Genomic DNA, 71,026 nt, shown 5'->3' with positions numbered 1-71,026 from the left:
ACCTTTACCCGTGAATTCGGGTCAAATGCGTGAGAAGCCTTCATTTACAAATAAAACAATCTGATAGCTTGAAAGAATGGTTATTTTACATTTTTTGTTTTTTAATATTTATTTTTTGGATTTTAATTTTCTTTATTGTAAGAAAGTTAATAATATACTTAGGGTTTGATAATGAAAGGGTTTTATAAATAAATGATATTTTATAACCCGTTTAAAAGCTATCTGGATTTGGTGACGCATGACCCGCTTATGTTTTTTACTATAAAATTGTTTATTAGTTATAATAATATATTTTTCTTTTTAAATTGGATATTAACTTTTAGTATATCCCTATTTTATAGGATTTTCATATCAAATAATTGGTAAAATTAATTTTTAATTTAATGAGATATTATAACCCGTTTAAGAGCTATCTGGTTTTGATAAGACCCATACCCATGAATTTGTATAAAATCAATAAGAGGCCTCAATTTAAAAATCAAGAAATCTGTGGCTTTCATAAAAAGGGGAGCAACCACACCGCGACACATAGGATTTTTGGGTTTTCTTTTATATATATATTATAGATATAGATAGATAGGCAAACAACCCACACCCCCTTATCATCTTCATTGAAACAGCTGCTCCACCGACCGACCTCCGTTGGCCACCACCGGCCGACTACTGTTGATCACTGCCACCGCCGCTGCAACACCACTGCCGTGCATGATGCAGCCCAACCAGTCCATAGCCCAAAAACACAAGCCCGGCCCAGAAGAGAGATCCATAAGCCTTTGAGATACAAGGATTGAGCTTCAAACTGCATGTTCCCACGTTGCATTAATTTAGCTACTGCATGTTTGTTTAGTTATTGTTTTTTTAAGAAGTCAATTGCCTGATAGGGTAGTTATTGCATGATAGGAAGTAATGGCATCAAAGAAGGAATATGGGTGATGAACCTACATTCCATGCATGTTTAAATTTCAAGTTTGTTTTCATTTTTAAGGATTAATGAAAGAAAATTGCTCCAAGCATTGTCTCTTATCCCTTAAACTCTCTTCCTAAAGTTCTTCTCTAGTGCCATCATTTGGTGCTTTCATTCTCAACTCATCGACCGCCATGCTGCCTCGCCGGGACACCGGGAGTGATGATATCCAACCACCACTTACCGACCTTATCACCCAACTCATCTCAGCCACCAACGCCGCCGCTGACAAAAACACTACCCACTTAACCGCCCTAATTGAAGCCACAAAATCCCTCAACACCAAGATTGATTCACAAACTACAACCACTGCCAATTTGGTCACACACATCACAAACCTTTCGGACCATATCACCACCGACACCTTTAAATCCCCATCAATAAATATTCCAAAACACAATTAAACCCCTCCATCATCTTCATCGAACTACCACCACAACAACCCCAAACCACCCAAAATATTACTCCCACCATTTGATGGTACAAACCCCCTCGGTTGGATATTCCAAGCGGAAAATTTTTTTTCCCATTATAAAATTCCGTTGGCGGAACGCGTATCTTTAACATCATTCCATTTAATTGGAGATGCTCTCGCGTGGTACCAACACTTAGACAACAACAACTTCTTGGGAACCTGGGACGAGTTTAAACGGGAAGTCGAACTTCGTTTCGGTCATTCAACCTACGAAAATCATGAGGCAATCCTCCTAAAGCTACGCCAAACCACAACGGTCAGAGCATACCAAACTGAATTCGAAAGAATTAGTAACCGTGTCACGGGTTTATCTCCACACACCCTAAAAAAATTGTTTTATATCGGGCCTTAAACCGGAAATTCAAGCGGAATTAGCAATCCTAAAACCCACTACACTTCATGATGTGTGTGCCTTGGCCCAACTCGTTGAAGACAAACTAGGCTTTGCTTCTAAACCCAAATTTCCCTTCTATGCTAAACAAAATAACACCGGAGCCACATCCAGTACCACCACCATCACAAACAACCCTCCCTCAACCTCCGTCGACAAACCCTACCAGAACCCTACGCCGACCACCCTTCAAACACCACCTAAACCCTTGCCATTCACAAAGCTATCGCCAGAGGCTATCCAACAACGCCGTAAAGACGGCCTGTGCTTTCGTGTCCAGAGAAGTTCGTACCTGGACATAAATGCTCACCACCACAATTCCTCCTAATTATGGATAACGAAGAACATAGTTCCATGCCGAATCCCAACGTAACCACCTCTTAAGAGGAGCAACCCATACCACAACTTTGGTCCCTCTCTGCCGCTGCTTACTTTGGCATGTCATCAACCCAAACCTTACGAATAACAGGTTTCATCAAATCGTCCCTGGTTACCGTGTTAATCGACTGTGGCAGCACGCATAATATTGTTCAACCGCGGATCGCAAAACAATTAAATCTACCCTCCAGTACACTTGAACCATTCAAGGTTATGGTTGGAAATGGCCAATTCATCAATTGCTCAAGTTATCGCCTAGACGTTACACTACAACTACAAAAAACTCAATTCACAATTCCATTCTTTGTGTTACCAGTGGAGGGTGCCGATGTTGTTTTAGGCATCTCATGGCTAGGTTCACTCGGATCTATCACGGCGGAATTTTCAGTACCAAAAATTTCTTTTGTTCAAGATGGGAACCATTGCACCTTACAAGGCGAACCACGACCTCAACAAGTTTCTTCGAGCTCGTTATCCACCATGATTAAACATGGGTTCGTTGCATTCATTCATACCCTCACCATGGAACCAAACCCACCCAAGCAGCCCCAATCATAACCCTTAGCAGACCCTAACATTACTGCACTCCTAGACCTATTCCAACCAATTTTTGAAGCACCACACACTCTCCCACCAAACAGATACCACGACCACCATATTCCCTTACTCAACAACAACAGACCAATCAACGTTAAGCCATACCGTTATCCTCACTTCCAAAAGCAAATCATGACACAACTCATCACCAAAATGCTACATGGCGGTATTATCCGACCTAGCCAAAGCCCTTTTTCGTCCCCGGTATTGTTAGTAAAAAAAAAGGATGGTTCGTGGCGTTTTTGCGTGGATTATCGCGCTTTAAACACGGTCACCGTAAGAGATAGATTCCCAATTCCAACAATCGATGAACTTCTCGATGAACTACACGGGGCAACAGTATTTTCCAAAATTGATTTGCGTTTCGGGTATCACCAAATCCGAGTAGCTCAAGAGGATATTCACAAGACAGCTTTTCGAACGTCCGATGGTCATTATGAGTTCCTAGTAATGCCATTCGGCCTTACGAATGCTCCTTCCACCTTTCAATCGGCCATGAACGATCTCTTTCGTCCGATACTTCGCCACTTTGTACTTGTTTTTTTCGATGATATACTTATCTACAGTGGTACACGAGAAGAACATTACTCGCATCTCCGCTATGTATTCCAAAAACTGCAGCAAAATCACTTCCACGCCAAAGCTTCTAAATGTGTTTTTGGAGTCACGGATATTTCTTTTCTCGGTCACAGAATTTCAGGCCAAGGAGTAGCACCAGAAGCAGAAAAGCAGCTATACAACAATGGCCACAACCAACCTCGCTCACGACCATCCGTGCATTTTTGGGACTCACTGGCTATTATCGGCGGTTCGTTCAAAATTACGCTCAAATAGCGGCACCCTTAACGGATATCTTGAAGATGAAAGAGTTCAAATGGAAGGAAGAAGCTGATACAGCCTTCAAAAAGTTGAAAGCTCACATGCAACAACTAGTCACACTAGCTCTTCCAAACTTCACAAAACCATTTGATGTTACAATGGATGCTTCTGGTATGGCTATTGGAGCGGTCCTATCACAAGAAAACAAACCAATCGCTTTCTTCAGCAAGAAATTATGCCTAACAATGCAAGGTCAGTCAACTTATACTAAAGAGTTATATGCAATCACCGAAGCGGTTAAGAAGTGGCGTCAATATCTTTTGGGTCGGCGGTTTCGCATCTATACAGACCACCATAGCTTGAAACACATCCTCACGCAAACAATTCAAACGCTGGAGCAACAAAAATGGGTCACAAAACTTATGGAGTACGATTTTGAAGTTTTATATAAGCCCAGGAAGGAAAATACAGTTGCGGATGCGCTTAGCAGGGTAGATATTCCGTCCATGTTAGCCATCTCATACTATCGCACCGACCCAACGGGCAAAGAATTTGCAAACAGTATAACGGCTGACCCAATGGTCTTCCTTAACCGTGTATTTCGAGACAGGTTGGTTCTTATTGATGGGAAGTTGTTTATACCACCAATATCGAGCATCCAAGATCAATTATTAAAAGAATTCCACTCATCATTCATCGGGGGTCACGCAGGAATCCTTGCAACCTTTAAACAAATCTCGAGTACCTTCACATGATTGGGCTTAAAAAAAGATGTCGCACAATTTGTCAAGCGTTGTGAGGTATGCCAAACAATTACCATATGGCCTTCTTCAACCACTACCAACACCTTCACATACATGGAATGATATTTCCATGGATTTTATAACCAATCTACCAACCGCAAAGGGCTAAAACTGCATTTAGGTTATCGTTGATAGGCTTTCAAAGTATGCACACTTTATTCCATTGGCTCCTAATTTCACTGCTGTTACATTGGCTTCAATCTTTATGCATGAGATTTATCGTTTGCATGGCCTTCCAAAAAGTATTGTCTCGGATAGAGACCCGTTATTTCTCAGTCGATTTTGGAAAGAGTTGTTTAAACTCATGGGCACAAAACTGCTACACTCGAGTGCATACCATCCTCAAACGGATGGTCAAACCGAAGTCGTTAACCGCTGTCTTGAAATGTATCTACATGCATTTGTTTATGACGAACCAAGAGCATGGGGGCGTCTATTATACTTAGCTGAATTCTGTTACAACACTAGTCATCATTCATCAATCAACGTGCCCCCTTTCAAAGCCTTGTATGGTCGGGATGTCACTTCTATTCACGACTATATACTTGGGTCAACATCCACAGGTTCAATTGAAGATTCATTAATCGAGCATCAAAGAATTATGACTACCTTAAAATATTCCATCGAGATTGCAAAGCAGAAAATGGTGAAGCAAGCTAACAAAAAACGACTTGACAAACACTTTTCAATTGGTGAATTTGTTTATCTTCGCTTGCACAAGTATAGGCAAACCTCGGTCCATAACCGTAGCAACCAGAAGCTTTCAAGACGATTTTATGGGCCTTACAAAGTTATCGAGCGAATAGGAGAAGTCGCCTACAAATTGGACTTGCCAGCGGGGTCGAAAATCCACCCGGTATTTCACGTTTCACTGCTAAAACCATGTTATGGATCTGCTAATAATCCTATTCCTAAAGGAAATCTGGCTGAATTTGATCAGAAGGAAGACATGGCCTACTTACCGGAAACCATCATAACTCGCGTATCAACTCAAAAGTGAACATTGCCGAAGAATTGACTAGCGAGAACAATTAGTAACAACTTTTTGATGGATTTATATATGAGCGGATGTAATCAAGACAACTTTCATAACATCCACTGAACCAATATGCATTTGATGTTATCTTTCATTGATATATATTTTATTAATGCTTGAGCATTCGTTGCATGTAAAGAGAAGACAGACGACGAATCCTGTTAGATCTGTAGAAAACATTACTATAGAGGGGAGGAGGGGTAGAGGACGACCGAAATTGACTTGGGATGAGAGGATTAGGCATGATTTGATAGACCTAAACCTCTCCGAGGACATGGTTGAGGATAGGAATTCGTGGAGAAGTAGAATTAAAGTTAAGGATTTTTAGAGAGAATTGAATACCTTAGGGCTTAGACTTAACTTATTTAGGTCACATACCATAATGGTATTTCCCTTACATATTTTATTATTATTATTATTAGCTTTTATATTGCGGTTAAACTGTGACCTTTTTATTAATATTATTATAATTAGTAGTAGTTTTTTATATAACTGTTAAACTTTGATTTCCTTTTTTTTGCTTCATACACATGTTCTTAGAGCCGAGGGTCTCTCTGGAAGCCACCTCTTTATTCCTTTGGATAGAGGTACGGTGTGCCTACATCCCACCCTCCCCAGACCCTACCTATAGCTCTGCTGTCGGTGGGATTTTACTGGGTATGATTGATTGATTGATTGATTCGTTGCATTTACATGTATGTAACAAGATACAAGCACACGTTTCAAAATAACTTATCCATCTCTTAGAGGTAATTACTAATTACATAAAGTTTTTATCCATAAGCTAAAAAATCAACATGTATTTTCAAACTAGTGAGTGGTAGACATCTAACCAGGGCCGGCTCAACGTCTTCGAAGGCCTAAAATTAACTAAAATGTTAAGGCCTTTTTCTTTTCTTTTCTTTGCTTTATGCGTATAACTCTAGAGAGTATACAAGAATTATATAATATGAATTATATGCAGTGATAAACTGATAAGGGATATGAATCAATCCTCCTTAGTTTGTAGCCCATCAATGAGTTACTAATTCTAAAAGAATTCTACTTTCAAAATCTCATAATGTATAACTCCTGTTTAAAATGTAGACCCTTAAAACGATGGAGGCCTAAAATCATTGCCTTATTTAGCCTACCCCGACGGCCCTGCATCTAACAAGAGTAAAAGTATGCATTCTATAAAGAGATTAACAAGATAAACACAAACGAAATGTGTTGTATATCGGGTCACTGCCCCGTTAGGCCCGAAATATCACCCATGCATGCGTAATCAACCATGACAAGATATCCAACGTTTTATTTTCTACTTTTATTTCTGCAATTTAATTCCCCATGTTATTTCCTTTTTAGTTTAGTCCATTAGTCCAAGTATGTGTCCGTTAGTTGTGCTTTAAAATTCTTGTTCGGTTGTTTCCTTTAACTGTGTCATTAAAGGCAGTCCATGTTTAGAGTTTAAAGGAGTAGTGAGTGGTTATTGTTTTTTCTTTCAACTAGTTTAAGATCCATCAAAACGAATAAGGGGTGAGTTTTTGAATGAAGAATTTTGTATTAATTTTATTTAAGTGGACTTTGAGTTAAAGTTGATTCATCTATGCTTAGCTCAACGGTGATGTGTTAGATGAATGGATGGTGTTTTTAGACCCGATTATCTAACCGTGGTGATGTATTTTTATCTTCGTTTGGGTGTTGTTGCCCTATTGTTTGTTTGTGTGGTGTTATTGTATCACAAACGAGCATTATTAGTGAAATTGTTATGTTAGACCCATAATTTGATTTCATGATTAAGTTTGTTATTTCAGTACTTCATATATTTCACAAAATACACTTTTGCAATTCTAATTATGAATATTAAAATGGACGTGTACGCATGGGCGGAACTTATTAAGGGCGGGGAGGGGTTGTGGCCCCCTGGGTTTTCGGTTCACAAGTAGAATATATAACTCATGTCTTTGTAATTATGTTATATTTTATATCTTTTGTCCCTCCTATCCAAAAGCTTATGTTCATTTATGTGAAAGAACATGTTTTGACCCCTTCAAAGTAACTGTTCAAGTTCCGCCACTGCGTCTACGTGTCACAAAAGAGAACATTTAACTCACATCTCTGCGTATTAATACTAACATGGACCTACAAAAATGTTTGTGGGCGTGGTTGGTCGTGACTAGATCCATGGCATGATGGTCAAAGACACGTGGGTGAGAGACCCCAAAAGCATGTCAACAATTAGATGAAAGAAATAACCTTTATATAATTATTTTTTAACAGTGTTTAAGATTACTCCAATACTCTGAAATTGCATGTCAGCCATCCATACTAGTTTTGATATTTCAATCTTGACTCACCTAGTAATACCATCAAATTAGAGAAAACACACAACTATAGAAAAACCCACTAAATCATGTTTCGAATTTGAGACCCCAGATTTTATGCCTTAACCATCATCTTTCTGACATTAGACCATAAGGCCTTTAATTGTATAACCCAACATATGACAATAGCAAATATTTTCGTATAAAATATTTACATGTATATAAGTTTTTATCAAAAAAAAAAAGAAAGATTATAAAGTTTCACTAGTCTATATCCACTTTCTTACTTTACCATTTCATATTTTGAAGGCTATTTTGTTTATTCTAATTTACTAGAAGAGTTTAATATGATAGAGGCTTAATTCAGACCCCCTTCGAGGTGGTCTTTATGGCCAATAATTAAATTAGGGGTGAGTGTAGGGTCAATATTCTATATTGTTTTTAGGATTGTATATGTCGTTTTAATTTGCTTTTAGTCGGTGTAGTACGTACTCAGTACGTTTAATTTGTACGTTTATTTTGTAAGTTTTGGAGAAATTGGGACCCTATAAAAGGTCACCTACCCATTTCTCCAATCTCCAACCCTTTCACTCCAAGACATAACATTTGGAAATAAAGTTTCTTTCTCTCATTCTCTCACCCACTTCTCTCATTTTCTCTCTTTTAGAAAATAAACCAAACAAACTAAGATCCGAGTGTCGTTGGTGATTTCCGCTAACCAACAACACGGATTGATCCGAATCAAGTCTTGAGATCCATCTAGAGGACCTACAAGTGGTATCAGAGCTTTCGGCTCGACTTTTTGTGGTTTTCGGATCAAACTTTTGGATTTTGATCTTAGTTTTTGTTGGATTTTAGGTTGATTTCGTGTTACTCATCTCTTTTGGAGTCCCTTACACCTTAGAAACACACGAGAATCACCAAATCTAAGTTTTTGGTATTTTAAGTTTTTGTGTCTGAGCTCAGATTCGGCTTAAAACTCAGATCTAGGCCGATTTATTGATTTTTAGACTAAAGTCTTTTTGACTTTTTGGAAGTTTGGGTGTTATATTCTCAAAAAAAAAAATTCGCATCGGGTACTATAGCAGTCGCTTCCGAGGTACTGTAGCAATCGGCAGGGGGGTACTGTAGCAATCGCATCGCCGAGGTACTGTAGCAATCGCTTTCGCACCGGGTACTGTACCAAATCGTTTCGCTTCGCACAGGGGGGGGGTACTGTAGCAACTCATGCGAAACACTGTAGCGACTCGGCACTGTAGCAACTTGGTACTGTAGCAAAAAAAAACTTAAAAATTTTTTTCTCTTTAAAAAAAAAAAAAATCTAATCGGGTTAAAAAAAATGTCTTACGAACCTAAGCTTGGAGGAAATCTGGATATGAGAGAAAGCCGAAAGAAAATATTAAAAAGAGAATTCGACATGTTTACACATATTAAAGGAGAATCGGTTTCCTCTCTCATCAACAGATTTGAGTCACTCGTCACTCAAATGAGAAGTGTCGGTATTATCAATGGTTTGTCTGAGATCAACATAAAGCTGTTGAATTCACTGTCTTATACATGGAGCATCAATGTGGTTACCATCAAAAGAACCACAAATATGTATACCATGAAACTCTCAGAGTTGGCTTCTACCATCAAGTCTTTTGAAATAATGGAAGATAAGCTCCAAATGAACAATCAGTCCAAAGAAAATAAAGTTGGGACAAGTAAAAAGTTGGGACAAGTGCTGCCGGTAAAAGCAGTCATGCATGTCCTATCATTCCCGACACATCACCAGTCGATGAGGTAAATTACAATCTGTGCACTCAAGCTTGTGTTAATAAGGTTACATATTATAGATACTTACAAGACGAAGTTTGTTGCCTGTTTTGAAAAACAAGTTGTCAAGGTCGAATAAGTTAATAATGATCTAATTGGAGCCCAGAGAAGCGCTAAAGTTAAAGAAAAACAAGTTGAAAGATTTGAGGCATCATCAGAAAAATTAGATGATCTTATTGGAGCCCAGAGAAGCGCTAACGTTAAAGCAGGGTTGGGGTACGATTACACTGCCGTACCACCACCATTCAATGATAACTACACCAGTTTGCCCCACTTTAGCTATAATACTTTTCCATATGAAGAAATGGAATACGGGGTTGGTAGAATACCAACACCTGTGAAATTAGTTCTTGCTGCCTCTCAAACTGCTGCTCCAGTCCCATCATTTGATAAATCTGATATCAATGTGTCTTGTGTAGCAGCTGGTGATGTAAATGGTGGTGAATGTGGGACGGTTAACCTGGGTTGTAAGCTAAAAAGAAAGTTAGAACCACATTTTGAATCATGTGTGGATCTAACCAAAACTATTAACAATCCAGTTTGTAATAAAGTTTGTGAATCCATGTTGGGAAGTTTAAAGTCAGGGTCAAATTATGTGTTTTATGAAAATTCAAGTGATGATAGTTGTACAAACGTTTGCAATGAAAATGAATGTTCTTCTTCTGACTCAGATTATGAAACCGTTTGTGATGAAACTTTTGTTGAAAAAAGTGTCAACGAAAGTAGGCCTATTGAGGTGAACATGTCAAGTTGTTCATCATCAAGTTGTGAGACTGAGGATAATTCATGTAAAAGCAAAGTTTTTGAAAATGAAAAGGCAAGTACTTCTTGTAAATATGTTCCACCAAATAAAATTTATTTTCTCAAACAACCAATCAATCAAGAAACCCTCAGTCATACAACTTCTGTGATAAAAACTACTATGGTCATTATCAACAAAATTTTGTTGATCCATATTATACAAATGTGTTTTATAATCATGTTCCTTTCCATGGATCACCTTTCCCACCACACCAACCACATTACAGTTCAGATGAGTTCTTTGGCACTCCCAGGAGAAAGTGTTGTTTTGTGTGTGGTTACTCTTCTCACCTTGCAAGACATTGCAAGTACTGGTTCAAGCAACATCTTGACATTCAAAGGCGGCTTAGTCAGTCCCCAGAAGGAGCTTTTAGTAGCCCTGATTCAAGGACTGATCAAGCTGATAGTGAGCCCAGTGAAATGGATGTGAGATCCAATGTAAATAAAGTAAAACACAAAAAGAAACCTTTTTGGAAAACCAAGAAGGATAAAATCAAAAAGGATCCTAAGACAGTAAAGTCTAAGGATTCACCAAAAATAGTTTCAAAATCAAGAAAAAAAAGTCCAAAACTGACAAAACCAAGAAACAAGTTTTTGCTTGGATTCCTAATGACTGTTTTTCATCAAGTGAGGCTCCACCAAGAAATAAATGGTTTTCAGGAAATAAAATCAAATTTGGTCGATTTACGGTTGACCTTCCCGGGATAAAAGTATCCCGGTAACCCATGTCTATTTGAATGCTTAGTGCATGCAGGGTCAATCAAGGAGGACTATCAATAGTATTAGGTACTTAGATAGTGATTGCACCCGGCATATGATGGGAGACGAACCCTTGCTATTTGATGCTAAACCATTCGATAGCGGATTCGAGTCTTTCATAAGCGACATGGAAGGACAAAGTTCAAGGAAGGGAAGCGTTGTTTAAATGGTTCAACAACAACTTTTCGAGCGTTTCTCAAACCAATCTCGTCCAACTACTTCTCTCAAGTGATGGATCCAGCATCAGCTGTTGGATCTCGGTTTGAATCTCTTCAACTTTGTCATACAATGTGATAATGCATGCTTAAGATAGTCCATCTGACAACAACTTTGCTGACCTTTTCACTAAAACCATCGATCTTGCTCGATTTGAATTTCGGGTCGAATAGATCGGCATGATCAATTTTGATTAAAACAAACTATCTATCTTTTTGTATATAAAATTGTAAATATTTTTCAAATATGTCACAATTTTAGAGGGAGAAAATGAGTTAAGTTTAACTCACCAAAAAGATTTCCAATTCATCTTAAGAAAAGCAAAAACAAATTATTTGATTTACCAAAAAGATTTTATATTACTTTTAAGAAAATCTAAAAGGAATTGTCCCGTTTAGAGGGAGCTCCTACTTAGAGGGAGTCAGATATATTTAAAATTTTTAAAATTTTGAGAAACTGATCCGACCATTGGAAAATGATAAGAAATTATCTCTAACGATTCTAGCACATGAAAATAGTAGATCAAAAGCCAACAAGATCATTGCTTGATGTGTAGATAGGCTTGACAAATGAGTAAGTGTCATAGTGATATAAACTTAAATATTTGCCTATGCTAGTGGTTACACATTATGAAGCGGTTGCCAACTCCAACTAAAATCATATTAATGAAGGCTGACATGCAATTAAACATGTCATACCCAAGCCTATCTTTACCTTATCATAGTTGTCTTATGAAAAATCAGTGTCATTTTTAATTTTTATTGAGTCAAGAAAAGAGTCAAGTAAAGCGTCAAGAAAAGCAAGAAAAACAAAAACAAAAGAGTCAGAAAAGAAAAAAAAATCAAGAAAAGAGTCAGAAAAAGAGTCAGTTCTAGGAATTTTAACTTCTGCGTTATTTCTTCATTTATTTTGATTCAAGCCTTGGACTTTCTCCTGCGCGATAATATGGTATTATCCGACCTGATTGTTAAAGCCCTGAATCTTCTGCTTTGTTTTATTTTCTTTCTTTTGTTCAAGCCTTGGACTTTCTCTGCGCGATAATATGGTATTATCCGACCTAATTGTTATGGCCAGAAATTCTGCTTTATTTTAATCTTTCTAGATCGAGTTAAGTGTACAAAGTTTCAAGTGCACAAAGTCAAAGTGTCAAGTGTGTTAATAAGATTACTGTGATCAATTAAGAAAAGTTTAAGTCAAGTTGAGGTGACATGTGAAAGCAAATTAAGCCCGATGTATGATGGAGTCTGTAATTTGTCGGATTAAATGGGGACCACGCAAGCATTGTGCCTAATTGTACCTTAACGTATCATGTTGACATCAAAATACTTGTTAAGTTTAAAGTGGACAAATTATATCTACAATCGACTTTGGGTTCTTGGCATAATAATGTCCAAATAGAAGTGTGATCTAGAACGTTAACAGATAATGTGATTTCCTGTTGTGATCTTTCTCAGAAAAATAATTTAGTAAACTTTTAAAGTAAATATTTTTGATATATAATATTAATTTCATCTTTACTCCTATCTTATTTTTGTTTCAACTTCAAAATATTATGTATATATTTTCGTAATATTAAAATATATGAAAATGCCAAAAAAATTTTAAGTTTTTATTATGTTCGTACATATTTTATTAAACCTTGTTTTATTCAAAATCATGTGTTTTGTTGTCAAGGTCGTTAATGCAATGTTTGTTGGAAACCTGGGACTTAAACAAATCATTTACAAGTTGAGAGATTGAAAATAAAATTTCAGGTTATTCTGCAAACACTTCGAACCAAGAGCTTGTTTTGAAAAGGAAAATTCTTCTTTGACCCTTGAGAGGGTCTGTAAACGAATCTTATTCGTTCTAAGTTTTGTGCAGGTGTAGATGGGCAGATAGATCAAGATCAAGTCTGCTTGGAGTTGCAGATGCTGAAGCGCTTAAAAGAAGACGAGAACGTGAAAGTTGGTGGTTGAACCTAAAGATGAACTGATTGTGAATGACGACAAGGAATGAAACCAGTCGGCTCAAGAAAGTCAACAAAAGAAAATTAGATGTCGAGCCTCCCGCATCTGATGTTTCTAAAATTTGTTGTTGCCGATCCTTCCCAGAAAATAAGATAAGAACTGGAAAATAAAGAACTGTTCAAGATCCAATCTGGTTCAAGATCCTGGATCAAGACAAGTACTAAGTTTCAAGAAATAAAGACGAAGCAAAGAACTTGACGAAGGTTCCTCGACATACTCAATCCTAGAGGGAGATTGTAGGGCCAATATTCTATTTTGTTTTTAGGATTATATATGTCGTTTTAGTTTGCGTTTAGTCGGTGTAGTACGTACTCGGTACGTTTAATTTGTACGTTTATTTTGTAAGTTTTGGAGAAATGGGGACCCTATAAAAGGTCACCTACCCATTTCTCCACTCTCCAACCCTTTCACTCCAAGACATAACATTTGGAAATAAAGTTTCTTTCTCTCATTCTATCACCAACTTCTCTCCTTTTCTCTCTTTTAGAAAATAAACTAAACAAACTAAGATCCGAGTGTCGTTGGTGATTTCCGCTAACCAACAACACGGATTGATCCAAGTCAAGTCTTGAGATCCATCTAGAAGACCTACAAGTTTTTTTTTTTTTACCAAAAGGTTTTCTATTGAATAATCAAACCTTTACTTCTCATGGCATGCTTCCAATTTATAGGGAAGCATGCATGAGAAGTAAAACAAATTTAATGCCCAATGGGCTTCTTTACAATGGACCGTGGCCCAACTACATACAAAATGACCTATCAGCCCAAATACATAGCCGAATCAATACAAAAGACTAAATATATAAAACGGGGCCTAACAGTGAGCAAGAAACCGAAAAAACCGAACCGAAACCGAAAAAACCGAAAAACCCAAAGCAAAAAAACCGAACTGAAGCATTAACTGACGGTTTACTTTTTTGTTTTTTTGAAAAAACGAATTTTCGGTTTCGGTTCGGTTTTCCATTTTTAAAAATCCGAAAAAAACCGAACCGAACCAGTATTTGTTTTTACTTAAATATTAATACAATTATATGTGTTTTTTAGATGTTAGGACCGGAAACAAAACACCAAAAGGATCTATCGTTGATGGTGATGAGGATTATGAAGATGGTGAAGATTGGGAGTAAACTTTGAAGATGAAGAATGAATATTGGAACTAAACTTTTAGTGTTTTTTGATTATGCATTTTATTGAATTTTAAACTTTAGTTCTCTTGTAAGTTTGTATTTGTTTGGTTTCACCTAACAAATGGCTATTTTTGTTTTTACGGATCTAATATGCATTTTCATTTTTTTGGAATTTTTTTGCAATGTCTACACACGCACAAAAATAAAACCGATTTTAACCGAACCAAAACCGAAAAAAACCGAAAACCGAAAACCGAACGTTTTGTGAATTTGAAAAACCGAATTTTCGGTTTCGGTTTCGGTTTCGGTTTCATCTAAAAACCGAACCGTGCATAGTCCTAAATTAAATATTTATTGTGTGGTAAGAAGATTTCAAACATCTTATGTGTATGCTGTTTATTAATTAAAAAAAACTTTGACGAAGATGGAAAAAACCAACAAACACCAAAAGCTAACAAACAGGAACCAACGCCCGAGTAAATAGATTTTGAAAATTTTGTTCTATCATAAAATAATAAAGACCGAAAATCTTAATAAATTATGTTGGAATATAAAAGCTTTAAAAAAATGAATTAAAATTTTAGAAAACAAGAGGGTTTTTTATGATGCCATAGAGTGTTCAGTTTAGTTTTTGTGTTTTTGAGATTGTTTATTTGCTTGTATCAACATCTTTAAACAAACATACCGGTCTTGAGCATTCGATTTCCTCTCGCTCTGACTACGTTAGAGTATTGGATGGAATTTACTAGTTACTAGCTTTTGATCTCATGAATACACGTGATTGTGAAATAAAAAAAATTAGTAAAGTTCATTATTTGAAATGCATGCACGAAATTAAAGGTAAAAAATAAATAAAACATAAATTACAAACAATAAGAAATCTAGAATCTCAAATTTGTATTCATATGAAAAACACAGAAACAGATTAAATATTGTTATGAGTTCGAAGAAATAGTAAAATGGATTCACAACAATAACAAAACCAATAATTAAAAGTACATATAATGATTTGATACATGTCATATGAAAGTAACTGTTAGGAAAAGTTGTTTTTGTATATGATCCTATTTCTTTTGTTGAAAATGATTACATGATAAATGCTTATGAAATAAAAAACGGAATTGATGGTTTTCAGGAAAAACAAACAACTGAGATTTAAAATTTTTCAGCAAAAAATATGAATTTTAGGACCCCAAATTTTTTAGGTTTGATTAATCATGGTTTTAATGTTTAAACGTTTTTTAGAATGATTATGTTTAGAAAATTAAATTAAAGAATCTTGATTTTTTTTAACAAAAAGTAAGGTATACATTAAACATAATTGTACTTTAGCCTTTTAGGTATTAAATTGTTGTAATGGTCATTAATATATGCATAATATATTGAAATATATTAAAAATATTGTAATTCATGGGCCAAACCATTTTTTTAACCATTACCCATTGTAACATCCCGAAATTTCCAAGTAATATTAATTATATTACTTAATATTAGGGAGAAAGTTTACCCGGGTTATTAGGAAATAAATAATAGAATATGAGTTGGAATGGGTCGGGCTAGTGTTGGGTAATGGATGTGGGTTGTGGACGTGGATTAATTGAGATGGGTTAAATAAGAATGGGATTTCAGGGATATAAATACCCCCAAAATCCCAAAAATATCTTCATTTACATCTATTTCTTCACACTCAAAACACACACATTCTAACCGATCAAGATTCGAAGCCGAGACCCGAGATTTTGTTGATAGATCTGAGTTGGTAAGGTAAGAACAAATCCAACAAAGCTAATATTACTGAAAATGGTTAGGATTGGATGGGTTAACCGGACCCGAAACCCAAACTGCCCAAATCGGACCCCTGAAACGTCGATTTTAGGCCGGTTTGATGGTTGGGATTTGTAGGCGCCGATCATACGATTCCGTGGGTACCAAAATCGAGTTATTTGGCTAAGAAACGAATGATTTATGGGCAAACAGATCTGCAGCGCGATAACTTCGCCTGCAAGATTAAGTTCGCCTGATGAACTTCGCCTTCAAGCGTAACTTCGCCTTCAAGCGTAACTTCGCCTAAGGATAACTTCGCCTACGGCCAAGTTCGCCTAAGGTTTAACTTCGCCTGAGGCCAAGTTCGCCTAAGGTTTAACTTCGCCTGAGGCCAAGTTCGCCTAAGGTTTAACTTCGCCTGAAGTGAAGTTCGTTTAGAAAATAAATTAAAAGCGATAAGTTAAAGTAAGCTAATACTAGGCCACCGGATTAGGTCAGGCGAGTATTGATACGTGTAACTTGTACAGTTAGCCGAGCTCAGTTAAAGAAGAGATTTACAGCTACCAGAGGAAGAAGCAGAGTCCAGGTGAGTTTCTAGCCCCATTTATGTGTTATGTTTTCGGGGCTGTGTGCATACTCAATATGTTTGTTAATACGCTTATCCTAAGAGATAAGTGTATGCCTTACGTGGATAATGTGAAATGTATGAATGATTGCTTGATGGTACGTGAACGATCTTCGGATATTGCACGTACTGTCAGGTTGTAACGCTATGTATAAGATAAGTATGATATGTATGTTTATGTGTATGAATGTAATAAAGTAAATAAAAGAATGAAATGACGGTTGTATGGTTACGAAAAGGGTACCGAGCCCGAATAATACTCGAGGTATGATGTATGGTTGTATGGTAACGAAGAGGGAATCGAACCCTACTAATATTCGAGAACTAGGGTACCGAACCCTACTAATATTCGAGGAAAGAGGGACCGAGCCCTAATAATACTCGAGGAATGAGGGTACCGAGCCCTAATAATACTCGAGGAAGGAGGGTACCGAGCCCTAATAATACTCGAGGAAGGAGGGTACCGAGTGTAACATCTGCCCGAATCCGACCCGACCCAGATACCCGTTTTCTGATCCGATTCTTTTTATGATTTAAAAATTAATTATAATCTTTATAAATCTAACCTTTAATAAATCTTTATGTATATATATATTTTTAAAATGTTCCTTCCGCCTCTCCTTCCTCTTCTTCTCTTTTCTTTCCGCCGTCCCGCCTCCTTTTCTCTTGCCATTCCCCCCTTTTTGTTTAACCCTTGAGCCTTGAACCCCTTTTTCTCTTAACTCCTTGCTTGTCTTTTGGCTCTTCCCGCCTAAGGATGTCTGCGCAGCTCCACGCGCTAAACTCCTTACAAGGAAGCCTGCGTGAAGATTGACTGTTCCTGCGCTACGCGCTAGGAACTATAGTTCTTCCCGCGGCGCGCTAAGAATGATACTTCTCCGCGCGACGCGCTAAGGATTGTAGATCCTCCCGCGACACGCTGTGAATTTGTAGTTCTCGCAGCGCGCTAAGAATTGTAATTCTTCCCGCGACGCGCTAAGGATTTATGTTCTTCCCGCGACGCGCTAAGGATTTCAGTTCGTTCCGCGACGCGCTAAGGATTTGTGGTTCTTCCCGCAACGCGCTAAGGTTTGTCTGTGACAGCCTTCTGTGTGTGCCTTCGCGCTCACGCACTCAGCTTTCTCGCGCTAAGTCTTGTGTCTTTTATCTTGATTTATCCAGCCGTTTACCTTTGGTGATATCGTATCTTTTGTGCTGTTGACCTAACTTGCTTTGTCTGAAAAGTTGCTTTCGGCGCAGCATGCGCATCAATCCTATTGGTTGACAGAAAAAGGTGACTGACAATATCTTTTGAGATCTTCTTTTCCTTACCTTGAACAGTGTTTGCCTGACATATCCCATGTGCTGTGAACAGTAACCTGACAGCTTTTTCCCCCTTTTTCCTGCTGCCATATCTTTTGCTTAGATTTGGTGTGATATCTTCCCCTTTTTCCAGGATTGTGTTCCCTAGGGTTTGCCTATTTATACCCAGCCTTTTCTTTAACATTTCACACACAGACACTTAATCTCTTCTCCTTCTCCCTGCTGAAGACCTTCGCAGCGTAGCCGTCAACATAACTCCAGCTCTCCTTGCCTCTGTTTTTTTCTCTCTTCTTTTCTGCCCAGATCTCGGTTAGTAAATGTTTATAATTTGTTTAAGTAACTCGATGCATATTACCTATGGTTAGTTATAATCTAGACACTAAAACCAATCGTTAAACCGATAATCTTTACTTATAGGTTAACTTGCTTGTTTGGTTCTTGCTTTATTTATCTTCATCGCACCGTTTATCATGTGAGTTATCTCGTACCTAATCCCTTTTTATTTTTTAATGTTTTGGGATGTTCATGTGTTTATACATACTTAGTCTTAAACTGTTTATGAACTTTAGTCGCGCAGTGTCCCATGTGTTGAGGATGTTTACTTGGCTGTTATTTGTATGTGTGTATCATTAACCGCTTTGTTCGGCCTATTCCGAAGTTTTCATGGATCCATTGGATGAACACGGGAGACCAATCGTTTACGGTTTTCTTTGTTTACACTTGCACAGTATGTTTTCTCGTTTTTGTGCTCAATTGGGAGCACGGATTGAACTATGAGCTATGATCTATCTTAGGCTTGATCACAATCTGATTGCACCCTTGCTAAACTCTAGACATACACGTGTTGCGCGCAGTTTTACTGTATTGCATTAAACTTGATTTCTCACCAACACGCAAGTGTTTGACGTTTATTTTAACACATGTTCAGGTTTGCAGTAGCTGTTTTGGAGCTTGTGGACACGTAGGAAGTTTTCTTTTATTTTGGACCTAGATTAAAATGTATCAAGACAAGTTTATGTTGATCGAATACTTTGCTTTATTATATAATGATTTTTGTTGATTTATGTTATCTTGTGTTGCGTTGCGCGCGCGCGATAAATGTGTATTAATAAATATTGACACCCAATAGTGTCACGGGTAATGAAACAAAATGTGGCGCCCCGATGTATAATCCGCCTTTGGTCGGGGTGTGACAGATTGGTATCAGAGCTCGTTGACTTTAGGATAGGTGGTTAGACGTAACGACCTAGAAAACTTAAGTCCCCTCTCGCGCATGAGAGAAATCTCGTGTTTGCGCGCTTATTGTTAATTACTCGTTATTTACAAATATGCTCGCGCCTGCGCAGTATATGATGTTATGTTTTATTCCGCGATCTTTCGATTTTTATTTATGTTCGTTTGTTGGAATTGAAAATCCGAGAAGTCATGGTGATACATGAATAGTTGACTTTCAATTCCCATTTACTTTATATTTTTTTTTTTTTTTTTTTTGTTGAAGATTGAAAAGTCATGGTGATACATGAATGGTCAATCTCCAGTGCTCATTTACTTGTATATTTTAAGTTGAAGATTGAAAAGTCATGGTAATACATGAATTGTCAATCTCCAATGCTTATTTACTTATATTTTATATTGAGGATTGAAAAGTCATGGTGATACATGAATCGTCAATCTCCAATACCCGTTTGCTCGTATATTTTTTTTTAAATTGGGAATTCGGAAGGTCATGGTGATACATGAATTGCCGATTCTCGATTCGAATTTGTTACCTTTATTAAGTCTGCATATAAAGTCATTTACTTTACCTTAACTTTTGTTAGCAACTAACTTCGCGAAACAAGCTTTAATAAGGTTATACTTTGCGCTAAAACGGTTTCTCAACATGATAAACTAAAACTAGAACTTTTATAGAATGCCTCCACTATCAGCTCGTCATCAGAGGAGAGAAGCCGCGCGCAGACGTAGGCAGCAACGTTCCCAGGAAATGGCCGCCGCGATAGCACAAGCCTTAAACCAAAACAATATCAACCGCTCTGGTTACAATATTAAATCCTTTCATGCGGGTAAACCTCCAAAGTTCACAGGTCTCGAAGGAGCCACCGTGATGCTCCAGTGGCTCGAGAAGATTGAAAACACTTTTCTCCATACCCATTGCCCTCCAAACCAGCGAACCTTATACGCCTCAAGTGTCCTGGAATCTAGAGCGCTTACTTGGTGGAACGGAGTAGCTCATGCGCGTGGCGCAGAGGTTGCTTCTAGCATGCTCTGGGAGGAATTCAAGGAACTTCTGACGCGAGAATTCTGCCCTCCCAACGAAGTCAAGCGCCTCGAAGAGGAATTCTGGAACTTGAAGCAGTACAGTGGCGAAGCGCGCGAGTACGCGACGCGCTTCCACGAACTAAGTTTGCTTGTCCCTCACCTTGTTACCCCTTCCCGCCGAGCCATCGAAAAATTTCTTGGGGGTCTTCCCATGGAAATTCAAGATTCGGTATGGGCGAGAAACCCAGTAACCCTCTCTGACGCCATCGAGTTGGCCGCTGTGCTCAGCGACAACCATGTCAGAGCAGGAACCCTGTTCCTGCGGGGAACTGAAAAGACCAAACCCACCAAGACTGACCCAGAACCAACAGAAACCAAGCCAGAACCCTCAAACCATAAACGAAGGCGCAAAACCAATCATCAAGCTTACGCGCTTGCTAACCCACTCGTCCAGCAACCCCTTTACCAACCTCCAGTTTATGCGCCTAACCCACTGTCTACCTACCCAACTCCCCCTGTAGTCCATAACTATGCCCTAACTAATCCTGCACTTCCTGCCCCGCCAACTAAGAAACCCTACACAGGAAATCAGCCCTTCTGCCCAACCTGTAAATTTCATCACCCAACTCAAGCCCCGTGTAGGCAATGTAACCAATGTGGCCGCGCTGGTCACTCTGCTGAGTACTGTAGAGTCCCTCCCGCCAACCCAATTGTGCAAACACCACCAACCTACCCGCAGAACCCACAACCAACATACCAGAATCCCCAACCAAGATCGTGCTTTAACTGCGGTGATCCCAGTCATTTCCGGAACGCGTGCCCGAGGCTACAAGTCCAGATTACTCAAGCAAATCCGGTGAACCAAATTTTGAACCAAGTGACGCGCTAACAAACTTATAACCGCGCACCGAGCGCAAGCGATTTATTGACGTAGTTAATGGTACATTTTTTTTTATGCATCTATACTTTTTGTTACTGGTGCCGATAGTTTTATTTCTCGCGCGTTTGAGCAGAAGCTCGCGCGACCGCGCATTTTGCTTAAGGAAAACTTCTTGTTGAATTGGCTAATGGCGAAACTATTTTAATAAAATCATGGTTTGCACGCTTAACCTTAATGAAAACGATTTTGATCGACCTTATCCCCGTACCTTTTCTTTGCGCATCCTACTTGGAGATAAATTTCGGGACGAAATTTCTTAAAGTAGGGGAGACTGTAACATCTGCCCGAATCCGACCCGACCCAGATACCCGTTTTCTGATCCGATTCTTTTTATGATTTAAAAATTAATTATAATCTTTATAAATCTAACCTTTAATAAATCTTTATGTATATATATATTTTTAAAATGTTCCTTCCGCCTCTCCTTCCTCTTCTTCTCTTTTCTTTCCGCCGTCCCGCCTCCTTTTCTCTTGCCATTCCCCCCTTTTTGTTTAACCCTTGAGCCTTGAACCCCTTTTTCTCTTAACTCCTTGCTTGTCTTTTGGCTCTTCCCGCCTAAGGATGTCTGCGCAGCTCCACGCGCTAAACTCCTTACAAGGAAGCCTGCGTGAAGATTGACTGTTCCTGCGCTACGCGCTAGGAACTATAGTTCTTCCCGCGGCGCGCTAAGAATGATACTTCTCCGCGCGACGCGCTAAGGATTGTAGATCCTCCCGCGACACGCTGTGAATTTGTAGTTCTCGCAGCGCGCTAAGAATTGTAATTCTTCCCGCGACGCGCTAAGGATTTATGTTCTTCCCGCGACGCGCTAAGGATTTCAGTTCGTTCCGCGACGCGCTAAGGATTTGTGGTTCTTCCCGCAACGCGCTAAGGTTTGTCTGTGACAGCCTTCTGTGTGTGCCTTCGCGCTCACGCACTCAGCTTTCTCGCGCTAAGTCTTGTGTCTTTTATCTTGATTTATCCAGCCGTTTACCTTTGGTGATATCGTATCTTTTGTGCTGTTGACCTAACTTGCTTTGTCTGAAAAGTTGCTTTCGGCGCAGCATGCGCATCAATCCTATTGGTTGACAGAAAAAGGTGACTGACAATATCTTTTGAGATCTTCTTTTCCTTACCTTGAACAGTGTTTGCCTGACATATCCCATGTGCTGTGAACAGTAACCTGACAGCTTTTTCCCCCTTTTTCCTGCTGCCATATCTTTTGCTTAGATTTGGTGTGATATCTTCCCCTTTTTCCAGGATTGTGTTCCCTAGGGTTTGCCTATTTATACCCAGCCTTTTCTTTAACATTTCACACACAGACACTTAATCTCTTCTCCTTCTCCCTGCTGAAGACCTTCGCAGCGTAGCCGTCAACATAACTCCAGCTCTCCTTGCCTCTGTTTTTTTCTCTCTTCTTTTCTGCCCAGATCTCGGTTAGTAAATGTTTATAATTTGTTTAAGTAACTCGATGCATATTACCTATGGTTAGTTATAATCTAGACACTAAAACCAATCGTTAAACCGATAATCTTTACTTATAGGTTAACTTGCTTGTTTGGTTCTTGCTTTATTTATCTTCATCGCACCGTTTATCATGTGAGTTATCTCGTACCTAATCCCTTTTTATTTTTTAATGTTTTGGGATGTTCATGTGTTTATACATACTTAGTCTTAAACTGTTTATGAACTTTAGTCGCGCAGTGTCCCATGTGTTGAGGATGTTTACTTGGCTGTTATTTGTATGTGTGTATCATTAACCGCTTTGTTCGGCCTATTCCGAAGTTTTCATGGATCCATTGGATGAACACGGGAGACCAATCGTTTACGGTTTTCTTTGTTTACACTTGCACAGTATGTTTTCTCGTTTTTGTGCTCAATTGGGAGCACGGATTGAACTATGAGCTATGATCTATCTTAGGCTTGATCACAATCTGATTGCACCCTTGCTAAACTCTAGACATACACGTGTTGCGCGCAGTTTTACTGTATTGCATTAAACTTGATTTCTCACCAACACGCAAGTGTTTGACGTTTATTTTAACACATGTTCAGGTTTGCAGTAGCTGTTTTGGAGCTTGTGGACACGTAGGAAGTTTTCTTTTATTTTGGACCTAGATTAAAATGTATCAAGACAAGTTTATGTTGATCGAATACTTTGCTTTATTATATAATGATTTTTGTTGATTTATGTTATCTTGTGTTGCGTTGCGCGCGCGCGATAAATGTGTATTAATAAATATTGACACCCAATAGTGTCACGGGTAATGAAACAAAATGTGGCGCCCCGATGTATAATCCGCCTTTGGTCGGGGTGTGACACCGAGCCCTAATAATACTCGAGGAATGTAGGGCGTAATGCTCTTTATAACGTAAGATATGAAAGTAAGATAATACAAAAGAAAGTAAGAAAGTACGAACGAAAGGATATAATTTTATGTGTACGTTGTGTATGGTATATGTGATAGATACGATTGATTGCTTGACGGTACGTGAACAATCTTCGGATATTGCACGTATCGTCGAGGGAAGTGATTAGCTCCTTGCATGGATATTAAATAATAACTTATAGATAGTGTTCCTTATATGGATATATATAGAGTTCCTTACATGGATAGTATAATGTTCCTTTTATGGAAAGTATAATGTTCCTTTTATGGAAAGCATAGTGTTCCTTCTATGGAAAGTATAGGGTTCCTTCTTTGGAAAGTATAGGGTTCCTTCTAAGGAAAGTATAGGGTTCCTTCTATGGAAAGTAAAGTGTTCCTTCTATGGAAAGTATACAGAGTGTTCCTCCTATGGAAATTCTATATAGTATGGTAATGGTAAAGGTTCTTTTAATAGATATTATGCGATGATCCTCCTATGGATATTTATACGAGGTTAAGGTAGAAATATGTGCCTTCGGATACGTTAAGAAATATATGAGAATAAAATTGTATGTTGCCTGATTAACTAGAACTCACTCAGCGTAGCTGACTTTTAGTATGCACGCAGGTGAGCTGATTATAGAGTTAGCATGAGGATGACACACGGCATGGATTGAACGGCTGGCATCTGAAGAAAGAAGTAAAAATGTTTTAAATATAAAGTTTTGTGTTATGGTATCAAAGAAAAGATTTAATGTTTTGTAACAAATGATTGATGTTTTATATTCCGCGAAAAGCTTTAATAAACTCTGATTTGAAGAACTGTGTTTATGAGTAAATCCGACGCTAAAGTAGGGTCACCGGGTTCGGGGCCTTACACCCATGAATAACGTGGATTAAGTAGAAAAGAGATTAGAAAATTATGAGCGAATTTTATGCTATGATTAAATGTGGTCAGGACAAATAAGCATTATTATTTTTATTTATTAGTATAGTAGAATAAAATAAAATAAGATTGTTAGACCAAATATACTCCGTATAACATAGGAATTTGTGTACATATATCATAACTCATATATAGTTACAATTGCATTAGGTTTTTATATAAATATCATATGTGTTTCTATAAATAATTGATTAGTAATGCACAATATATTATAATTTTTTTTATTATCATTTTTCGTAATTCGACTGTACAATCCTCACCATGCCCAATCTTCATGTAAGTTCGCATATTCGGAAACAAGTGGAACTTGAGTAAGATAAATGGTCATGGGCTCATGGCAAAATATATAACATGCTTTCGTGCTCAATTTCCTCATAGTTTTCAAATAGTCAGTTTATTTGTTGATACGTCAAACTAAATTACTCTAGAGAAAACCCTAATACATATGTTTAGAGCTAATTTTATGCTTTGATACTTCTTTTTCTTCTGTTATATGATATACACGAGGCAATTAAATGAATAAGTGAAACAACTACTTAGACTTGCAAGCTCCTCCTATTGATAGAATGGCACAAACTATGAATAGTTTCATTTCTTTCTCTTTTTGTTAATGTTGTTTAACGTTTGTTGAAATTTTTTAATTAAAACCCCCAGTAAACTTTGACTTTGAAATCAAACAATTTGTTTTGCATGGTTCAGAATGGTTCAGTTTCAACTTCATAACAATTTGATTTTGATTTGGAGGGTTTGAAGATTTAACGCGTCATTAAATTTGTACTTTAATAGGTATAGATGCATGTCATTTATAAACATATTTATGTCTATCATGTTAAGCAATACTTTAATCTTATCCTTTTCTTTTATCTTTTTTTACGTTGGCATCATTTTATTTTGTATACTTCATCTTTGTAATCACGTAGGGACAGGCCTTATGCCCCTTAAACTCTACATGACAACTCATGTGCATCTACTAGACTAAATTTGAAGAAAGTACACCAAGTCTAACCAAGTGAAGAGCACATAAGCACTTCGTCCCCTTAATGGCCATCATCTTGGGTACCGACTAAGTAAGACAATTTAAGATTGAATTTTAATAATGTAGGTTAATTACCACGAGACCCTCTTGGGTTGTGTATGAAAGCGTACACACTTGCGTTAAATAAAACCATGTATTTAGCATGGAATGGCCATGTAGGGGCGACCCTACCTACTATAGGGTCTAACGCAAAAGTTAAATTTTGGGAATGCTTTTTATTACAAAAACTTTGCATAACTATCGTCGTTTATATGGCTTTGGAAACGACAACGATAGACTTAACAATTTTATGGTTGTTCGAGTTAAAATCTTATCTTACATCTTACAATACTAATAAAAGAAAATGTTAAATCTTATGTGTCAATCATACATTTCACTTAGGTCCTGTTCGTTTTAAGGATTTGGAAGGAATTCTAAGGAATGAAATTGTAAATCCCATGAATTGATATGTTCGTTTCATTAAATGAAAGAATAGAAATGGAAACTAAATCCCATCAAATCCCACATTTCATGGGATTTTAAAATCCCACCTATTTTATAAGGATTGTTATGGAAAGTAAAAACCCTCTAAAAAAATTCGAAAAAATTAATAAAAAAATCATAACTCAAAAACGAAAAATGTGAAAAAACTAAAACGTTTCCCTCGTTCTTCAAAAAAAAAAAAAAACCGAGAATGAAGAAGATTCCAATTCCAATACATATTAACCAACCAAACACATGATAAGGATTCTCAAATATTCCATTCCATTCCAATTCGAATTCCAATTCCAAATCCATTAAAAAAAATTCTTGAAACGAACGCGCCCTTAATTCATAATCTCTCATCTTATTCATTTTAGTTATTCATGGGTCATGGGTCAAAATCATTTTGTCAAATGGGTTATAACATAGTGTGGATTATATTCATTATTTAATCAAGTGTCATTTTCATACCTAAGGTTTGACCAACTATACAACTTTAGTACCTTTTTTTTTAAATTTCTTGCAAATCAACACTTGGTGTTTCCAAAATCATGCTATTTTAGTTTCATTAACCCTGTTTGTTTTTTCCATTAAGTATACATTAAATTAATTCACAAGTTTTTGCGAGTCATAACTTAAATAACAGACCTTATTTATGTTTATCATTTAGCAAAACCCGTGTAATACATGGCGTTCAAAAGCTAGTGCTATATAATTTGCCAAATTAATTACACAAATAATATATTTGATTTGGTTTCGGGGTCTAAATTTAAAAAGTTACAGATTTGAGTTATATATTTTTTTATTTTGTTAAAATATTATTAAGTTAATGTAAAATGACAAAAATAACGTTACAGATACTAAAACTTCTTCTATGATGTCGTATCGATGGAGATACCCATCGGTATCATCAACTAATAATTGATGGCATTTTGATAGGTTATTGGAGTCTTTGAAAGCTGACTCGAAAATGAGACGGTGGGGCTAATCAAATGGGAAGGGAGATTTAGGATTTATTCATTTTATTTTTTTATTATTATTAAGTATGAATATAATCCTTATGGTTTTTATTTTATATAAAAAAGGTTGATTGTATCGATCAAAGATAGAGAGAATTGTGTTTCTAAATACCTTAATTAGCTATGACAAGTAGAATTTCGAACCACAAGAAGATATTGGTTAATCTAAGTTTAAATTGATTGGCAAACGTAATGTTAAATTGATTTGTTTGGTTTGTTGAAATTAATAAATGGCAAAACAAGAAATAAATTGAGTGATAAAAGTTATAAGTAATTAAAAATACAGTCGCACCAAGTTTGGATTTAACACATTCGACATTAACATGATTGATATAACATACTTATCACTACATCGACATAGTAAAGTTTAACTCTACATAGACATTAACAATATGATTGATTCAACATTTACTTTGAGATAAAGTTAATTGTTTATTAGAGCCAAACGAAGTCACTTCTACATTAAGTCGAAATTGCTTCTTGCAACAAAAATAATAGATAAAACTTTAGATCAGTCAAATACCTAAATTGCTAGTATGAATCATTATTGACCAATTATTACGGTTTAAATTAATAACATTCCAATTTGTCATAACTATTTATTAAAACTATCATTAATTACATTACCATTTTCCTATATTTTGGATAATGTATTTGGTCCATAACCACGTGCCAATAAATGGACATCCAAAAATCCACATGGGTCGGGTCGGGTGTAAATGAGATCTTGTTTGCAGGCCTAATAATAATATACCCTGAGTCTGAGATCCATCATCAGTTGTTAACTTCACTAAACCCAATAAAATATCGTTATCTCCTCATTCTTACAAACCCTAATCTTATCTCTCCTCAATCCCACTACCCAAATCGCAACCATCCGTCAATTCAACCAAAACCCACTTCCAATTTCACGTAAGTAACCTCATTTCATCAATTCTCCCTTAATTGAACCGTTAGATTTGGTTAATTGAACTTGAAGATGTCGTTTAAGAGTATACTTCAGGATATGAAGGGGGATTTTGGGAGTATATCCAGAAAAGGGTTTGGATTGAGGTCTCGGTCACAGCGGGTGGTCGAGGACCGATCGCCGGCTATTGTTGATGCTTTGAAACAGAGTTGGTGGGCGAATATGCCGCCGGAGTTGTTGCGGGATGTGTTGATGAGGATTGAGGCGTCCGAGTGCGCCTGGCCGCCTCGGAAGAATGTGGTTTCGTGTGCGGGTGTTTGTAGGAATTGGAGGGAGATTATGAAGGATATTGTCAAGAATCCCGAGTTCTCGGGCAAGTTGACTTTTCCGATTTCGCTGAAGCAGGTTTGTTGTGTTTGATTTGATTGATGCGGATTAACTGACAATTCGTTTATGGTTATGGTTACGGTTAATGTGTCTTTGTTATTTGGACATTTAAATTTATGCTGCAACTGGTTATAAGTTATAACATAGCTTGGAACACCATAATTAAGTTTGGAACTGACATATTTCAGCTTCAGCACTTTGTAATTGAGCTCGGAACACCATAAAGAAACCATTTTTAACTTGAAGAAAGCAAAAAAAAATACATTGGACAATTAAGAAAGGAAAAAAAATACATTGGACAATTAACTGAACTTAACCTAAACCGACGGTTAGCCAACCTATGGTTAACTGATCATTTAGTTATAGTTAAGCAATCTTCTATAACCGAAGCTCAGTTATGGTTAAGACTATGTGTTGTCCATTTACGCCTAGGACGTTCTCAGTGCCAAATCTGCATATTAGCCCCGGCTACATCGCACCCGAGTGTTAATGTGCCGGCATTATCGATGGGGCTGTGACCCATTAACAAGCGATATGAATATCAAAAGCGTGGGTCCACCCAGTCATCCACTAACAAAATCAAACCCTTTTTTTTGGTTTTTTTTTCTTTATTTCCTCCACTTCATAACCACAACGCCCAAGTTAATGGGTGGGCCAGTTAAAACTCCACTGCCTTCGGGGCAGTGATGTGGTACTTTAACTAGCACCTGCCAGTTAGCCCACAACACATAGCCTTACTATCCAGAATAAACTTCACTTTATGTTGGATGAATTGTGTAGTTTGTTATAAACTGAAGGAATATGGTGTTTGAATGTTTACATTTAGAGATATAATCAGAAGCTATTGTGTATAGGCTCAACAATTTTTAGGCGATTCTTGAACAATCATGTGGTATTTAAACTATTTATATTTATTTCTTGTTAACAGCCTGGCCCAAGGAGCTCTCTAATACAATGCTTTATAAAGCGGAACCGAAGCAATCAAACATATCATCTCTACCTCAGTTTAAATCAAGGTACTATATTCATGCTAATATATACTTGTGCTTATGTAATTGTTATTATCTTTATAGCAATTAGCATCTTTTAATATGATGCATTGGCAGCAACAAACGATGACGGGAAGTTTCTTCTTGCTGCAAAAAAGTGTAGACGTGCTACGTGCACAGATTATATAATTTCTTTAAATGCAGAAGATGTTTCAAAAGGAAGCAACACGTACATAGGAAAGTTAAGGTACCGTTGACAAATAAACAGGCTTATGTTTTTCAATACTGTTTATCTATATATAGTGTTGTAAACGAGCTGAGTCGAGACTATCATGAGCTATTTGAGATTGGCTTGTTAAAAGCTCAAATCGAGCTGAGCTTAAACAAGCCCGAGCCAGAACTTCATATATGGAGCTTTGCTAAGCTCGCAAGCATAAACAATAAAAGAGCCAGGCTCGAGATGTTAAACTATGCGAGCCAAGCTCAAGCTGCTTAATATAAATGAGCCCCCGAGCTCAAGCTCTTTTAAGTTAGTCGAGCTTGAACTTGGCTCGACTCATTTACACTTCTACCTATGTTGTTACCTAACTGTTGTAAGAGATCAAACTTCCTTGGAACTAAATTCTAACCGGGCCAAGCTTGAGCTTGGCTCAACTTGGCTCGTTTACACTTCTACCTATGCTATTACTGAACTATTGTAACAGATCAAACTTTCTTGGAACTAAATTCGTCGTCTATGATGCCCAACCGCCAAATGGTGGAGCTTTGACCACAAAATGTCGTTCTTTGAGGCCCGGAAGTATGAAACGAGTGTCACCTAGGGTTCCAGCTGGCAACTACCCGGTTTCCAACATTTCATATGAACTTAACGTCTTAGGTTCCAGGTATAAATAATAGTAGTATTTAATTAATAACCACACCCAAAACACAGTTAACATGCTAAGTATAATCTCCATTTAATTTAACAGGGGCCCACGAAGAATGCAGTGTATAATGAATGCAATTCCCGCAAGTGCGATGGACCCCGATGGAGTGGCGCCGACTCAGACCGAGTTCCTGGTCAGCAATGTGGACTCGTTTCCATCTATACCTTTTTTCAGATCAAAATCTGCGCGTATCGATAATTCCCAATCTGGGTCAGGATTGTTGACCGGTCAAAACGACCCGATGCTTGTGTTGAAGAACAAGGCGCCTAGGTGGCATGAACAGCTGCAATGCTGGTGTCTTAATTTTAACGGACGTGTGACGGTTGCTTCTGTTAAAAACTTTCAGTTAGTTGCTTCTTTGGAGAATGGCGAACATGAAAGTGTTATAATTCAGTTTGGAAAAGTTGGAAAAGACGTGTTTACTATGGATTATCAGTACCCATTATCGGCTTTTCAAGCTTTTGCTATTTGCCTTAGTAGCTTTGATACCAAAATTGCCTGTGAATAACCAATAAACTGGTATGACTTTGACTTGGACTTTAGTCAACAGGCATATCACTTACTGATTAAAATGAATTGAGTGCAGATTTTGGCAAAGGCTGGAATGGTGGTTTGGAGTTGTTTGCAGCATTTGGTTTGAAATTTGGTTGGATAGTTTCCTTTTTTTTCTTTTTTTGTTGACTGTAAATCATATTTTGTGTAACATAGCAGGATACTGGTACTCTTTCTAATGTGATTTCTTGATGAGTGATTGTAATTTGTAAGTGCCTTTAAAGATTGTGATTTTTTTTGAGAAATCTTTTTAGAGTGATAAAACATGATGTCAATCATGAACTAAACCTAACATCACTTACACGGAATTCATAGTCTAAAAGAATCTAGCTCAGGATGAGCTCGGAATTCATAGTCTAAAAGAATCTAGCTCAGGATGAGCTCGGTACAGGTACTGGGCTGAAAAATACAAAAATGGGTTATGGTACTGGTTCTGAAAGTACTCGATATGGTACTACCACCGAAAGTACCGATCCCGAAAAACTTAAAAAGTGGGTACCAAATTATACTGAAAATACCCTTTACCATTTGATCATCTCTAATTTAAGTCACTGTTGTGTTGAAGTTGCAAAAAACGCTTAGCTGTAAAGGTCGTATTCTTGGGTTCGTGAGTCGACCTTGCTAACTTTCTTTTTAAATAAAAAATGTAGTATTGCAGTATCTTTATGTCAAATTTTAAATATAATATGCATAGTTTAAATGTAATTGCATAAAAAGCAAAAAAGATTTTATAAGAATTAATATGCATGACATGATTTTCATGTGTGCAATCGAACCGACAAACACAACCTGAAGTCTGAACATTAACCACTTGACAAAAGTTGGGCCGACGTTAATCTATGATCGTATCACGTCCAATTTATTTTGGGCCCTGAAAAATCTAATGCATGGGCCGCAGGGGGAGAAGCAATAACATTTGATTATGACTTCTCTGGGCCATTAAATTATTCACACTATTATAACAATCACTTCACAACAACAGTTGTAACAAGAGCTAGTTGCTAGTCAGCCGTCGAAATGGGAACTAATGATTAATCGAAACGCATTGTCGATTAATCAGAATTAATCAGGATTAAGTGATTAATCGGGCGTGTAATCGTGATTTTTACAACCATGCTTTACAGTTCACACAACCAATACTTTCTCCAAATGATTATGAAGATTGAAAACTAACTTATAGCACATAAATTGCTCATAGAAGCTCGTGAAACACTTATTAAATTCAGTTCGAGCTAGTCGGTTCGTATAAATACTCAGGCCAAATTGGAGCCATAGGTAGTTTGCTTGTTGGCTCAGTCTATAAAATATTCATAATTGATTTTTCTTACATCTTGACAATAGATATTGTGTTACTGAATTGATATTGTTTTTAGTCTCACACTTCCATAAAAAGAAACATACAAAAAAATATATAATCCATAAAAAGAAGCCATCTTCGGGTTGAGCTTTTAACTTAACTCTTATTGTTATGGATTAAAGTTGGCTAATTGAACAACTTAAAATTGGTTTAGTAATCTGGACAAACTAGCTTTATTACAAAAAGAGTAGTATATAAAGCTGAAGAAACGATGAAACATATTTAGGAGAACGACAAAAGCAGTATGACAAAATATAAAGTAAATGCATAAGAAAATTTGAACACAGAAATGAAAAAAACTCAAAACTAAAAATATAATATTTTATTATAAGTATGACACAATACAGAAAAGGATCTTATAGAATACATATTTATCATGCATGCGAACGAGACTTGTCAAATAGATCAAAAATGACGATTTTAGTTCATGTTTATATGCAAAGAACTTATACTCATCATCTAGAACACGCGATAACAAAGAAACGCCTTTGAACTTAAGATGAATTAAAGTCCATTTTACTTCAGAGGTCAAAACATTTTCTTTCAAAATTCAAAATCAATAAGTTACAAGGAATGAAGTGATACCGATGTTCTTTTAGAAAGCAAAATAAATGAAGAGAGAACTATGTCAAGCAAAACGGGTGAGTCAAGCCGGATATCGAAATGCATTATGAGCAAAGTAAGTCACTCACTCCTATAACTCGTTGCACGTTCATAACTTATGAAAATTCATGGATATTGGTGCATTATGTATTTAGGATAGAATTAGGATCACGCAAACATGCTATGGAGCGTAACATTTATAGGGTTAATCGGGATTAGATGGGTAACCATGATGTTTTGGAATGAATTGGGCCAATACTTGCTCGCCCTAAAGTGTTTCTTCGTCTACGGGCTCATATGTTCAAAACTTCAAATCTAACTTGATATAAGTATAGAATTTAAATAGCTCTTAGAAAAAAAAAGTTTTTCAAATTAATTTGTTCGAAATATTTCTTTTACCCAATTATTATTATTACTACAGATGCTGTCTACCTTTTTGCTATTTACGAAAATACAAAATGTCATGTTCTGGTCCATGGATGATCAAAGTGGTCCATGTATTCATGGACCATTTAAGGGCCCAATACATCACAATCGAGTTACCGAAAGTTAACGAGTCTTACAAACTTGGGTCATGGCTCATGGGCCATGCCATTGCATTCTTGTGGTCCACAAAAGGCCCCATCTACACCAGTGAGTAGTACACGTCCGTCTGGACCCAGTCAACATACAATAATTGAAAGAAAAAAAAATGCCATTATTAAAATATTATATATTAACTACAAAAATATGAAATTATTATTGTGAAATTTAGTTTTATCTGATTTCTATATTAGTTGTCACTTTTTATCTATAAATATTGAATATTATGCTTGTATACAACTCTTATGTAATCCTTCAAATAAATGTTAAAAGGTGATTCATAATGAGTCAATGACCAATCGATACTCTAGGAAATTTTAATATTGTAGTCAAGACTCCGGTATAGGTTCTGGATACTCATTTGTTTCATATTCAAGGGCTAGGGGTGAGCAGAAAACCGAATTAACCGAATCGAAACCGAATTAACCAAAAAAACCGCACCGAAAAAACCGAACCGAAGCATTAACCGACGGTTAATTTTTTGTTTTTTTGAAAACCGAAATTTCGGTTTCGATTCGGTTATCCATTTTAAAAAAAACCGAAAAAAACCGAACCGAACCGATTGATGATGATAAAGATTATCAAAATGATGAGGAATAGACTAAACTTTTGAGATAAATAAATAATATGATGAATGAAGATCGGGACTAAACTTTTAATGTTTTTTAATTTTTAAACTCTATTTAACAACTTGTATTCGCATAATTCAACGAAACACATGCCTATTTTTGTCTTTTAAATTCAATATATATGTGGACTGTGGTACTCTAACATGTTCTTATACAGGCTTAAAATATGCATTTTCATTTTTTTTGCAATGTCAGCACATAATTGAAAAAAAACCAAAAATAACCGAACCGAAACCGAAATTAACCGAAAACCGAAAAACCAGAAAACCAAAAACCGAACGGTTTGCATATTCAAATAACCGATTACTTAAGCTTCGGTTTGGGTTTCACCTAATAAATGAGCCGAACCGAACCGTGCTCAGCCCTATCTAGGGCTATTAACAAATTACAACTATCTAATTAAAAATTCTCAAATATACTAGTACTAGCAGTGCATCAAAGATGCAGTCATCGATTCCACCAAGATGCCTTAATTGCTGCGAGCAAACATATTAATAACGAGGAACACGTTTTTATTATGCTACTAATACTTATACTTGCGAATACATAAATTACATATAGCACATATAAAGAGACATGGTATCAAATTATAAACGTAATAAATTAACTTATATAAGTTGAATATGACTTGACTCTCTTTAGAAACAAAAAGTTTATAAAGACATGATATATATATATGCTAAGTATAAAATGAAAACTCACTTGAGTTGTGAAAACTCTAGAAACTCATTCTCAACCACGTGTTTTTAATTAATGTTTGAATCTTGTGGTTCACAATTAAAATAAATAAAAAATGTAAATATAAATATAATTTTTTTCTCTCTCCTGAAAACATATATAAAAATTAGTAAAAAATGTTAAAAAATAGCAAAACATTTTTTTTTGATGTTTCGATGTTTTGTATTAAATGTTACAACACATATTACATGTAACAAAAAAAACAAACAAACGATGTTACATAGGGTTTTCACGGGTTTTCACAACTCAAGTGGGTTTTCATTTTAACCTTACCCTATATATAAATATAAGATTTGGTTCATTTCAGAAGTGTTTTTATTGTGAGAAGTCCGAGAAATGAATCCAACCAATCACATTTTTTCTTTTGTTTTATTATTTATTTAATGACAAGGGTGTTATAGTAAAATGAACATTTTTTCATATTTGGTAGGTCATAATCTATGGAGAAGTTACAAGTAATTCTTGTTTTTTTTATTTTATCATATTTAATATTGTTGTTTATCAATATTTTTTTATTCTCGTAATTTGATATTCATACCTTTATCCAGATAATGGTTCTTAAATTCAATAGTACCGATATATTTACACACTACATAAATGAGCATACACATGAACTAAATTACACATACAAAATTCGATATACCACTTACATAGTACCCATATGAAACTACACGGTACATAAATGAACATACACACGATAAAATTACACATACACCATTCGAAAAACCACTTACAGCGTACATATACGAGCCTACACAATAATGAACCTACATAGTACATAAATGAATCTACGCACGATAAAAATTACACATACACAATTCGAAATACTAGATACATAATACATATACGAACCTACACAGTACATAAATGAACCTCCACACAATAAAAAATACACATACACCATTCAAAATACCATATACACGGTACATATACAAACCTAAACAATACATAAATGAACCTACACAATACAAAATAAACTTTTTTTATTGCATTAAACTATATATAATAAATAACAGATAATGATAATAACTTGTACTTGTAAAATTTTTACATACACATTCGTGATACCACCTCAATAGTACATATATAAACCCTACATGGGACAAAATATTTTTTTTTTATTTTTTTACATATAATAAATCATGTTAATAACCTACAATTTTAAAATTTTCACATACGCATTCGTGATTCCATGTACATTATACATGAATATGCATGTGTATGCAATACATAATTAAATTTGTATAGGCATTATATAATAGTTAACGCATTTGAAGAAATATGATTGAAGATATTATGGTATTTGATAAAACAAATATATTTGTTTAACACTGGTTTGATTAATAACATCAATTAAAAAATAACAATAAAAAAATTCATATGTAACTTTCAATTATTTAGTAATGACAATAAATAAATGCAAATACTAAACTACCATTCTTCATTAAAATAATGGTAGATTAATATCTTAAAAATTACAAGTTTGCCATAACTTTTATAATCCATTGATTACACATAATCAATGGTCCAGATTGATTTCTCACGCTTCTCGCTGTAACTTGACTTCTCGCATGATCCATCCCCTATATATATATATATATTTATTATGAATATTGCTATATTTTAAAAAGAAAAAGAAGGATAAAAAAGGTAGATGGGCCAAATTTCGCATTGCTATTGGTGCTAGTAAAGAACAAAAGTAGAGAGAAGCTTTTTCAATATCAATAAAAGCAAATTTTCATTATCAAAGTCAAATAAATTATGTCATTTGAAAGAAAAGCTTGTAGAAATAAGCTTTTTGGAAAAAGGGAAATTAAAAGGGCAAGAAATAAAACGAAGAAGCATGAGACTTTTAGTTAGTTTTGGTTTTCTACCACCACAACCCACCTATTTAAACCAAATTATTGAGGGCGGGGTCAATTTTATACACAAACGCTCATATATATACATATTCTCATAACCGTATAATACGTGCAACTTTGGTGCTTCAGTTGTGATGGATAGGACGACTACACACATACACATACACCCTTTCTTTTACCCATCGCATTGATTATATGTAATGCATTAAGTACAAGTGCATTATATGATTCTCGCTTATTATGAATACAATGCATACATAATGCATATGTGTGTGCGCGCGTACGCACGCGACGTGCGTGTGAGGATGAAGGCTCCATCCTTTGCGTCCGCTTGTGGTTTGGAGTTTCGGATTTCCAATCCAGACTTAGGGCCCACATCAAGCTCGTCACCTTCACGTCCAACACCTCCCACCTCATCTTGACTTCCACAACAGAACCGCTTTCATTAGAGAACCATAAAGTTACTAGAAAACTACTACTGGTCAATCAAAATTATATGCGTAAATTTAACATAGAAAACACCCATCAAATTTAATCATGCATGTGACTCTAAACGAGTTTGTTAGTTATTCAAATTTAATAAATTTTATTTTATATAAATATATAATTGCATGATAAATATTATTATGTAAACAATGATAACGTTTACTAAATAATAACCCACAATATATCTATAAAACTATAGTTTTAAAATATATAAATATCTACATAATTTAAAGGAATGTTGGTTTTAAATAATCCTAACTATGTCATATTGGTAAATATTAGTTCCAACTTTACATTTGCCTGCTGACAGTCCCAATTATTGGTGTATTTGTTTTTAACATGCCGCGACTAACGGATGACTAACTCCGTTAGTCTAATACTTACTTGGCATGCTTAGTTGTCAAAAAAGATCTATGTGGCAATATTACGTGGCATTTGATGCTGAGTGGGCTGCCTTGTTGGACAATCAATAAACACAAACGTATTATCTTCATCAGATCCACTATTTGCAACCCACCACCCCTGCAACCATCGCCGGAACACAAGACCACCACCATGTCCATCCCTTGCAACCACCACTGGAACCCATGACCACCACCATGTCCATTCCTTACAACCACCACCGGAACCCACAACCCCCACCATTATCTTATTCGTCGGCCACCGGCGATGGAGATCCAAACAAAAATTGTCGGTTACCACCATGTTCTCCGGCCATCACCTGCAATTTTTGCTCGGCTTCTGTACCTGCAACATCTGTTTGATTTATGTGCCGCTGCCATGTTGGCACTCCGCTGCCACCGCCTCGTCTGCAACCATCGCCGGAAAAACCACCCTCTCCTACCCCTTCAACTGAATCTCCGGAATTAGACTAAAAACGTCACCGAAGATCATGAAGAAAGCAACAATTAGATCCAAAATTAGTTTGACAAAAACCTGTTACGAATTAGGGTTAAAAGAGGGGAAATGAATGTCGATCTTGAAGTAGGCACGATCTAGACCCTAAATTAGTGTGGAGATGTATGATTTGGGGGTTGAGTTGATGATTGTTATTGGTTGATAACGATCTGATGAAGATGATGATAAGTTCGTGTTTAGTGATGGGTCCAACAAGGCAGCCTACTCAGCACCAGATGCCACACAATGTTGGCACGTAGATTTTTTTGATAACCAGGCGTGCCACGTAAGCATTAGACTAACAGAGTTAGTCATCCGTTATTCGCGGCCTGTTAAAAACAAATGCATCAATAGTTGAGACTGTCAGCAGGCAAGTGTAAAATTGGTACTGATATTACCAATATTATTTAAAACCAATATTCCTAATTTAAAATATATATAAGTATCAATATCTATTTGTTAATAAATAACTAGTTGTTTAAAAACTAAACGCTGGAAGCTCAAAAATTGTTAACGGACCAATTGTGTCTTAGACATTTAGTTTGATGCGAGCCTAAGTCAAGCTTTTTTAAATTGAATGAGTCAAACACGAACTTATAATAGCTTTGTACGTACTCAGCTAGGCTATTTACACCTCTAGGGGTGCTTATCCCCCATTGATAAAGCTTTCTAATAAATTCGAACATTTTATTGTTACCAATAAAGTAATTGAAATCATATAAAATTCAATTTTATTAAAGAAAATATAATTTTATTCATTTCTTTTAATAAACGTCACTTTAATTGGGTTCTGGCCAAATGCAACATCCACGAGTGGAGAGCGTACATGGATAAAACTCCAACTAAAGTGGCGTTACTTAAAAGAAATATTCGAGTCCCAGATAATATGTGTGTAATTCGTTGCAATTCCGACTCCGAATCACCCAAACACGTTTACATTGGTTGTTCGGTGTTGGATGCGTTGATTTTGTGGTGCAAAGATCCTTTCCTTTTCACCTTCTCGGTCGGAGACTTACTTGACTTGCATTTAAATTTGGGGCTAGGGGCTCGAGAGAAGGGTGTTATCCATGGTATCATCATTATTGTGTATTGGAGGATTTGGAAGGCCCGCAACGGGAAGCTTTTCAAAGGTAAGGAGGTAAAAATTGAAGACATGATTTCTGGCATAAAGTCTTGAGCTTTCTTTGGTTTAAAAGTACGTCAATTTGTAAGTCTTTGATTTGGTCCGGCTGGTGTATATTTTTGTTGATGTAATTCGTTTTGTTTTTGTTGTTGGTGGCTGTCCTTCAGGTTGTAGAGAGTGCTCGTGGCTTTGGCTTTTGTTTATAGAGGTTTACATTTCGAAAAAAAAAAAGGACATAAAATTCAAAACTTTCTTAAGTTCTAATTAATTCTACAATTTTTGTAAACTTATCTGTCAATTTTCAAATACCAAAAATAAGATAATTATATATATATATATCATATGGTACAAGTAGCAAAGCCTACAAACTTTGCTAATTATATATATATATATATATTTTGTAGGCTTTGCTACTTGTATCATATGCTTTACAAGTGGTTTCAAGCTATTCTATTTGTACATTGTGTTGAATTATGTTGTATTTTGGTGTTAAAGACAGGTTAGTTTCTTTATTGCCATCTGATATTCAAGTAGAGTCGATTGAAATCAAACACCGCCACTTCGCCTTCATTCCTCCACCACTATCGTCTACCATAATCGCCTTCCTTTCCACTTACTGTTTCTCGAAGGCATCCAGGTAGCGCAGAAGTATCACCGACTATTGTTTCGGGATTCGATTTCGGATACCTAGTTGTGCTCTTAGTTTTCCATCGATTATTGTAATGATCGACTTCGTTTGCTTCTGATTTTGTTGATTAGGGTTCTGATATAAAACCCCAACTCTGTTGTGATATTTGGTATAAAACATCATGTCCGTTGTTGATTGAGGAGTGTGTCATTGCCGGAGCTCCGGTGCAGGGTTAAACGGGTCAGCATGTGAGCCAATCGAATTTAACCGAGCACACGCCCTTCACATAATCGGGTTGAACATCAATTATATCGAGCGTACGGTATTATACAAGTAGAGGTATCATGTCATGTTTTGTCATAATAAGACTATTCCAGCATCATCTCAAGACTTCTTAGATCACTACGTGTATACTGTATGGTTCAATCACAACTGTTGAAAAAGAAAAACAAGAATGTTTTGATTTGATATAAAAAAATACAAAAAACATGACTCATTATTTCTTTTTAACGCCCAACTAACCTAGAATGTATAGGTATTCCGTACGGGGTGACACAATGACTAAAGGCCACCACCAGCTAGCACAACCCAGCCGTACGGACCCTCAAGCACCTTCAAGTTGTCTCCAGTTCCGGGGAAAATCCAACTGCCTGAAGGCCCACTGGTGTTAAAACCCGAACGCCCTTAGGTAGGGGTGTTCATGGTTCGGTTTCAAACCGTGAAACCGCCCAAATCGTTCATTGGTTTGGTTTCACGGTCAGTTTTTTTACTTAAATTTTGGTCGGTTGGTTTCAATAATTTCAAACCGTAGCGAACGGTTTGGTTTACGATTTAAACCGAAAACCAACCGTATAAAACCGAAACGGACAGTGAGAATTTATTACAATAAAATTTTGAATAATTCTTATATGTATATAATTTAATGATTTAACTCTATTAGATTAAAGTAAATCAAAAGTGGCAAACCCTTTTTCACATTCTCAAAGTCAGCCCTCGTCCCAATTTAAAACACTAAAAACTAATTGCAGAGCTTGTTTATAAAATAAAAAATAATATGCACAGTTTGTGTTTTACTTCGTTTCTAAACAACGTTGTCACTTTTTTCCTTTTCTTTTTTCTATTCTTTTTTTCCCAATTTTGTATGGGTGTATTTGACAACTTATTAAATTCTCTAAACAACGAACAACTTTACTCGTATATGTTTCTATAAAGGTGTATAAAAGTTCAACGAGCCTAAACGGCAAAACCAAACCAGATCAAACCGTTAATAATGGTTCGGTTTGGTTCGGTTTATGAGTTCAATGGTTTGGTTTTGGTTTATGAAAATAAAAAACCGTTAGTAACGGTTTGACCTAAAAACCGTGAAAACCAGACCGTAAACACCCCTACCCTTATGATTGAACCGGAGATCACGCCCTTAGGATTGAACTGGAGATCACAAAGATCCCAGTATTCCTTATGAACCACTCATGTCCCTTCAAAGTGTTGTAAATGTTTCCATAATGAAATTTATATTTCCTACCACTACATCACATTGGAAAGGACTCGTTATAAAGCTCATCACTATATCTGTGTACTCGCAAATAAATGAATATATTAAACTAAAAAGAAAAAAAAACAAAAAAAAAACTTTTGGAATAATGAGTTGTATTTTTTTTTTAACTTTTTAAGTAATTTAGCTATTGAAACCACATTATTTATATCATATTTCGTTAGAATCTTTAGATTATGTATGCAATAGAGCATCCAGAGTGGGAGTCACGAAAGGGTGCTTGGATCCATATTCAACGAAGAATTGGGAATACAAGCCAGTTTTTCAAGGATCCATAAGAAAAAAATTGGGGGTTTCCGGAGAATTTTTGAGGGGTTTTGATCTGGGAAAAGGTGAAAGTACCCCCATCGATTTTGAGGGAAAATCCAGAGAAGGTGAGACAACTCCGTATGCACTTAAATTTTGAATAAGTGTATACCTTTACTTACCTTGTTTGCTTTGTAAAGCAAAACAATAATGAACGTAAAAAAGTTGAAAATAATTTTCTCGTCTGGACATATTTTTATTCTTTGTCAGATTTGATATAAACGGAGATAAGACAAGCTTAAATTGTTTAATAAAAGAGTTTAGACCGTTAAATGCCTTTTGAACGACCAACAAAGCTCTGCCACCCAGTTATACTCATTGGCAAAAGGCTATCCATGCTTGTGATAGTAGACTGTGCTGGCGATCTGGCCCGCAATCTATTCTATGGGAAACCCTCTACCCGAGGGCCCACTATGGTAAAACTTCTGGCTCATTCATGACATTTTGTTATGAGCGAAACTTGAACTCACGACCTCTCTTAAATTATTAAATACACACAAAGTAAATTTATTAGTTAATGAGTTATAATTTTTATAATATTTTTCAAACAACTTGGTTTATAAAACTAACAAAGAAATTATGTGCATTAGACCTAACAAAACTTATCGCCGTGTTAAGTGGTTATGATTGACGCGACACATTTAGTGTTATTGTTGAATTGAACATGGCATATTTGGCTAAATATGTCATGTTCTTAAACACTAACACAAAAAACAATGATAAATGGGTTAAATGACATCATAGCACAATCGAATATAACTAGTCCTATAACACGAAATGATCCATTCGATAGTGGCTGAATAACATGAAGACAAAACGTGTTTAAAACAATTACTTGCATGACTCACTTTACAAGATTAGCAAATAATGAGAAATCATTAACATGACTAAATGAATGTTACCAAAAATAACAATATATAAATCCCTAAAGGGCAATATTGCAATATCCTTAAAAGAAAAAAAAATCTATAAAGTTCTTAAATAACAATTATAAAACTTCATTATTTCAATAAATGGTGTTAACTTGTACGTCGTCGTGTTAACAATTCAACACGAATAGTTAAACGTGTTATACTTGTCATAACAGGTTGAACTTTTCTAGACACGTGTATAATCATGTCGACCCATCTATCCCAAACGCTAACTCGTTTGGTTTTGTGTTAAATCATATAATGTTAGCAAGTAGTGTCAAGAATTGTCAAGATATACATTTTCCAATAAACACATACGAATTAAAAAATCACATCAATAAAGTTTTGATAAAACAAACGTTTACTTATTTTTCTTTAATTTTTCTTTTAAAGAAATCAGAAAGAAGTAGAAAGTAGCTTTCGAGTTTGCTTTCTCGTAAACCATTAACCCCCATTTGCCATGGGTGCGACACCAACTTTGTAAAAGTTGTAAAAGTCTATGATTATTTTAACACGTCAAAATAGGATGTGGATATGATACAGATAATCAAAGTTGTAAAAACCAATTAGTTTATAAAGAAGCACTTAAAGTCATCAAACAGAATTTTGAGATGTGACACTCCAGATATAGCATTCCTCACTATAATTGTTTCCTTTTAAAGTTTGCTCTAAAAATAACACATTTTAGTCCTCCATGAACATCATTTTGTTTGTAATTTGAAGTGTAGAAATTAAGACAGTAATTCGAAGCAAATATAAAGCCTATTGAGGCAGTAACAGTATACATTTGATTTTAACTAATATATTGTTTAAAATTAAGGTGATGAAAATTTCATATTTAACTGAATAAAACATGGAATTTGCTAATTCTGCTGACTCTGTTTTTTTTATTATTACTAAGTTAGTGACTCGTGTATCATATTTACGAAAATTATAGAAAAATGAAATTATGATTATATGTTTATATATTTTAACATAGTATAAATGGATGAAAAAAGAAATTGGTATTACCCGGCCTAGACCACTTAAAAAGCACTCAAACACAAAAGACAATAGCCCGGAGCCTAGAATTGCTTAATTTGTGTATAACAAATATTACAATGGATGGCATGTAATATTCACTAGTAGTATATTGCTACAGAAAACCAAATGCATACCCTATATGGGTCTATCCTAATCGTGAAGAAGGAAATAGAGAGATATGAAAGAAGACTTACATTTGAGTTTTGACAGCTACAAGCCACATAAACAGAGTTACTTATAGTGGGACATATGAGGAAACAAAGTTACACTTTGCTTTGCAAATCCTTCGCTTAGGCATTTGGACTCTTTTTACACAACTCATCAAGAACAGTATCTTTCTAATGTTGATTTTTTATAAGATACCTAAACCCCACAAATAAGACAAATTGCGGAGGTCACAACTAAAAAGTGAGAGCAAGAAGATAAGAATCTTCAAACCGCGCTTACATAGACACAACGAGGGGTAAATAGTAACCAGATGGGATTGAGTTCATAAACCACTAATATCAGTTATTGAGATCAATAACGCCACACATCCCCAGATTCTAATCCAAACCCTAAACAACCTCTGCAAATATACTGATAAAATTAACTAAAGAAAACCCTAACCATCTAGACATACGCTTTCAAAGGAGCAAGATCTAATTGATCAACCATAAAACACTATTTTTTCATAAATGTTTTCCGTTTAACTATCAATTCAGGGTCTAGACTTTGATACCATAACAAAAGATATAGCAAATAGTGAATATCTAAACTCAAACAAATGATATAACAACAAAAACTCTTAGGACAAGTTTAATCTGTTCAAGGGCACTGAAGAATATGCCTGGCTTTCAAGAAATGCACCTGAATATCACCTAAATAAGAGGCCTCATATTAAATTTTTTATTGTAGATTGTGTCGATTTGCCTAATCAAATCTACTTAATGGTAACTAAAAAAAATAAATAAATAAATAAAAATGTGCTTGCTTACATCAAAGAAAGGCCGGTAGTTGGCACATTCCCCAAAGGAGTAATTATAATTATTAATTACTTAATTTCTAATCAATGACATAAAAAGTTCATTTTAGCTTTTACAATGTCTATATTACCCACTAAATCAATCCACTTATAACCGAAATTTACCAAATAATTGGTACTTGAGTTTCCTTTATACCTTTGAAATTTGGAAAGTTATGCCCAATAAAATTTTAAAATAGTAAAGAAATTTAATTAAAAAGAACACTATTATTGAGGATATTGCCACCACCCTACTATCGTCCCAGCCAATCTCAACACCAGCGCTACCACCCTGACAACCATTGCCCCATCCTCACCATCATTATCGTCACACCACCCTAATTCAACTTCTTTAACATATTTACAAACCTAATTATTTTGTCAAATAAACGTAAGTTCTAATGATGATTACAAACCTCAAAAGTTATAGAGTTTTATTGTGTTTTTTTATATGTTATATATTTCCACTCTTTCTTTTAAATACAGATATGTTGATGTATTAGGCAAAAAGAACTGCATTTCACGCTTTCAATGATCTTGTCCCATCTATTAAAAATGTCCATGCTCTGCCCATATCCACTAAATCTTAACGATTATATGACTTAAATGTGACATTCGCCATTTTTAAAAACCTGATCCATATTAAAATTTTGATACTTTTCGGATTATTAATAAAATCTTCGCATTTATTGAGTATTTGATTGTGTTATTTAATTATTTATAATTATTGGTGTTCTTTAAGACGGGTCAAACTCCTTCTTCTCATCCTTTCTAAATTCCCGCCCTTTGACTCGTTTTTTTGCAAGTCTTGGATGAACCTAGACTATTTTTTTATTGATAATTTAAATTCCTCCTTCACCAAATTTGGTCAAAACTCATTAATTTGGTGATTAACATTGCTTAAGACTAGCCTTATGACTAACTTATGCAATTAATCACTTCAACCTTGTTATTAACGATTTGAAGCCTATATAAAGGCTCTCATACATCTACAAATCATTCTCCACAACACTTTACATTTTAATTGTGTTCTTGCTTTTCAAATGGTGCAAAAATACAAGTTTCAAGTTCTTCTTTCTTCTTTAATATTCCATTGTCGGGTAATTATTGTCTTATTTATGTACAACATATCATGTGATTATCATCATGTTGTCACTCTAAATTAACAACCGTGGTTGTGTTTTCACTATCGCTCATCGGCACGCTAATGTTCGGTTAAAAATAAGTTTTACGTTAAAAACTAACTTTTGCAAAACTAATAAACAAGACTAAGAATTTCCAACATGTCACACCATCTTATCATTTCAAGCATGTTAGATATAAACCCGAATAAAACCGAGTTCATGTCCAACCAAAAACATGAACCGCTCGTTAAACTTGTTTTATTAAATAATATTCGGCTCGGAAACGAACCGAAATCATTAAAATTAACTAATAATTATTATAACCTGTATTTTTATTTTTATTTTTTTCTAAAATTAAAATAAATTGATTAAAAATCAAATAACTAACCTATTTCATTTAACTTATAAAAAATAGAACAAAAATATATTTTTAACAAAGTTTTCGTTTAAGATAATAAACCGAACATGTCGGCCATCTATTTCTTATCTTTCCTCAACCTTATTTTGATCGTAGTTATCTATTTATCCAGGGTCACTTATTGAACCGAACCCTATCGGTTCACTCTCTTAAAGACATCTTCGCTTATTTACTCATTCTTGCTTATTTAACATGTGAGTTTTTCATAACCCCTTTTTAATGCTTTTATATTTTTGGGGTGTAGCATGTCACAAGTTTTATTTCGTTAGTTATGCGCTTGTTTACAAACCAATTCACATTATTGTACATGTTCATATTATTCTTGCATATTGTTTGTGATTATACGTGAATTATGTGCAACATGTTTACTGTCTTTATGGTGGAAGTTACGCAAACGCAAACGCATACGCATACACATAGTGGGAGGGTCCAACGGGACGTACCTGCGCCGTCTAACGTTACGACTTCGGTTGTTTACATAAGGTGGTTCTCATTTCCCCGACTTCTACGACTTCGGCTAAATGAACGGGAGGACGATGCTATTTGATTTCATTTACATTATGTTTGAATATTTATCGCATGACGATCATTGAATCGCGCAATTTATATATATTTATATACGCAAAAACTTATGAAAACTCACCAACATGTGTTGTTGACAAAATATATTATTTTAAACGTGCTGCAGGTTGATACGATGAAATGCCAGAACAAGAAAACTAGTTATACCTTAGGATTATTTTAATTAATAATATTTGTTTCATTTAGATGTAGTGTTGTTTGTCTCATTATCAAACTATTTGTGTACTTGCGATATTATAGAATAAAATAAATATATTATCACTATTAATAGTGTTACGAGCTTATGAGTGATCTGTACATTGCACCCAGGTCTATTCCGCTTAAAGCCGGGGTGTTACATTAAATTACCCATATAATTACATCTAAAGAAGTAATACCATAAGATTTAGTGAATAAAAAATTAAAGCTCTTTAAGGATTTGGTCGCTTCACATCTTGCCCCTTGAACCATATCAAGTTACACCGATTGGGAAAGGGATGTCACGTAGGTGTTATTTAGGTAGGATGAGCTTTATTTATCACTATCACTACATACGCGCTATGGTAAGTGATAGTGAGTGGTATTTAAAAAGAATAAAATTTAATAACCTTTTTATAAATATTTTTAACCAATTGATGTTAGTTATTTATAAACAATTACTTATCATCTGTATTGTTGATCCAAGCATGTGTTAAAACTACTTATGAGACCAACATTTTTTATAAACAACAATTCTTTTGTTAAAATTTATATTAGAATGTTCAAAAAAAAAGATAAAACAAGACTACGCATCTGGTTTTTATCTATAATAGATATAATTGAAAACCCTAAAATCTTAAGTGTCGCGATGTGGCTGCTCCCCCCTTTTATGGAAGCCATCAGATTGCTTGATTTTTAAATGAAGGCCTCTCAATGATTTAACCCAAATTCATGGGTATGGGTCTTATCAAAACCTGATAGCTCTTAAACGGGTTATAACATCTCATTAAATTAAAAATTAATCTTACCAATTATTTGATAGGAAAATCCTATAAAATAGGGGTATTCTAAAATTTAATATCCAATTTAAAAAGAAAAAAAATATTATTTATAATTAATAAAACAATTTTATAGTAAAAAACATAAGCTGGTTATGGGTCACCAAATCCAGATAACTTTTAAATGGTTATAACATATCAATTTTTTTATCAAACCCTTTCATCATCAAACGTTAAGTATAATATTAACTTTCCTATAATAAAGAAAATTAAAATCCAAAAGTAAATATTAAAAAACAAAAAATGTAAAACAACCATTCTTTCATGCAATCAGATTGCTTTATTTGTAAATGAAGGATTCCCACGCATTTGACTCGAATTCATGGGTAAAAGTCTCACCAAACCCATATAGCTCTTAAACGGGTTATAGCATCTCATTATATTAAAAATTAATCTCATCAAATATTTGATATGAAAATCCTATAAAATAGGGATATACTAAAAATTAATATCCTATTTTATTTAAAAAAAAATATTATTTATAATTAAGAAACAATTTTATAATAAAGAAAATAAATGGGTAATGGAATCACCAAACCCAGATAGCTTTTAAACCGGATTATAACATATCATTTATTTGTGAAATCATTTCATCATTAGACCTCAAGTATATTAATTATTAACTTTCTTACAATAAATAAAATTAAAAGCCAAATAGACATATATAAATATTGAAAACGAATAATGTAAAACAACCCCCGTAATACGGGGGATAAAACTAGTTTAAAATAAACAAGCACAAACTATTTGAGAACCATCAAATTATATCTAAACTAATTTGTATAATATAAAACGACATGCGACCTCCCTTGATTAGCACTCACTTAAAAGAAAGAAAAAGTGCTTTTCTTAAACTCCTTTTAGTTCATGGTGGGTTTCGTTATTGTTCACGTTCTATTTTAGTTCATGGTGGGTTTCGTCAATATGGGTGTCGTGGCTCTGGTGCATAGCTGACCCTTACCCAAAATAGTGAAACATGTTCACCTGGTATAACAGATGATCATGATTCATGTATGACCCTTTTTCGAAAGAAAAACAAAGGATTTATTTCATATACACCTTTATAACAACATGATAAATAAGAAGATCCTCTTGTCCAACTTAAATACGAATAACGTCTTGCCCATTTGCCATTCATTGCTTTATATATTCTTACATTTTTTATATTAAGTTATATGCATTAGAACATTACCATCTATGTTTTTAATTTATGTATTAGTTTATTCAGTAGAATATGCATATATTTGTAATTGATAATGATGACGGATGTCCGGCCCGGACACCCACTGCGGATAAAAACCACAATACCATAACAATACGAATCGACTTCTAACCACAAGCACACAACCCCGAGAATCAGACTTGATCAAAACCCACAAAAGGACCTAGATTGTATTATATATCCTAGGATGACAAACGGATTCGAACTCATTCTAGTCGATTGTCGAAAGGAAGCAAGTTCCAAGAGACTAGCAACTTAGAGTCCCAACAAAAGAAGTTTCCCAAACAAGATCCTGGAAGAATATAACTATTAACGAAACCCACCATGAACTAAAATAGAACGTGAACAATAATTGTATCAGAGATTATTGTTAACCTTACAAAGACCATAGATAGAACTTCAACCACCAAGAATAAGCATTCAATACACTCAAAAACATTCACATTCAACATATAGAATTGGTTTTGGTTCTCAAGCCATCCTTGCGTGGTAGTTTTACACGTTGATTTAGGTATATCCGGATTCCCTGCTTCAACAGATAACGTCTTAGAAAACTTCCGTATTTTATTGATTTATTTTTTACAATTAGGTAAAATTAGGGTATTTTTGGATTATTCCATACAAAAGTATGTACAAAAAACATTCACATTCAACACATAGAATTGGTTTTGGTTCTCAACCCGTACTTGCATGGTAGAATTTCCGGATTCCCTGTTTCAACAGACGACAACGTACATTGTAGAACACATTCGTATTTTATTGATTTGTTTTTACAGTTAGGTAAATTAAGGTATTCTGGTTTGTACCATACAAAAGTATGTACAAAAACATTCACACTCAAGAATTGGTTTTGATTCTCAAGCCATCCTTGCGTGGTAGATTACACGTTGATTTGGATATATCCGGATTCTCTATTTCAACAGATGACAATGTCATAGAAAACATCTGTATTTTTTGATTTGTTTTTTACCATTAGGTAAAATTAGAGTATTCTGGATTGTACCATACAAAATATGTACAACTACAAACTTGTACCATGGAATGAGGAATAAAATAATGCAAGTCTCTCTTGTTATATGATTGGACGATTCCGAGCCCAAATGCGACACTACCGGTTGTGGGCCCTGACCACATTAACCATCGGATCCAGCTGCCATTTTGTCTATATGACAGAACGTAATTCTACCATACACATTTAATCTATGATAATTTACAAAATTTGCTTTCTTAATACTTGGTTTCAATTCATTGATTTTTAATATGATTAAACTAAAATTTATGATACCATATATCCGAAGATTTGTTGTCTCCTGAAAGTGGTTGAGCTTTTATTATTCTGAATTTATTTTTGGATTTTTATTTAATTAGTTAAAAGTTAATATACTTTAAATAAAATATTATTGTTTGTAAAGAATTTTAAGGTATTGAACTTAAAATAAGTCATCATTAGGTGTATGTGTTTGCTTATAAGATAACGAATATGTTTGCTAAATCAGATATTCTAAAAGAATTACATTTTTTTTAATTTAAAAGTGCTAAAAGTAACCTGCGAGAGTTCATAAATACTTTCCAACAACCAATGTTGTAAAAGTAGGTTTACAATGCCGAGTACTCTCCGAGTATTCGTTACATGGTATGTCGCCGAGGAGAGTTTCTTTCACTCCACCTAGTTATTAAGAATCGATCAAAGGAGGTCAATCTTAGCCAGAATCACATCTAGTGGTGAACTTGTGTCGATTTTGACTTAAAAAATAAAGCATAATTCGTATTTCTATAATATTAAGAATAACTATCATTTTGTTTATTTAATTATTAACAATTTTTAAAATAATTTATTATTTAAAAATGCATTTCTCTTATTTATATTGATATTCACATGTTTTGTTATAAATATTAGTAAACAAATGATATTTGATATATATATAACATCCAAAATTAATTTTCATTATATTTACTATGTCTGAGTACATTCCGAGTACTCCCCGAGTACTTCGAGTACACCCAACTCCCTAGTTGGTCGTCTAGGATTCGCTTAGCGATTTTTGCCACGTTGCCAACAACTATCTGTTGAATCAAAATACTTTAATGAATCTTTTGACGAAAATGTTCTTGCTGGAAAAAGATGATTGGAATCGTTACACAGATAAGATAATTGAAGATATATGATCTCATCAAATAAGATTGCCATATAAGTTGCTCTTGTGGAGTAATGTCACTCCTCTAGCTATTATATTAAAATGTATTGTAAGTAAATTACATTAAAATGTGAGTTTATGAGCTTTACAACAATAATCGTATAAAATGAAGATGACGAATTTCATAGTTTTTTAACCGATTCTTTTATGAACAACTACTTGTATAGCTGTATTCTAGAAAACACATATATCAAACATGCTTAAAAAGAAAAAAGAAACTCTTATCAAACACACCTCTCAAGCATTACATTTTCAACTTTGATTTTGTCTAACGACTAGGGCTGCGAACAAATCGAACAAACACGAACAAGTTCTTGTTCGTTTGTTATGAAAATAAAGTGTTCATGAACGGTTCACGATCACTTACCGAACGAGAGTTTATATTCATGTTTGTTCATTAAGAAAATTAATATGTTCACGAACACAAATAAAACAGGCGCTTCGACAGAACTTAGAGATTAGATCAATGTATTCATCAATGTGAATAACGAGAAAGGAAATTAGAACAGTTCAAAAGCAATTTTAGAATATGATTTCCTATATAATGTTAGAGGTAATAAATTAAAAAATATAAAACAATCACATAATATAAATAAATGTCTAAAAAAACTTTCATGAACCACATATACAAGGGAACATTAACAAATGTTCACGAACTTAGTACCGGAACATTCACGAACACATTTGAACGAACGAGGGCTCTTTTCATGTTCGTTTGTATTAATCGAACGAAATTTCTTGTTCATGTTCATTTATTTATTAAACAAATGGAACATAAACAAACTTCCCGCTGAACAGGCGAACAGTCCACAAACTGTTCGCTGAACGTTTGGTTCGTTTACAACCCTACTAACGACAAATTTCTTTAATCCTTGTCGTCTGTGAGACTGAAACACAAGACTTCCCCTCCCAAACCTATGGACCACCAACCTCACTGGTTCGAAATCAGTTTAAAAAAGTAAAAAAAAAAAAAAAAAAAATCATTTAACGACCATAGCTACCATGTTATTACATAGGTGAAGTCATCTTGCAAAAGAAACCAAAGTAAAGGGGGCTATACCATAACTAACAAAAAGATAAAGACTCTAAATAGAAATAAAAAAAGTAGTACAGTACAACTACACATCCTCTTTCCGTATACAGTACACCAAAACTAAAACTAAAACTAAACCCGTTTTCTGCGGCTGCGCTTCGTCGCGAGAGGATAAGACTACCTTGACCTCTCTCCATGAAAACCCACCATTTAATCCAACGGTCCACATCACCCTACTTCCACCTGTCATCCTTTTACCCACCGATTTAATGCCGTACACCCCACACACACCTTATATATTATATATATTATATATATATATATATATATATCCCCACTTTCATTTTATTATTAATCATATACATACATAATCACACCAATCATGTTATACTCCTCCTATCTCTCTCCACAACTAACCACACCTTCAATCTCAGCTTCCTTGTTAGATTTCACGGTTTGTTGCTAATATTGTAAGATCTAACACTCGCTGTTGTTACTGTAATAAACCTTGTAAGCTCTTCGACTATTTTTATTTACGCGGGTAGAATTCCGTTTAATATTGCCGATTTAGGCAACCGGCGGTTAGGTTTGTTGCTAATATTTTAAGATCTAGAACAATAAACCTTGTAACACATCTATTTTATCAAAGAAATTGGTTAGGTTTGCTGCTACTATTGTAACAATATTGTAGGATGTAGAATAACACTGTATTGTTGATATACCTTTTCTGAGTTGAATTCGAAGACTTTGGGTTAATATTGTGGATTTAGGTCATAGGCGGTTAGGTTATGGGGTATTCGTTCCCGGAGGAGGTGTTAGAGCATGTATTTTCGTTTATTTCGTTGCATACGGACCGAAATGCTGTTTCGTTGGTGTGCAAGTCGTGGTATGAGATCGAGCGGTGGTGCAGGAGGAGGATTTTTATTGGAAATTGTTACGCGGTGAGCCCGGGTATTGTGATTAGGAGGTTTCCGGAGGTGAGATCTGTGGAGTTGAAAGGGAAGCCGCATTTTGCGGACTTTAATTTGGTACCGGATGGTTGGGGCGGGTATTTTTACCCGTGGATCTGTGAAATGGCGAGGGCGTATCCGTGGTTGGAGGAGATTAGGCTTAAAAGGATGGTGATTACGGATGAGAGCTTGGAGTTGATTTCCAAGTCGTTTAAGAACTTTAAGGTGTTGGTTTTGTCGTCGTGTGAGGGGTTCAGTATCGATGGACTTGCCGCCATTGCCGCCAATTGCAGGTGAAATTTCTGTTATTGTATTGACATGTATGTTGTTGATAATTAGATGAACTTTAATAACCTATTGAATGCATACATTGTAATCTGTTCTGTTTGTATCTGGTTTGCTAATACTGCTCTTAATTTTTTTTTTTTTTTTTTTAATTTTGTGGGTCAATTTGTATTGATGTATTGTTCTATTTAGTTGCTTTCTAGATGGTTTTATATAATATCGCTCGTTTCTAATATAAAATTGCCTTAAGTTTAGGCATTATAATTCGTAACTCATAATATAGTAAACTATAACAAACGTTATATATTTGAAGAAAAGCAACCATAAAAAGTTTTATATGTGTGATGGTATGATTTTCTAACAATTGAACTGATCGTTTGATGTTGATTCATGTATTACTCAAAACTTTGAAATAACTTGAAGTTCATACTTCTTATTTGCAATGTAGAAATCTTCGAGAGCTTGATTTGAGGGAGAGTGAAGTGGAGGATCTGAGTGGGCACTGGTTAAGTCACTTCCCTGATTCCTGCACCTCACTACAATCCCTTAACATGTCTTGTTTGTTATCTGAGGTGAGTTTTTCAGCGCTCGTAAGGCTCATTGCCCGCTCACCAAACCTAAAAACTCTTCGACTCAACCGCGCGGTACCCCTTGAAAAACTTTCCACTCTACTCCACCGGGCGCCACAGCTTGTTGAACTGGGCACAGGTGCATATTCTGCTGAAATTCGACAAGACTTGTTGTCAAATTTAACAGAAGCTTTTGCTAAATGCAAAGAACTTGAGGGTCTTTCTGGATTTTGGGATGTTGTTCCTTTTTATCTACCGGCTTTTTATTCTGTTTGTTCTAGACTCACTTCCTTAAACTTGAGTTATGCCACTATTCAAAGCCCGGATGTTACCAAAATCATCACTCAGTGTCCTAATCTACAGCGTTTATCAGTAAGTCTTGTAAAGTTTTAAGCTTTTGTGTTTTTTATTTCATGTTTTAACGAAATATTTGCTCACAGGTGTTGGATTACATTGAAGACACCGGGCTCGATGCACTTTCTTTATCATGCAAGGAGTTAAGAGAACTTAGGGTTTTTCCGTCTGACCCGTTTGTAGCTGATGCGAACGTAGCGTTAACCGAACAAGGTCTGGTTTCAGTTTCTGAAGGGTGCTCAAAGCTCCAATCGGTTCTTTACTTCTGCAGACAGATGTCAAACTCTGCATTGACCACGATTGCCAAAAACCGACCTAACCTGACCTGTTTTCGTCTCTGCATTCTCGAGCCACGGGCCCCTGATTACCAAACCCTTGAACCACTTGATCATGGGTTTGGAGCCATAGTTGACCACTGTAAACAGCTTCAACGTCTGTCATTATCCGGTCTGCTAACTGACCGTGTGTTTGAGTACATCGGGAATCGTGCTAAGAAGTTAGAGATGCTTTCGATAGCGTTTGCGGGTGATAGTGATTTGGGCCTGCATTTTGTGTTATCGGGCTGTGAGAGCTTACGGAAGCTTGAGATTAGAGATTGCCCGTTCGGGGACAAGGCTTTGTTGGCTAATGTTTCCAAATTGGAGACAATGCGATCCCTTTGGATGTCTTCATGTTCGGTTAGTCTCGGTGCGTGTAAGTGGTTGAGTCAGAAGATGCCTCGCCTTAACGTTGAAGTTATTGACGAGCAGGGTGATCTAGATTCCCGACCTGATAGTTGTCATGTTGAGAAACTTTATGTATATCGCACGGTTGCTGGGCCTCGGTTGGACATGCCAAGTTTTGTACGGACTATGAATCAGAACCCTGCATACAGGAGGTATTCACTTGAAAATCTTTTCTTGAATCTGTAGATTTATTGCTAGCGATCAAACAGGTAAACTAAAAAAATGTTTTATATCTCATGGGCCACAATGGTAGAACTATAAAAAAATATGTTCTGTTTTCTCTCTAACGGGGGTCACATAGATAATGCTACAACTCTATAAGAATGTGGGTTCTGTTTTATATCTAACGGGTCACAAATGTAAAACTATAAAACTTTGGGTTCTGTTTCTCTTAATGGGTCACATAGGTATCCTAAGAATGTGGGTTCTGTTTTTCCTTTTACTGGTCACAAAGGTAAAAACTATACAAATCTGGTTTCTGTTTTTTTTCTCTAACAGGCCACATAGATAAAACTATAAAAGGTTGGGTTCTGGTTTATGTGTTAACGGGTCACACAGGTAAAGCTTTAAAAATTTCGGTTCTTTTTTTATCTTTAACGGGCCAAAAAGGTGAAACTATAAAAACTATGTTTCTAACACTATAACAAGTTGGGGTCTGATTTTTTGCGGGCCACAAACGTGAAACTATAAAAAGTTGGGTTATGTTTTATCTCTTAGCTGGTCACAAAGGTAAAACTATAACAAAATTTGGGTTCTGTTTTGTTTCTAACGGGTCACAAAAGGTAAAACTATAAAAAATTGGTTTCTGTTTATCTCAAACAGGTCACACTGGTGAATTTATAAAAAAAATCAGTTTCGTTTTTATCTCTAATGGTCACATATAAAACAATACAAATTTGGGTTCTGTTTTATCTCTAATGGATCACACATGTAACTATAATTGGGTTATGTTTTCTCTCTAATGGGTCTTCACGCCGGTAAAACTATTATAAAACTTAGGTTCGAATTTTTATGTAGATTTGGGTTCTGTTTGATCTCTAACGGGTCATACACGTAAAACTACAAAAATGTGGATTCTGTTTTTATCTCTTAAGGGGTTAAACAGGTAAAACTACAAACGTTAGCTAAAAGGAAAATGGTCAAATTGTTTGAAATAAAGTACTAGACATTGATTAAACTTGTATAATAATTTTAAGCAGATTCTTTTATAAAAATGAGGACACTATTTCAAAAAGTGTATCGGGCAAACAAGTCCAGTTGGCTGCTACACATTTTGCACATTTTGAATGAAATATGATGTCGGTGTGCAGATAGGATGTTCAGTTGCTGCACGGCTTAAGAATCATGACAGAACGACACGCTTCAGTCCTTTTTAGAGGTGCACATATCCGATTTCACTTCTCCTTTCGACCATCCATCGAGGATCACGTTTTTTATATATTTATTTTTGAATTTATATTCAATTGGGATTTAAAGATGGACATGGTCATACCACCTTGCCATAGAATCCAATGATTTCAGTGTCTTAACTGATTAACTTCACAAAAAAAATGTTTATTTGATTGAATGGTCAACTTATGAGTGATTGTATGAGACTACTGTTGAAGATTACATGCATCAAAAGTTGTAAATTTTGATGATTTCTGGTGTATTTGATGACCCCACCACATTTGCAGGAAAGAAAAGAAGCTTTTTATTGGTTGATGATGGCCACTCATCATCATTCATCATTCATATTATTCCCTCTTTGATCTTTCATCATTTCAATAAAACCTGAATTCACTCAATCACCCATAATTATTGAACATATCTTTAGTTTTTCTACATACAACTTTGAAAAAAAAATTCTTGTTTTTTAAAAAGTTTCTTAAATTTGATAATTAATATACTACTTGAACCAATAATTTTCCAGCAAAATACTATTGGCGCAAAAACGTGTTATGTTCAACCGGTCGACGTTAAATGTGATTTATTTAATAGCTTGAATTGTGGTCATTCCAAGGTTAAATCAAATGCCATGGTCAACAATGGTGTGATCTTCCTCATTAGTGATTTGAGTTGATATTTGAGAGCTAACATCATTATTAAGAGTTGATTTTGATTTTTTTTCATAGGATATACAAAGTGAATCTACCTCTAAATTTATTGAAGACATTAACTTGTGAATCATTTGTATATTCAGTTATTCATCTACCATAAGTGCGATGATATACTTTAATATGAGGTCTCTGGTTCCTTACCAAAAAGTATATGTCTAGTTTATTTTGAGTTTCAATTGTTTGTTAGTAGTCAATATATAAAGATTTAACATGGCCCGGATACTTTCTATTCAAAATAATGAATTGACTTGGTGACGAGTGATTTTGATATTTTATGCTACTAAAAGTAATAATTTGTTCAAAAAGATAACCAACACAATCAAAATTCTGAGTTGACATGATAATATACTTTACAAAACCTATCACTTTCCTCTAGAATCCATATTAATGATCCAAATTGGTCACAAATTATATATTATATACGAGTGTCCAGAAAAATAAAAATAAAAATAAACGACTCATACATGGTGTGTAAACAAGTCAAGATGCCCGCGAGCTACTTGAAATTGGCTCGCAAAAAAACTCGAATTAAAATGTGCTTTAACAAGCTCGAGTCTAAAAGTTAGCTTGTTTATTAATCAAGCCCGAGCTTCATTATCGAGCTCAAGCTGACTCACAAGCCTAAACGTGACTGTCATGTATATAATTTTTATTTAATATATATTTATTTGACAATTAATGTTACTTATAACTTAATAAAAAAGTTTTCGCAACTCTTTCATAGATGATGGAATCATCAAATATTTGACCGTTTCAAACTCAAATTATAGATCCCCTTAAGATCAAACAGTTCCATCGAATTGATTATGATTGTATGTGTGATAGCATCTACTATACCAGGAATATCAATGAATCCAATTATTGCAATTGCTCAGGATACTCTTTTTTAGTTTCTAGGGTCTATTTCTTAGTTCAAGATCTCTCTTACTAACTGGAATAAAAGAATTAGTAGATCTGTTCTGCCCAAAATGACAATGGGCTTGGGTATGAACTTATAATCTATAATCTGATGATCAAGTCGATTCTATGATTATAAGTTTATTTCGTACCGAACCAAGCCGGAATAGGGTTATATACATTCTCATTGTGAGAAGGGAGAAATATAATCAAATAAATATATCGAAATAATTATAGATACATAAACCTAATTATAAAGCTATGTAGTGTAATTAATAACTAATAAACGACTCAAGCTCAAGCTTGAAAAACTACTCACGAGCCGAAGCAAAGCTTTAAAAAACAAGCCTAGCCAACAGTTACCGTAAAACTCTCTTGATGCATCGTGCAGAACAACTTGGACAAGAAAATAAAGTTGTGGGCTTATTTTAGAAAAAGCAGTTAAAGGAGGCATCAAGTAAAAATCTAATAATTTAGGGGGTTAACTGATATTATAAATATTCTTTACAGCTTTTAGGCGTCATTCGTTCAATCTAATCAACAATAACATTCAAGGAAATCTTGTGTCTCTCATTCTCCTATGCAACCAACCAACAATAATAATACTTCCGGCGGAGCTCTTTACTTTATTTAATGGTGTTATTTTATTAAGATCTAAACCTAGTATATATACGGCAACATACTATACCTTATGATATTGAATTATATTTGCCGACGGTGTACGTGTACTTGCTACCGGACAGGCAGCTGTCGGAGTACGACTTGTTTCTGGTCAACATGTTCCGACACCGACAAAACACGACTTGATGGTTTACAGATGGCGGTGTGTATATTGGTGGTACGCAGGAAACCTTAAACTTTACATCAGTTTGACGGTTTTAGGATTCAAGTACGTACTGTTGCTGCTGCAAATGCATTTTATATCGGTTTTGAACAAATAAAATAAATCTATTTAATAATTATTAGACTGAGTTGCTGATCCTATGAGTGAGAGAAAAAAATTAAAGTTTGGTTTGGCTAAGATGAGTCGGCTAAAAAAAGTTTGGTTTGGCTAAGATGAGTTGGGTAAAAAATGTTTGGTAATAGATATCAAAGTGGTGCGAGTTTGAGTCTCGTAGAGTAGATAATAACTAGATTTTAAGAAGTGTATGTGTTCGCGGTTAGAAAAAAGACAAATAAATAAACAAAGCACCATATTGCTAGCAATGTTTGCCTTTCAAGAAAAACTAACAATGTTTCATGGTGGTAAGTAAAGGGTTTAGATCAAAATTCCTAACTATATAAACTTTCTTTTTTTGTATATACAAAGTCCTTAATACTGATAAGGTAAGACCATTAAGATTATATATTCTTTTTATTATTATCTTCTAGCTACGACGATTAAATTTACTTAGAACATTTTTCATAAACTAAATAGGAAGTGGTAAATAAGACAATAAGAGATCAACATTAAAGTCCTTACGGGCACATCTTGTGCTAAGATGACGTCCTCCTCATCTAAGTGATTGTAAGTTCAAATCTTGCGAAGTATAATTGTGATGATTTTAGAAGTATAGTAGGCGCAGAGTAGGAATTGTGTATTCATCATGAAAACAAAATCCAATAATGACATAACTAATTTTTAAGTATTTAAATATTATACACAGAATATAAATATATATTAAATTTAAGGTATAATATAAGTATGTTATGTTTTATCTAACATCGTTTTCCTTAGCCCACATGCGGCGGGGTTTTAACCATCCCAGCTATTTGGGGTTTTAGGCCCGACTCGAAAACCCCCATGGGTAGAAACGCTAACAACTATGCAAAATTGGCTATGTTAGCTCGTAATGAGTTATAATTGAGCATACATGTCTCAAAAGGTTATATTGGCTATGTTTAACCACCAATGAAAATGGTTGATCTAAAAAGACATATCGGGTATATATGTCTGAACATGTTAACGATTCTTACTAAGTTGTAATATGTATGGATTACCAGATTGGCCGTTTATGTGTGACCAATCTTTGACCTAATAAGACATTTGGGTGGTAATTGTCTTGATGAGTCTTGTTAGAGAGCACATAGTGGAGACTATCTATATATCCCAATCTCAGCAAATTTTTTGTATCGGTACCCATTTCATGAAACAGTATTTCGATCCCCTGCCATCCCACCTCTCTCATCCCTATCCACCACTTTGCTTTCTTCTTTGCTTACTCACATGATTCGGATAAAATTCCTGAAAATCTGTTCTCTCCGTCTCATTTTCCCTCCACATATGTCACCTCCGTCTCGCTCATGTGGCTGCCGAAACCTATCCTGATTGTCCCTCAAGATCTCCACGCCATGCACCCTTAGCTCCTAGTAAGTATTAATGAGTCATTTGGGCACACACATAACTAGAGAGGTTCATTATAGAACACTCATTGCTACAAGAACAAAACTAAACTTTTTAATTTTTGTTAATCAATGCTTCATAGTTTAGAAACTTTCACTTCTTATATACAAATGCCTATCATGCCATGTCCATAAGAAAGCCATGAAACTAATTTGTTCATATGCCTTTTCTATATTTTTAAATGATTACCTACATTTGTCGCTTATAGGAATGAATATTCCTACACAGGATTTAGACATTCCTACAGATGATTCACTTACGTGTAGGTTCTATAATAAACGATTTTTGTTTATATATGCCTTAGAATGTTAGAAGAGATTGAAAAAAATAAATAAATAAAAGAATTTCAACCATTTCTTGTAATAAAATTGAAAAATAAATGATTTACTTTGCTAATTCTGTTTTCTCCATAGATCTCTTCTACGTAGAACGTTCCCCTTTATAATCGTCTTCGATGAATATTAACTCTCAGTCTCTCAGTAATCAATGTTGACCATGATTGACCGACGGTAATTATCATCCATATATAAGGTAGCGTTTGGTATGCAAGAATGACAGTAGAAATGGAATGATTCATTACGTGAGAATGAAACAAGTGGTGTTTGGTTGCTCAATGAAATGGAATCATCCATTACACATGGAATTCCATTTCATCAAAACCATTCATTCTCACCCCCTTCTTTTTTTTTTTCATTCCATTCCTCATTCACTCTACTTTCTCAACAACACTACCACCTAATAACCACCACCATTGGCACCACCACCACCACTACCATTGGCACCACCACTAACTCTGCCGACACCACCGCCACTGCCACCACCATTTTCGTCGCCGGAGCTACCACCGTCACCATTGTAGGGTTTTTTTTTTTTTTTTTTTTTTTTGGGGGGGGGGGGGTTAAAAAGTATTTTGAGATATGAGTGTTTTTATTATTTCTATTTTATTTCTACAATTTTTTGTATACCAAACAATAAAAATTAATAATTGATTTCATTTCTATAGGTTAACCAAACAAGACATAAGAATGGTAATGATCCATTTCATTCCCCTGTCCATTCCATTCCTTCTCCTATTCCATTCCCCCTTCATTCCATTACCTCCAACCAAACATACCCGATGCATCATTCACATGCATGATTCATGTTCTTCCGTGTTCATCTTGTGCCCATCATTTGCCATCTTAATTAAGATTCACAATTCGACACCTTTGCACTGACATTTTATGATTATGATTTCCACAATGGATTCTGGTGAAGTTCTACCGTGAATATAAATCATATAATGGGATTGGGTACATAAATTTATTGGGCCCATCTTGTTATCAATATGATCCCAATGTTATTGATATTGTTTCTGGATCGAATCTTGGTGATGATGTCTTTTTTTATTTTATTAATTTTGGGATGATGTTAATCCGAATGGATCATACATGTCAAAACTTGTTGGTGAATGTCAAACCGGTTAGTGGGTTAAGAGAATCCACAATGGGAACCCATATAAATCGTCGCATCATATTTTAAGTTTTTCTTAAAAACCCCTTACTTTTTTCACAACATCAAACATTCAAAAACCCCATAAAAGTATCAAAGTTATATATATGTATGTTGTGACGGATCTAGAAAATAATTTCAGGGGTAACGTAATTTTTTTTAAAACCGTACATTAAGAAAATTCTTTTTACCAGTTCCACGTTTACGGCGTCTGATTACGCGTTTCGCACGTGGCGAAACCCAGCAATGTGTTTTGCTCGTGCAGACGTCTAGTTACGTGTTTGGCACGTCCCGGGCTCAGCTTCGTGTTACAAGCGCACCAGCGCCCAATTAACCTATTTGCAATGGCGGATTAAAACAAGTTGGTTTATAATTGATCGCATCAAAATAATCTAAACTTGTTTGCTTAATGATATTGTAAAATTTTTCAAATTATTAGCTTACTAATACAATTATATTATTGAAATCTTTCTATCAGATCAAACACATATTGTTAATGAGTAGGTGACGTGAGGTCGAAGGCTCACGCAAACTTAAACCAAATACTACTAAATAGATAGTGGTAAATGGGTATCGAACACGAGGAGTTTGTGGAAAGTGTGTTAATAAGTAGCTCAACGATTAACTAATATAAATGTAAATGACGAAAAAGTAATTTCCAAGTTGGTTTTGATTTGATTTTATAAACTAAATTAAACTAAACGAAAGTTGTAAACGATTAATTAAACAAGTATTCCTCTCGGGGTTAAGGTTATTACTCAACACTTTTGTTAACGTTCAATGGATAAACCATAATATCTAGGTTTTGAGTACATGCAATTGTTTGTGATTAATCAAGAACTAAGTACTCGGATTCCTAGAATGCGAGGTTGTTACTCAACAATCAATCAATACGATTATCCCTAATTCCTTCCACTAAATCTCGGTTGTCAACTGTGATATTCGTCAATTTCGGATCTTGTTTGTATTCGTTTTTATATTTGTTTATTATGTAAACCGACCCGATTTGTAAACCGAAGCTTATGTTATAATCAAAATGATGGATTTATGTTACAATATTGTTTCACACTTGTTGGGTCTTGAAAACATCCTATTTTTATTTATTTATTTATTTATTTTTTTGTTGTTTTGTGTTTTTGTCTTGATCCATTTTGCATGAAAACTCTTGTTTCTCACACCCATATTTGACCACCAACATTACCCTATATATACACCACATTTCCTCTTCATTTTCCCTTGCTACAACTAAAAAAAAAAAAAAAAACTCTCTCAAACATCAAAGATTCAAGGTTATCTTCTTAAGTGTTCTTGAAGGATTTTGGTCTTTCATCTTAATTAGTTTATGTAGCCTTATTAATATTTGTTTATGATTGTGCAACATATATATAATATACACCCCTTGTTTACCTTTGGTAGTTACTTCTCCGATTCCGGTCGGTGAGGTTTCGGACCCCATAAGGCAAGGCTTCATGGAGGACTTCGTGTCCTTGATATATATACATCTATATAACTTTTTCATACATATTAATCTTGCTTATTTTAGTTTGTTGGTCATGTTTACAAGTTCCATGGTTATGGGTTTTTAAGAGTCTATGCTTCGGTTTAACCGTAAATAGCTCTAAACTATAAACCGAACTTTGTTACTAGTTTTGTTTGTTTAAACATACTTAGTGTTAGATCTAAGTTTCTAAAATCATTTTTACAAATTCTATGGTTATGGGTTTGTAGAATCTTACCTCGGTCTTAACCCGAAACACGATCCGAACCGAAAACCGAACTTTTGTTTAAAGACTTTATTGTTAACTTTTGGTATTTTTTTATTTGTACATTATTATACAAGTTATTTAGTGTTTGGACATGTGGAAACCATCTATGAACTTGTTGTGAGATGGAAACTGAACCAAACCGATTCTTGCTCGCTTAAGACACAAAAGTGTGTTTTTTTAGCCATCAAGACTTGTATATGTCTTTAAAAATAGTTACAAATTGATTTTAAATATTTTCTTAAGTACTTGGAAATGTTGGATCCAACTTGATCTCATAACAAAGTTTGGACCGACAAAACCGAACACTCGCTTAACGTGCGTTGTTAGTTCTAAAACAATGGAACTACATACTTGGTTAAGTCTTATTAAATTTTATTGAGTTATCTCGTAACATTCAATATTTTGGAAAGTTGATTTTGGGTTTGACCAATTATCAAGACCCGAACCGACAACCTGAACACTCGATAAAAAAACCCGTTTTAGTATCTTTATTCCAAAGGGATTTGCATTCTTTCATTTTACCCACCTTATTACTTAACATAGGTTGAGTAAATATTAAGGTTAGATACTTTAACCCGGTTTCGAGCAAACTTACATTTTTAAAGGGTTATTATTATAAATTCTTAAATAGTCACATTTTAAACATTGAACTTTAATTATTTACATTTCTCAACATTTATTTTGTTTAAAGATCTTCAAGACAACCTTTCTAAATTCAAGACTTCTTACTTTTTAGGCATTGTGCGTTAAACTCGTCGTTCCGACAAATCTCCAAATTATCATCTTTCAAGTTTACCACTTGAAGGTGAGTACTTCATACCCCATTTTCCATCTTTTATTTTGGGGGTGACATTTCATACTTATTCAACAAAATGCTTTATATTTGAATTTTAAACCACAAACGTAGTTGTATACTTTACCTAAATAATTGCTCGATTTGGTGTTCTATGCTTATATGCCTATGTGTTTATCGCTTTTGGTTGGTGGAACTATAAAATCCTAGACTATTTGGCATCCCCTTATAGCAAGGTGTCGTTAACGTAATGCAATTAACGATAACTATAAAATCCTAGACTATTTGGCATCCCCTTATAGCTAGGTGTCGCTAATGTGTTTAGCGATATCTATTTATCCAAATTACCACTTTTATTTATCGTTTCGTATGCAAGTTTTGTGGCTATCTTTATTATATACTAATATGATTAAACTTATTAATTGCTCACCGACCTTTGTGTTGACAAACTTTATTTTATGAAATGTTGCAGGTTTGCATCTTGGTTGATTTATGATTGTGAAGAAAATGACATCAAAGACCTTAGGATATTAGTAAAAATGAACAATATCAATTTGCCATATTTTGTGATATCTTGTTTATGGTTATTTTATGGATAATTGTTATGTGACATTTTCGATGTTGTGAAATGAAATGAGTTTATTAAATACTGTCACTTTAATTAGTGTCATGTGCTTATGGACAATCGTTACACCTCGGCATGTTCCGCCGCCTTTGGTCGGGGTGTGACATCAACGACACCAAGAACACATGGTTCAAAACTAGATATAAGCGATAAAGGCAAGCTACAAACAATCACACAAACATCATAACTATACTAACATAACATTTAGATAATCAATCCAAGTTTAAGAACAATAAACAAAAGTGTTTTGCGATTAACCTTACATCCCGAGAGGAATACCATAGAACTAGCCACTCATAGCTCGATAGATCATTGATGCATCAAGTATCTTGTTTATATCAATCCCAAACATAAACAAATGAGTACAAACACCCAAAATATGATTATTGTCTTCAAAAATTGCCTCTAAGCCATCCCCAATTGAAAGGTATGTGAAAAGACACCCAAAAACGTCCTAAAAAGTGGCCCAAACTCAGCAGTCATGTGTCGGACCGTGGGCCACGGTCTACACCGTGGACCACGGTCCAGTTACGGTGCTCAGAATGCCATGGTACGGTGCTTTCTGTAGATTTTGGTGCCTGTTTGACCGTGGCCCACGGTGGAGCTCTTCCTCAATTTCTTGTTTTCTTCATATCTTTCTCTTTTCAACTTTGTTTTCTTCGTCGTTTTCGCCCACGTTCTCGTAATTTCATCCTCTACCTCCTCCTACCTGCAAACATATGAGTAACCATAGTCAACTAATTCCATGAAATTAAGTTTGTTAAGCCAATGCATTTATATCTTTTAACTAGCTTAACGGCTTCCCTACGAGTCACTCGTCACATTCCCACACTTAACCGTTGCTTGCCCATAAGCAACACTTCAAACCTCAATTGCTTTCAAAACTCAACCACCAAACAAACCACAAACCCGGCTCAGTCAAGGTCCCAAGTCATACACTATTCCTACGTTATTATATGTTTGCACTAGTATACTTGATATAATATTTAAACCATAGAATTCTAATCAAACCTAACATGATTTCGGTTTTTACCCACACATAACCCACCTCCACACGTTAACTCTCTTCTTGGTGATCATTCACATGTATTCAATCATAACCAATTCTCCTCGCATACGCTTGTACCACCATCAAATCTCCACCTATATATGCTTTAACACAAATGCAAATCAAGAGGTCTTAAAATGGGTTATAATGGGGCTAGGTGTAAAGGGATGGAATGGGAATATTGAAAGTGGCTCAGGAGATCCGATCCGGCTTGTTACATCAAAACTAAATAACCAATAAAATAAACGACTATATACACTACTAACTTGCATCACAAACTCGATACACACTACTTTGGACATTGACTCTCAACTTTATCTTCCTTTTTCTCTTTTTTCTTTTTTTTCTTTTTTTTTTCGAGTAAACATAATACTTCGTACTTCCTATTGATTAGTACTATAACAATTACAAATACAAAGAAATACCTACTAAGTCGAATCGTCTCGTAAATTAACGTCAGGGTTGATCAAATAAAAAGAATAGGTCCAACAAAGTTTTCTAAAGGAACCAAACCCCCCGCCTCTCTCATTACCCACGCTCATATATGTAATTTATGAGGCCCAAACCCCAAAACCCGCACTCACACTCATCCGAGACGAGGCTTTAACCTAAGTGCCTCAATCACTTTTGCATTTATGCCAAGCTAAGGTCTCGAAGTGCATTGATGGCACAAGTTCTAACGAAGAATTACCAATTCTTCACCGCTCTTTGTTTTCCAAATACCCAAGTGACAGTAGGCATGTTATGTGATTTGATAAACCGAAAGCATGCTAACCTTGCCTAGAATACTACTCGACCACATTTTTAACACAGCTAAGCAAATTTGGCATTTAGGGAATTGTGACCATGAAAAGGGACCAAAACCTTACCCCGCCATCTTACCACTTTCCGGTTTTCTTTCAAAAAATTATTTTTTCTTAAATTTTTTCTTTTTTATTTTTTTTTATAAAACCTAATATCAATCCCAATTTACAGATAAAACTAAAGGCTAAATCCCTATTTAATTCCAATTTAAACATAACCTTAAATACCTAATCAATTCCAATTTAAACATAAACTTAAATCCCAAATTGATTTCAATTTAAACTAACCCTAAGTCCCTAAATACAAGATATCTTACCGGAAAAAAGGAGAGGCTGGAGGTGGAGTGGCCGAGTGAGGTTAGGAGGTGGCTGGAGGTGGAGGTGGCGGACTTGCGGTAGGTGGCGGTAGCCGTGCTACCATGGTAGCTGGTTGCACTATCGTGAGCAGAGTACCAGGTCTGAGGTCCGCTCTTTTTTTATTGTATTATTAGGTTATTTGGTTTTTTTTGGTTTTGGCTTTATAATTTAAGTGGGCTTTTGTTAGGTTTAAGTAGCAAATTGGTTATGCTTAAAATACATAGGGGTAACGCTATCTTTTTTTCAGCGGTAACGAAACACGAAAACCAACAAAAAAATTTATACTACCGGTAAAACGTTGAGGGGTAGCGGAGGCTACCCCTCCACCTAAGCTATGTCCGCCACTATATGTATGCATGCGTGTATCATGTATGTGTGAGAGTGATTGACCAATTAATACGGTATGTTGGATTTATAATCAATACTATATTCAGAACAAAAATATTTTTTCTTTTCCATCAATAGAAGAGAAGTGATTTGGACGAGAATTTGCTAGTGAGAATTAACCTCAGAATGCCATGTGTCCAGAGTATTTTCTTTTATTAGTATAGGTAAATAGATAGGTGTAAATATAACCCACCATATTCTTAAGAGTATATCTCTAAAATATACACATATCTTATAATATTTTATTATTATAGGAATTAAGTAGGTTAAACTAGTAATATCTAAAGTAGCATTATATGTTTTACAGAATTTTTAAGTTTGATAGAATTTTTAAAATTTTATTCATCGATTTTTTTTATTAATTTGTTAGTGAATTTGCTATTTATCATTAAACTTAAAACGATTATAATATAGTGACAGACAAACGGGAAACAAGCTGCATCAATTAGTCTAAAATTTTACTTTATATAGAGAACTAAAGATATTTTCAAGTGAAACACAGTTTAATCAAAGAAATCAATTTAAAATGTTAAATCTTTCGTAACTTCTTACAATGATGAGAATGTTAAAAATTAAATTAAATAAATTGTTAAAAAAATGCAATTAAATCGAGGATAACAAATGGGGTTGATGGATCATTAGCAAATGTAAAACCTTTAAACACCTTGGGTTAGGAAAGTTTGAAAGGTTTTGGTCACAACTCTCATAAACAACAAAAAATTAAAAGGAATTCGCCATTAAAAAAGTTAGATCGAGGATAAGACAGCGAGTTTTTAACGGCAAGATAACAGGTTGAACAATGCCTATTAAATAAATTAGGGCCACAAAGATTTTAAGCTTCATTTAATTATATGCCCATACTTGCGCTTGATGGTAGATACATGCTTTAAATGTACTCGTAACCCCACTGTGGCTCTTCTAGCATAATCTTAATGTTACAAAATAATATTGCCAATCATAGAAACGACCGTCACCAATGCCTGTTTTCTAGCAGTGTTCTATGTTAGGCTAAAATCCGATTTGCATATTTTTTTTTCCAAACTATTAAATCATTTGATGGTAATTAGTAACAATTTTTAACACAATAATCAAAATTCATTATTTAAAATATTATAAAATCTTATATTTTTTAATAAATATTAATTACTCATTGAAGGTATGGTTGGTTAGTTGCCGTTGGAGTTATAAATAAAAGCCAATATATGATCCGTACTTTGTCACCTACACATATGTTCTCTCTTTACCTAGCAGACAAACAGTTTAAGAGTACTACAACCATGGATCATGAGAAGACAGTTGATGTGAAGTCGAATGGCGGTGGAGTTACTATAGTGTTACGTGCGATGGCCTTTTGCTTTAGTCTGGGTGCTGCGGTGGTTGCCGCCTTTGACCATGAAACTCAGAAGATTCCGATCACAATTTCCCAGAACTTTCCTCCCTTCATCGTTGCCGTCACTGCTAAATGGCATTACATGTCTTCTACTATGTGAGTTTCTTCTTCTTATTATTATTCGTTTATGACTTCATTGTTTTTTTTAATTACGTATGATTTCTGCATATCAAACACTTGCTGCTTCTGCATATCATATATATGTTGGTATATATCATCATCATCGTATTCAGTATATTCCACCAATAGCAAAGCTATGGTAGGGTCTGAGGAGGGTAAGATGTAGACAGCCTTACCTCTACCCCGAAGGAATAGAGAGGCTGCTTCCGGTGAGACCCCCGGCTCGATAGTAGTTTTGCATCAAGCCTTGGACTTAAGGCACATAACACTCAACCATCTGCACACCGGCCGATTGGTGCATGTACACTTGTCTTTCAGCTATCAACGCCACCACATGATGCCTAATTAACCTTCTGCCACTTTTAATGTTATTTTCACGAGATTAGTAAAATAACGTCAAAATTAGTGTAATTTCACTTTTGCCCACCCGAGGGTTCACACATATATACATTATATGCGCGCACCGCAAGCAAGGCGAAGATTCAAATGTAACTTAGTTATTATTTAGTGATTTTTTTTCTTCATAATATTTCCAACTTCAAGTTGAACTTTACAAAAATAATAAGATTCAAATGTATGTGTTTCATTAAGTTAAAAAAACAATAATCACAAAATTTAATAATAGTGTAATAACATTAAAACACGTAATATTGCAATAATATTAAAATACTACTAGTTTTAGAGCATGCTTTTGAGATTGAGTTTGAAAAATGATTATTGGCTTATTGGTATTTTCAAAAAGTCAATAAATTAAAATGTGTTTGACATCATGAAGAGGTAGGTCCCAGCAGAGCCCAGTTGGACCCGCAAGACTCACCATTAAGAGGGACGTCTGCGCAGAAACCAACTGGATCCGCAGGACCCACCATGCTCAGAGACGTGACGTCCTTACGCGCAGTACGCAAGCTGTTCCCGCAGGAAAAGCCTCCCAATGGTGAAGTACTCCGCCTGTTCCCGCAGCTGCGGATACAAGCCATCAGGGAAGGCTACCTGCGCAGCAAAGCTACACGCACAAGGCACTTAACTTTTAATAGTAATTCAGTAATGTCACCTGAAGAAGGAGTGAGCAAGCCGGGAACACTCCCGCACAAAGCCGGGAGAACTCCCGCCCAAATGAGCCAGTCCGTACGATACTGGAGGATCTTTTGTACTGTACCTGACGAGGTATGGACAAAAGATCTGACCAAGGATACGACAGCTCACTGACAACAGTATGACGAGCAGCACGCTCTTGTACTGTATGTCACTATTAGCCGCTGCCTACTCACCAACCAGTCGGAGGACGTGCATGGCCTGCAGTTGGTGGAACAGGAATAGTACACAGCCGGCCTGGTCACTATCAGCCGCTGCCTATCCACCAACCACCAGCATGGCATGTGCGTAGCCCACAGTTGGCAGAACAGGAACACTATTCAGCCGGCTGTACCTTCTTGGAAACCTACCTTCGGCTATAAATACTCCAACACCTTGGAATGATATATCATCTTATCTTATATCTTATATCTTATCTCATATCTTGATATATTACCTGATATCTGCTCTAGTCATTCTCTTAATATACACTTATATTCAAGAGCAATCTAGTCTGATTCTCACGCCGGAGGGTGGTCACAAGGAGGTACCCCCCCTTCTCAGTGACGAGCTCACGGTGTCTGTTTTGCAGGTTATCAGAAGAACCATCTTTGCCGGGTCTAACCCCTCGTGGGAAACATCTATTTTACCCCCAGATTATC

At 35.3% G+C, this 71,026-nt stretch overlaps 2 protein-coding genes across 3 annotated transcripts; both read left to right on the top strand.

The window, feature by feature from the left end:
• Positions 1-28,173: 28,173 nt before the first annotated feature.
• On the top strand, positions 28,174-31,040 carry LOC143557845 (tubby-like F-box protein 3). Of its 2 annotated transcripts, XM_077046816.1 has the most exons (6): positions 28,180-28,512; positions 29,423-29,510; positions 29,601-29,730; positions 30,188-30,367; positions 30,452-30,928; positions 30,996-31,040. In XM_077046816.1, exons 1-5 carry the CDS (start codon positions 28,180-28,182, stop codon positions 30,915-30,917), a joined length of 1,197 nt encoding a protein of 398 aa, XP_076902931.1. In that variant the 3' UTR covers positions 30,918-30,928; positions 30,996-31,040. The 2 variants fall into 2 exon arrangements, with proteins under 2 accessions (XP_076902932.1, XP_076902931.1); XM_077046817.1 differs by having other exon boundaries at positions 28,174-28,512; positions 30,452-31,021.
• A 21,941-nt stretch (positions 31,041-52,981) lies between these two features.
• LOC143557844 (protein TRANSPORT INHIBITOR RESPONSE 1-like) lies at positions 52,982-56,701 on the top strand. The gene is made up of 4 exons (XM_077046815.1): positions 52,982-53,494; positions 53,935-54,427; positions 54,496-55,286; positions 56,445-56,701. The coding sequence occupies exons 1-4, from the start codon at positions 53,040-53,042 to the stop codon at positions 56,446-56,448; spliced, it is 1,743 nt and encodes a 580-aa protein (XP_076902930.1). The 5' UTR covers positions 52,982-53,039; the 3' UTR covers positions 56,449-56,701.
• The last annotated feature ends 14,325 nt before the right edge of the window (positions 56,702-71,026 follow it).

This window comes from Bidens hawaiensis, unplaced genomic scaffold, assembly GCF_021521415.1.
Source record: "Bidens hawaiensis isolate Kalapana, Puna unplaced genomic scaffold, B.hawaiensis_p1.1 tig00019201_1, whole genome shotgun sequence".
Taxonomy (NCBI): domain Eukaryota; kingdom Viridiplantae; phylum Streptophyta; class Magnoliopsida; order Asterales; family Asteraceae; genus Bidens; species Bidens hawaiensis.
The sequence above is the reverse complement of the archived record's forward strand: the minus strand, read 5'-3'. Positions and strand labels throughout refer to the sequence as shown.

Coding starts and splice junctions, on each gene's coding strand:
- LOC143557845 (XM_077046816.1), top strand. CDS start 28,180: ATGTCGTTTAAGAGTATACTTCAGGATATGAAGGGGGATTTTGGGAGT. Junction 28,513..29,422: donor TTCCGATTTCGCTGAAGCAG/GTTTGTTGTGTT, acceptor TCTTGTTAACAG/CCTGGCCCAAGGAGCTCTCT. Junction 30,368..30,451: donor CTTAACGTCTTAGGTTCCAG/GTATAAATAATA, acceptor TTAATTTAACAG/GGGCCCACGAAGAATGCAGT.
- LOC143557844 (XM_077046815.1), top strand. CDS start 53,040: ATGGGGTATTCGTTCCCGGAGGAGGTGTTAGAGCATGTATTTTCGTTT. Junction 53,495..53,934: donor GCCATTGCCGCCAATTGCAG/GTGAAATTTCTG, acceptor TTTGCAATGTAG/AAATCTTCGAGAGCTTGATT. Junction 54,428..54,495: donor CTAATCTACAGCGTTTATCA/GTAAGTCTTGTA, acceptor ATTTGCTCACAG/GTGTTGGATTACATTGAAGA.